Below are 72,089 nucleotides of genomic sequence, written 5' to 3' on the forward strand. Positions count from 1 at the left end.
ATTTAGAGAGGCAGAGTGTCTCAGAAGTAAAGATAGGCAGAGGTTCACCAATTTGTGAAAAATTGTCTCAAAATTTGTGGAACAATTTCAGAAAAATGTTCCTTTATGCAAAATTGCAAAGACTTTGAATTTCCCACATCTACAGTCCATAATATCATCACAAGATTCAGAGAATCTGGAGGAATCTCTGTGAGCAAGGCTGGAGGTCAAAATTCGATCCTCCTGATCTTGGGGCCCTCAGGGGCCACTGCATTAAAAACAGACATGATTCTGTTCTGGAAATCACTGCATGGACTCAGGAAAACTTCCAGAGATCATCGTCTGTCAACACAGTTGGCCATGCCATCCACAAATCACAGTTAAAGCTGGATCATATAAAGAAGAAGACGTATGGGAACCTGGTCTGGAAACACTCCCTCTTCTCTGGGCCGAAGCTCATTTAAAACGGACTGAGGCAACATGGAAAACTGTTCTGTTGCCACATTAATTTTTGGAAGCATGTTATCCTGGCACAATTTTAAAACCTGCATCTCTGATGGTATGGGGTTTCATTAGTGCCTATGGTATGGTGGCCAGTAAGGGCAAACGGTCTGCAAAAGCCAGACGCACTCTAAATGAAACAAAACGGCTTCAGTAAGAGAGACGCTTCAACTTTAGAGATGCAATCAAAAGTCCTGCTCTCCGAGAATCAAAAACAAAGTCATGAATGACAAACGCGCTTCTAATACAGAAACGATTCCACACTCAAAACAATTCTAATCCAAAACGTGCTTCAAAACCAGAAACGTTAAAATGCACCCGGCCTCTCTTATTAAAATCGAGTGCATCTGGCTTTTGCAGGCTGTTTGCCCTTACCAGCCACCATAGACTACCCAGTTAAATCGATAATTGACAGATAATTATAATCAACAGCTGTCTCCAGCTCTTGCATTTAACACATGAATCCACACACACATCAGATCCTTCACCAATAGAAAACATTTGGAGCAGCTAGAATGCTACATAACACAAAAATGGGACAACATTCCTCTCCCAAAATCCAGCAATTATTGTTGAAAGAAGAGGGCACGGTACACAATGGTAAACAGTAATGGGGTCATAATTTCTTCAAATGAATGGTCAGACATAGGGTGGGATTGGATGTGAATGTTGCAGGAATGGGCATTAATGTTCAGCAAGAGTGGGTGGGTGGGGGATTAACTGACCCACGCAGTTCCTTTCAATGCTGTGTGAACAAGTTTAAAGACAACGTTTTACTCCCTCTCAATTTTACACTGGGCCCTGAGTTGGCATGGACCCCTAGGCCTGTGCCTATTAATGCCTATTGGGTAATCCGGCCCAGATGATAATGCACACAATAAACCTTAAAAATTAGTCAAAATCCCATTAAGATAGATTTCAGATGATAAGGTGTTGTTACTTCTTATGGTCAAATTTATATCCTACCTCTAAATCAGCAGTTCTCTTTAACTTCATTTTACTCACTAATCAACAGGCTGGGAAGAGTTGGTTCAAATTGACATTGGCTCAAAGTGTGTTACATGAAATGTAAAATAATTCCATTTTAAACAAAAGGAGTAATTGTGATTAACAATTAAAATTCAGTTAATGATCTCCATCAAAGAATTGATCATTTGACCACCCCCTAAAAAATCGAGAGGCAGAATAGCAAAAAAATATAAAAGCCTTGAAACGTATCAAAGCAATCACATTAATGAAAACATTTTAAGAAACAGGGTTACCAAAAGTGCTAAAAGAAGTTGAGGGTGTTTGAGAAATCAGGATTATATGACTAAGAAATGAGATTTTAAGACAGAAGAAATACGATAAAATGTGCCGCTGAGTCAGCACAGAAACCCCCTTCAGTTTGTGAGTCAACCCAAAACCAGACATCACACATGGAGGAAAGGAAAGGGTCAATCATTGCTCAGTCATGATTTATTTTTGGTCCAAAACAATGTCACAGAAGTCAGATAACATAGCTTTATAAAATGAAATAGAAAAATAATTTAGTCTTTAAATAGATATCAGTGAAAATGGAATAAATAGGCTGAAAACGCTCTGAGTAGCTGCTCTGATGGGATGTTTCTCGTCATATTCCAGAAGTCTACAAAGGCTCACAGCGCAGTTTATCCTGCAGAAAAGAAGAAACAGAGGAAATAAAAAATTAGAGCACAGAACCATTCAGGAAATACTTGTTCGGAGAAACAGACTCATTTGGCCGTCTGTTTGAAGCCTCTTCTAGGCTCAAACCATCCAGTCATTTTTGCCACTTCAAACCCTTTTCCACTACTTGTAACCCCTTTGCAACATCTTTCTATCCTATTTTGCCACTTTTTTATACTGTTTTCACCTCTTCTTTCATCTATTTTTAACACTCATGTTACTTTTGCCCATTTTGCCTCTTTTCACAGTTATTTAATTGTTTTCCCCTTGTAACTGTCTCATTTATTTCTACATTTTTTTCTGGCATCCTGACGTCTGTGCACATTATGACTTCTCTATGAAGTGTGGCATTACTTCCCAAATAGTGTAGGTCAATGTGCCCATCTACATTTTTAACATTTCCAAAAAAAGTAAATTCTTCCATTTGGCTGCTCTCCCCTTTATCTCCCCTTATGGTTGGCCTTGTTCCAAGGGTTGTAACACATTTTCCCCAACTGCACAAACAACAGTTACTCTGTAAACAGCAAACAGTCTGCAAAAGCCAGACGCACTCTAAATGAAACAAAATGGTTTCAGTAAGAGAAACGCTTCAACTTTAGAGATGCAATCAAAAGTCCAAACGAACGTCAAAAGGGGAAACGCAATGCAACGGACAAAACGCTCTCCAAGAATCAAAAATACTGAAACGATTCCACACTCAAAACGATTCTAATCCACAACATGCTTCAAAACCAGAAACGTTAAAATGCACCCGGCCTCTCTTAATAAAATCGAGTGCATCTGGCTTTTGCAGGCTGTTTGCCCTTACCAGCCACTGTAGACTATCCAGTTTAATCGATAACTGACAGATAATTATAATCAACAGCTGTTTCCAGCTCTTGCAATTAGCACATGAATCCACACACACATCAGATCCTCACCTTTGCGATCAAGTCCTGGAGCCACTGAGCTTTCGTACTGATGCACCTCTTTTTCCCCTTTTTGTTTATAATCCTGGAAAAAGACACAAAGCAAATACACGTTCTTATTTTTTAATGTGTCTAAGAGTTGGCTGTGCAAGTCCAATGAGGCTCAGAACTTTGGTAAAAGTAAGCCAATGTTAGATAAAGTGTGCCATGCTTACAGGAAGGCGTGGTAGTTGCAGTCAGGTCGAGGAAACTGTTCATAACACACTTTGATTCTCGGTATCTTTACCATGCTGACGTTTGCACAGCAAGTCTCCGCGACTGGGTTGAAGGAGTCGACTGAAACAAAGAAAATTAGCTTCAGTGTTCAGCTTTACATCTGAAATGCATCACATTTGTTACACTGATGTTCTGCGTAATTACAGCCTCTAAAATCTCTCTTTAGCTTTTATTTGCTTGACTTATTGCTGGTAATTTTTGCTGGGTCTAGTTTTGACTTTTACAGACGCTCAAATGTAAGATTTAAATATCAGACAAAACCTGCTGCCTGCACACCTAGCAAATAAAGCATTATTTAATCAGGAGTTCATTTTACCTTCTGATATAGAGAAGATCATGACAAATGTCAGAGAGAGCAGAAAGATCCAGCGGCCTGCAGGGAGAGTCCACATCTTCAAATGCTGCTTGGTATTTAAGCTTTCTCTGGAATTCAGCTGTTCAGTTACTGAGGGCTCAAAGTTAACCATGTGAAATAGAGAGAAGCTGGATCTTATATACTGCAGCTTCACACAAAAAGAGGAACCGCTGTTGTCATGAGTAATGATGCCAAGATAGAACAATCATCCTGTGACAAGACGAAGGACGGACAGACTTTGTCCATATATGTTCAAGCCTGTGTTGTGTTGTAGTTGGACTCACCTTCTCAGAGGTTGAATCAGTCAGCTTTCATTTGGTTTAATCTAAGATTCTGGAGTCTTCATGTCAGAGTCCTTAGGCAACATGTTGAACCAAAGATTGTTCCTGAATGGCGTAGCAGGCAGCATGTGAATGGATTTAGTATGGGTGTGCATGAATGGGAGAATGTGCCATGCACATCTCAGCTGCATTAAAAAGAAACTTAACTCACTGTGCACAGTCAAAGCAACAGTATACAGGAATTCAGTTTGATGCACTTTGAGACACGAAGCTTAGCTTTAGTTCATGCAGCACACAATAGTCATACGTCCAGCCATGATCAGCTGGCAGCCAGCGGATCCCCTAGCTCCAACAGCTAATCACAGCTCTTTCTCTCAACACTGTGGTGTCTTTAAATATGACGTCCTTCTCACTAATCCTTGCTTCCATTAATGATGATGCACCCTGCTGCTGCTTCTGGTGGCAAAGCTACTCCTCCTCCACCCCATCCTCCTCTTTTATAGCATAAAGCTTGTTGTACCCTCATATTCAGGTTCATGCTACTATGGATTAATTGCTTTTGAACTAATTTTATTGTATTCAGTACCCATTGACACTAATGTATCCATCTGTATGGGGGTTTCTAGCCATGTGGTCCCTTGAGAGTCAAAGCATGCTGCTTGACTAAACCAAAACGCATCTGTTGAGCAGATCCTTCTCCACCAAGTAAATCTGTTTATCCATTTTTAAATAAAATTGTAAAATGTCTGATGAGAGTGTTCCTGACTGAAGCCGAAGAATAAGCCTGTTGTTTGCTAACTGATTTGCAAAGCAAGGCCCTCATGTAAAAATCCTCTTCAAATATTTCAGGTCACTCTCTTTTCCTTTTTTTTAGCTTCATCCGTCACTGTCCTCTTCTGCCTTTTGCCCTCAGCTGTATTAAACCCTACTGAGCAGTGTTAATTTTGTCGACTGAAACTATGACTAAAAATGTTCGTTGACAGCCTTTTTTTCCATGACAAAAACTAGACTAAAACTAACAGAAACAGATCTGTGATGACTAAAACTGACAAAAACTAAGTTTAGTTTTCATCAAGATGACTAAAACTAGACTAAAATGTAATTACGTTTTCATCAGACATTAAAAATCCATGATATTTCTCCACTGTGGGTGAATCTGTCAAAAAATAACACAGCTGTAGCTATTCTGTCGCTCAGCTGTAGACAGCAGGGACTACCATGATTTGGTGCCGGATTTAGGCAAGTAAATCAATGTTTGGACTTAAAGTAAAGACTAAAATGTGAGGACTTTTTATAGAGTTAACTAGACTTAAATGCTTTGAGTTTTCATCAACTAAAAGTACACTAAAACTAAAAAGGGTAGAAATGACTAAAATGTGACTAAAACTAAAAGACATTTCATTTAAAGACTAAAACTAAGACTAGAATCAAAAATAGCTGCCAAAATTAACACTGGTACTGAGTTAGGCTAACTGGCTTCTTCTTAGCTGAAGGTTGGTGTGTGAACTTGTGATGTAAAGCTGCATGCTCCTCAAGAGAACCACAGCCCAACGCCAAAGATAGATCATGCTTAAAGCAGCCAAAAAGGCACTGTGGAAATGGTGGTGACACCACCATTGAAAGTTATTGTACTAGTCATGTGGACCTACTTTGAAACTGCTGTTTTAAGGTGGCAAGAAACGTCAATTCACACTCTGTCAACGTTACTTAAAATTGAATAATGTTACCGGATTTGTAAAGTTTTGGAAAAACAAGGAAAACATTATTTATCACAGATATATTTTCTTAAGTCTTTATTGTCTTACTGCAGTAGCCACTAACACTGATTACTTCAACTCTTCCTTGAACAACAAATGGGGAATCTCCAAAACTCACGACCCCGGTCAGAGACAGACTATTAATAACCTTCCCAGACTGAGAAGCTGACTATTCTTAGTGTCCCGTGTTACTATAGTAAGCTAAAATATCAGTCACAGAAACATGAGAACCCTAAAAGAGGAATTACTCACACATGTGGAACGCTGCTGCACGCAAAATATTCAAACTACATTTTTCCACTTCTTACAGTTTTTATCTGCAAATGGAGTATAATAGAAATATACACACATTATGATGATCAAAACTATCAGAAATGAATTTGGACCATTCAAAGCACAGCTGGAAAGGAGATGTAAGAATTTTTTTTTTTCAACCAAAACATGAATGTCCCAACACTGGTTATATTTAAAAAGACACCTAAAGTCTTGGTTTATCATTCTGAATGATATTTTAAACTCAGTTTTTACAAATGCAAACTAATGGAACCCTAAAGCTTTCATTGAAAAAATACAGGCTCTCATAGTTTTTTCACCTAGCCTAAATAACAGATATTATAAACCTTAAACCTGCTGAAATTAAAGTGAAAATACAACAGCAGCCTTGCATATGTTCTCTGCTGATATGTTAAATGAATCTTTAACCAGTTTTGACACTCAAATGTTTTTGATTGCTTCTAGTAAAGCATGTTTTAGATTGATTTGCTGGTAATTTGGAATTACTGGCCGGAGTAGAATTACAGCCTGGTGGTTTCATGCCTCAACAATGTACGTATACGTTTACCGGGTAGTGATAGTCAAGAATAAAGGTTGGGGTGGCTGCTGTGGTTGGGATAATACTGTAACTTTAGTGCTCTAGGCACATTTTTATTGTAACAAACCTTGGATTACAGAGCCAGTCAGGTGTGTGGGGGTCAAACTGATGCATTCCATAATGACCTCTGACCTCCAAAATCCCACCAGGTGACTCTCAAATACAGTGTAGGTTTCAGCCAAATTTGACAAAATCCCTGAATGCATCATTGAAATATCATGCTCACATGATTTGAAGTCACAATGACTGGGGATGAACAATACTGGATTTTTGCTGATATCCAATATGCTGATATTTCCTCGCTCATTCTAGTTGCCCTAGGCAACCACCTTTGCCTGATGGTACATTTGTGTATTTTACTGATATTCAAGGCTGATTTGATGTATACTGCTGATTTGTATGACTGCGTTAATAACTGCCAATACCAATACATTGCCAATAATATTCTGCATCCCTAACAGTGACTTTTGACCTTGTTCCTTCAAAATCTAACCAGTACATTCTTGAATGAGAGTGGACATTTATGCGTAGTTTGAAGGAAATCCTTTCATGCCTTCTGGAGATATTGGGTTCACAAGACCCTGACTGTGCACACAGCTGCAATTTTTCCACTGGAAGGGCCCATTTTCAGTACAAAACCCCTGTTGTTAGTGTTTTCAGTGCACAACATCATAAATGCAAAAACCCTCTTGAAGTCTGGTGTTTTTTATTGACCCCTCACAGAGCTCTCAGTTGAAAAAGTTTGACTTTTCTTCCAGCGTTGCACTCATCCATGTAACTTCTGTCTCACTAGACAATGAAAATCAAGAAGGGTGACTTCTGAAGTATTGGCAGAGGAGAGATTGATCTGTCTCATCTCTTCAAGGGTGACGTTTTCAGGTCTACAGCTGCAGCAGATGCCATGAAAGGATTCCTTTACCTTGTTTCATGGGGTTTCTTTAGGTGATATTACCTTAAATAACAAAAACAATATTTAGTTCAACAGATACTACCCAGGGAGGCATAAGTCAACTTTTGTAGCCCATAGCAGAAACAATTATTGCTGAAAAGTGCTCTTAAGCTGAGGTTGTTGGCGCTGCCGATGCAATGGTGATCTATTACCATCCAATGCTGAAAAGGAAACCAGCAACAATTTAAATCTAAGGAGCTAAAACAGAGAATATTTGGATAATTTCCTTTAACAGAGAGCTAGGAGCCGCTGTGTCCTAAAGCGCCGCCATATTCCCAGTCCTTTAATTTCCACACAACCAGCACAGCACCTGTTTGATCTCCTGCCCTCAGGTAGAAGGTACAGGTGGACCAACTGTCTAAAAAACAGCCTCTTTCTCTGGGCTATAAGATCTATGAATGCGTCTTAAAGTGTGTTGACTGTAAACCATATTGCACTATATCATTGATTGAATGTTTTTGAATGGATCCTTTAATTCCTTGACTATTTATTGTACTTATTATTTATTTACTTGCTGCAGCACTGGCCGGAGAATTATTGCAATTTTGTTAAATACCTGATGTGCAATGACAATAAAGGTTCCTTTTCTTATCTTATCTTATCTTAAAAAGGAACTGAAATAAGTTGTGGGTCATTGAAACATTTCCCTGTTAACTCTTTAATGGAGTTCTAGATTCATTTACCATTTGTTGCAGTAAAAATAGCCTTCATTTGAAAATGTGAGGTGTTTTTATCCTCACCGTGAAAAGTCCCTACTGGTCATCAGCCTCTTAATAGTCTTCATGTGTGACCGGAGTAATTTGTGTTAAAAACAGCCAAAAAAAGGAAGACTAGAGAAACAAGGGCAAAGGGGTGTATTGATACTATCAGTATGTTTGCATCACATTAGGGTGTTGCCTTTCCTCTCAGTGTGTCTTTGCGTGGGTGATGGGTTGTAGCTATTTTTACTGATAAACAGAAATTCCATGATGAATTTTCTCCCTCTTAAGCTCCAGTCATGACACAAACTCACACAGTTTCCATCTTTAACCTTATCACCATGTGTCAACACAGGAATCAACAGGATCCTAGCAACCAGGGGCGTGTCCGTTGACAAATTTGGTGGATTTTTAACATTCAAGGATGAGTTATTACACAGAAACATTACAACAGACAGACATGTCTCTATCCGTCATGTTTTAAAGGTTAGATGATGTTGAAGGTTGTCATGGGAGTGATGCCGATACTCGACTCCAGAGTCACCTGTAGGTGTGTGTGCTATAGGGGGAGCTTGGACAACAGCCGATGGCAGAGAATAATCAAGGTCCGTTCTAAGTAAGTTTCACAAAACATAAATGATACAGCAACAGAACAGCAGCTTTCAGTAGCAGTTCATGCATCATAATGAAGCAGTCTTGGACATCACACTGGTGTTTCAGTGTTAATGGTAGTATTTCTAGTGTTAGCATGACAAGATAAATCCTGCTACAACTGTAAAATAATAAAGATATCCCTGTTCTTAATCTGTAGTAAATGAGGTAATGTAAATACTCAACCAAAAAAGATAAAGCAGAGGTTTAGTACTTTTTTCATTAAAATGGACATTTCAGTGCTAAAAAGTGTCATATTGCACATTTAAGAGTGTAATATTTCCTCTAATATGTAGTGAAGTGTAAGTTTAAAGAGACACATGAGCAGCAAGTATCTCCAGTTTTTACCTAAGGATACTGATAAATTTACCTGCTTCATTCCACTGCTGTCTGATGTGTGTAATAGTTGAATGTTGTCTGCAGCTACAGCCATAAAAATGTGTCAGATAGAGAGATTTGCCTGTCTTTATCGGTGATTTTAAACATTCGTTGCCTGTGGCACACCATCCTCATATCCATGCAAAATAGCCTCTTCACACGTCTTACAGTATCTTTAGTTGATAGAATCTTTACTTCAGAGTAGTTATAATAATTAGTACAGTCATGATTCATGACACTTATGTGCATAATTGGTGGATTAATTTAAAAAAGCACATTAAATGTATGCATTATTTTCCCTTCTGCATACTTTGGTTAAGAGATTGCAGTTTCTTTCTGCAGCCACAGTGATTTAAAATAAGTCTACCACTGCTCCTTAACGTCTCATTACAGTGGACAAGCCAGAAGTCATCTGAACTTTCTGTTATCAAACAACTTTAGGATGTTCCCTTATTTCCTTTAATATCCATAACAAGTTCCTTTTTCTGTGGTTGAGTTCATGTCATATTCTTTGTTCTACCTATAAAAACAGCCATCTGCTAAATCTGCACTGGGGTTGGAGGGGGGTAACCTTGCAAAGCAGATGGATACGCCCGTTTCCGTGTTTCTCACTGGCGAATCCATCTTGCAAAGCTCCCATCTAAACCGTCTGGGCCCGGTTAGAAAGTAACAGGACCAATCAGCGATGAGGGGCAGTACTTTCAGGCACAGCAGAGTCATGACGTAAGCAGCATCAAGAGTGGTGGAAGACATTAGTGTGGATGCTGCTAAAGTGTAAATTTGATCATTCTTCGTTAAAAGAAGAACAAAGAACAGCAGTGAGTTGTTTTCTTTTAAAAAATGACAAAAGTTGTGTACTGATGTGTCTACAGTCTCCATGGTTCGCGTTATGCAGGTCACGTGTTTTGTTGCTCTGATTGGCCCGTAAAGATCTAACAGAACGTTCATCACTCTCTGAGTTTCCCAAACGCTGTGTATGAGTGGTTTTCCAGGTTAGGAAGGGGATAGAAAAGGGAGTAATCCAGAATGACACAGAAACAGTTTTGAATGCAAAATAGTGGAATTTTAAAACCCAATAAAAAAGGATACGATTAATCAGGATTAACAACAGAAATTCTGAGATTATTCACAATTAATAATTTTAATTGTTTGACCACTTCAGTGATAAAGGCATGATATAGGCATGCCTCGCTACACCATTTGACAAATACACAATAAATTGTGAATTTTTGAAGCGCACATTTCAACCATATCAGCCTTATTCACAGCTGCTGATTAAAGCAATCTGCTGGAGCTAATCCAAAACTTTTGGTACCTGTTATTAGTCCTTTCACACAAAATTACATATGAAATGAAGGCCCTGTTAGAAAATACCATGCTTCAAAAACAAAACAAAAAAAACAAATGTTTTAACAGAGGTTATCCAATTTTTGACACTTTCATACTTTATGATGTTGTGGTATAGTTGTAGTAATCACACATACTTGTACATATTCCCATCGCACACTTTGAATTGACTCAAAGCATACCATTTGAGAAACACTAGTCTAGATATAGATGTTATAATTTTTTCTGTGTAATAACACACTCTTGTTGTAAAAAGACATGACCCTTGTTTCTTGGAGCAACTAAACTAACTTGAACTAGCAACCCTCCAGTTTCTAACCCAGTTTCTCACAGATTGAACTACTACCCACACAGAACCACAACTCTAAAAAACAGCTACAGTAGACACACTGTCTAAATTGCATCAATACATTCTTTATTGCATAAATACATTGTGCAACTTCCTACTACCCAAACATTGCCAATGTTTTTGTGGCGTTTAGATAGTGTGCAGAAGTTTACCCGTAACTTCTAATAATGAAAGTAAGAGCTGATGCTGATATTGTTTGCCTTGGATTCCTATTTTAGTTGTTGTGGTATCAAAGCAGCCATCAGCCGTACTCATTACCATGTCTGAGGTTTCATGACAATGCTAGATTGTAGGCGTTTGAACTTGGTCTGCTTTGTCAGAGATGTGGAAGTGTTTTCACTGAAACTACTCACTGACCATTATGCTTGCGAAACTGAATATTATGAAATAGTTTTCAGTTTTTATTTCAACATTAAAAATATTCAAACTTGTTCTCATGACTCATTAACAGACATCATTGTTGACATGACTACTACACTCATCAGTGAGGGAAGCACTGCCAGAGGAATTTGTCACATATCATAAATAGACATCTGCTTTTTTATACAGTAGATGTAATAGTGCATTAATGAATTTTCAACTCTGACTCAGTTATGTCTAATAATGAATATACCTTAATGATCTAATAATACAATTACCGAGAACTTTGAGGTAATGCTAATAATCAGATTTGTGCATTTACATTTGCACTTACAGAGATAAACTCATGGTACACAATTCTGTCAGAACTTGAATTTCTTTCCACAAGTCCAGTCTTCCCTGGATTGAACGCACATACTTTATCTTTGTAGTAAGCTGATCATACTTCTATATTTGGCAACGTGTCTGTGTGTCTGTCTTGATTTGCATGCCACACCGTTGCTCCAGTTATCCTTGATACCTCTCAGAAGACTTCCTGGGTATGCCGGTTAAAAAATGGTGCAGTAGAAAATGTTTATAGATTTTCTTTAAAATCCCAAATTGTTATGCCTTTAGCTTTAGTTTGCCCCCACCCCATCCCCATTACGCCTCTCATGTGCTACTTAAGATTTAGGGATTCTGGTCAACTTTAGGCTCAGTTTAAAAATGTTTTATAGCTTTTTTACTGCATGTTCATAGCTATAAAACATGCTGATATGGGGAATTTATGCTTAATGTGGATCTGTTTGTGATCTGAAAGAGCCAGTTTTCAAAAAGACATGAGTTCCCAAACCCAGCTAATAGTGCTGGTACAGAAGTGTTGATGTTTTTCCTCCATCAACATCATTTACATAACGATAGATTTGTTTCACACATCCATCTGGAAAACCTCCTATGGACTGTGTTTGGGAAAGGGCAGAGCCATTGACAAAAACTTGGAGGGTGATTGGTGATTGAACGTTCTGGCTGTCACATCTTTACGGGCCAATCAAAGCAACAAAACATGTGACGTAGCCGCTACTGAGAATTAAACTCCATAGAGAACTGCATAACGCGAACCATGGCAACTGTAGACATGTCAGTACATGACTTTTGTTGTCTTTGAAAAGAAAACAACTCAATGCTGTTCTTTGTTCTTCTTTTAACAAAGAAATGCCGCCAAGTTCTGATAGAACTGGCACTTTAGCAGCATCCCCGCTAATCTCTTCCGCCATAATTGCACCGGCCTCTTGTCGCTGCTTGCTTATATCACGACTCTGCCACACTTGAAAGTACTGCCCCTCAATGCTGATTGGTCGAGGGGCAGTGATTCACTTTCTAACCGGGCCCAAACTGTTCAGATGGGAGCTTTGCAAGATGACAAACAAGGAAACAGGCAAGTTCATCTGCTTTGCAAGTTTATCATTTATAAGCAAATACAACAGCATAAAGAACAAGGCTTTAAGCTTGATGTGATACAAAATGGAAAACAAGTGAAAAAGTAAAACAGCTTTAACTAAAATCATAAATCTAGTTTCTGCAAAAGCTGTAGTATTAAGGGCTTTGGTATAAGAGCAATATTTGAGTTTTTTTGCTCAGTAATCCACACAAGACATGAAGAGGTTGAGGTTGGGCTTTTGTTTTAAAAATTTTCGGGCACTGACCATGAAAAACCCAAACAGTAAAAATCTAATTATAACTTTTGTGGTACTTTATCTGACTTACATTTAAAAGATATTTAGATCATTCCAAATAGTCTGTCTAAAATAAAGCAAGGTTATATTTCCTTTGTGCTGGGACTAAATGAGCTTAGAAGGACGATGACAAGCCTGTATTTTCCCACAAAAATAATTTAACTAGATAACACCTGTGCAAATTTTTCAGGGGGACTTTTCAGATCTGATTTAAAATAAAGTATGAACTTTTCCTTTAGTCGAGGCCAGGTTTATAAAAAAAAAATCAAATCAATAAAATCATTGTTTTAACTGGGAAGGAGCCCGCCATCAAGAACATCTGAGTGGCAGAAACCAAGGCTTGTGAAGGGGTCAACTCCTGGTGAGGGTGGGATTTTACAAAGTTTTTAAATGGATTTGAAAATCTACTAACCAAAGATCAGATATTTTTAAATCTTACTTTGACATAAATTTTTTTTAAATGTTATGAAGAATAAATTTAAGCCAAAGGAGCTAGTTGTTTGAATTTTTCCCAACATTTCATTTATGCCAAAACAAACTGTACAAGTATATATGAGTTGAACCATTTTTGTTGCTCTTATATCCAATGTGGGTGAAGTGAAACAATAAAGCAGGGTTTTGGGGTGGTCCATTTTGATATGTGGATGATGAGAACATTTCCAACAATAATGAGAAGTTAGATTTTATACTTTGGCATTTAAAAGAAATATTACATTACATTGGAAACCTTGATCTATGGAAACTCAATCTGCCACTTAAAAAAGCATAAGTTGAAATTATGAGACAGTAAGTCTTAAATATGAAACAAAAATGTGCAATTATGAGATAGTAGGTTATAATTTTGAGATAGAAAGTCAAAATTATGGGATAATGTCAGAATTATGAGGAAAAAAGTTTAAATTAGAAATTTATAACTCAAAATAATGAGGATGTATTACTTTTATCCCATAATTTAGCTCATATTTCTTACTTATTATCTCATAATTCTGACTCTTTAACTCAAAAAATTCAACTTTAAACTCAGAATTTCAATTTTTCTGAAATAATTATGACTTACTTTCACACAATTTTGACTTTAAACCCAAAAGGAGACTTTTTATCTTGAGACTTTTGATATTGAAATTTTGACCTTAAAATATTGACTTTTTACCCCATCATTACAATTTTTAATAACTCTTAATCATGAATGTTAAAATTGAGGAATTGGAATACAAAATAAATTTTAAAATAATGAGTATGAAAGGTCAAAATATGAGATAAAATCCAAAATCATGAATTTTAAAGGTAAATTATGAGATAAAAGTTGAAATGATAAGTTTTTAAGGTCAAAATATATAACAAAATATAAATCATGGGTTTCAAAGGTCAAAATATGAATTAAGATTTTGTATTGTGAATCTTTAAATTTAGAATTGTGAATTTAAAAAGTGAAAATCATAAGTTAAAGTTGAAATTGTGAGATGCAAAATTGGAAAAATTAGATAAAAACACAAATACATTTTTTCAATTTTTATGACCTAACAAGGGTATTTTAAATTTTAAATCATCAAGGTTACGTTTACATCTTTATACCAGAGGACTTCTGTAGACCTCATACTGGTTTGCCAATTATTATTAATATGATATTATTTTGCAGGATTTGTTTAACTGTGCTATGGGATGGATTTGGCTCCTGGTCCTTCAGTTTGACACCCCTGTTCTATGGTCTTTATTACTCATAAAATTTACTTTATTCCCATAGTTTTGACTTTTTATCCCAAACTTTGACTTTTTGTTTCATGGTAGGCTTACTTTCTCACAATTTCCTGTAATTGTCGCATAATTTTGACGAAAGATTTTAATTTTTCTCTTAACTATTTGATTTGATGACTTGTTCATATTTTTAAAGTGATGAAAATGGGCTTCCATATTAATGTGTTCATATTTTTTCAGATTCTTCCAAATTAAGTTTAAATACCAAAAGAACTGAATTTGAGACCATTATTAAAACTTAATTAGTGTAAGTGCACATTTTCATTGTTGTCTTACCGCCGGCAACCCTTGTCAAAGAAGGAAGGAAGAAGAATACGCCATTGTCTTTTAAATTATCCGCCTAGCTCGTGTTCTCGCGAGATTTGGCCCACAGCGCCCCCTTGTTTGTGTGTGGTAAAACGACGGGAGGTATGAGGAATACTCCGTGGCTAACGATAGCAAGATACACAAACCGGGATTTAATTCACTTTCGATATTTTCTGACACCCTTTATGTCTACTAAAAGCTGCAGAGGGACATAATTTCGTGAAATCCCTCGGTTTTCCTTCATCACTCCCACCGAGGCGAGTAGCGAGAACGAGAGTGCCCCGCTAATCCCGAAGAGAGGGACGCGGCCTGCTTTTCTAGCCGGCTTCCCGGTGCAGCCCAGGCGGCTAGCCCTATCACCAGAGCTCGGTGCTTCTACTGGCTGGTTTTTATTTACACCAAAGGAGGCGTCGTAGCTTCGAGATTATTTTTATTTTAATAACAGCTGCTTCTCTACAATTTATCCCCCATCCTCTAGACGTGGAGCTGTGAACGTTTCCCTCCAAATAGGAGCTTTCGAGGCTGGGGAGGCCTGTTTTGTTTTCGAGCCGCCTTGAACAATAACACAACCATAACGAGCCTACTGGGGCTGCACTGCACTGTGAAAAATACATGCATGGACCGACGTGAAAACCCGGGACAAGCATGCATGTGGAGTATGGATTTATCAGAGGGAAATCACTGCAAACTGGATCACGCTTTATTGGAATGCTTTTTTTGATTATAACTCACGGACTGTATGGAAACAGACGACGTTTACATGCACGCTCGATCTCCTTGTGAATGCATTTAGACTGAAATCAGCATTAGTTTTACATCTTTGACATCACATTGAGGATGGATTGGATGTGACTTGGGATGAGTAACCTCGATTGCTCCCTTCGCAGACTGCTCTATATGTGGGATTTACCGTTTTTATCCATCTATGCTCTCATCAATGCTCATTTTACCCCTGGAGTAGCCGCTCTACCGCTGCCTCCATCCCTAAGTTTGTTGGTGTGATTTTGCTCTTTTAACACATTACTACATCGGACTGGAGCCCCGGGACAGGCAGCTGAGATGAACCCAGTGAATGCGACTTCTCTTTACGTGTCCGCAAGCCGATCGGTGCTGCAGTGCGACCCCCGAGACCCCCGGGCTTTGGCTGAACTCTGCAAACTGCTGCCGTTTTTCCGCCAGTCCCTGTCCTGTTTGGTCTGTGGTGAGTTGTTTTTGTTTATTTGACGTGATAATATATGTTTGTACGGGAAAATTTAAGACAGGTGTTCGGTAACGTGCGTTGTTGTCAGCTGTGCTCTCTTTAAACAATGCTGCATTCAAGCACAGTAGGAAATACGATAATCGACTATAGGAGTAATCTACCTTGGTGCAAAGTAATGGGACTGTGCAATATATCGAGTCTTTGACATAAATCAACGGATTTTCAAAGGGTCTGATGATATGTTTTTATTGATATGTTGGTGTTTATTTGGCGAAACAAAGATATGTACCTAATAATCTGTAAAATAAAGATGGTTTATAATAAGAACCTCAAACAGTGATATGCTTATTGGTGATAATATAACCTAATAGTTATGTTTAATTTTGTTATTTATCTTAATTTATTCAAAAAGGATTGTTATTATTTTTCCACAAATTCGTCGAAAATTTGTATGCAGGGATGCACAATATTATTGGCATTAAATTAGTTTTAAGGGTGGTTAATCTTTATCAAAATCAGGTTTTATTTTCAAGTTTCATGCACATAGAATTTGACTGGGTGTTTGGTGCAAGACAGTTAGAGAGGAAACATGAAAATATTAAGATGCTAATGGACATAAAATTACAATATTAAGAGAATAGGCTTGATACAGTGTGCAGTTATATTAATCAATAATTTGATTAAATTGCAATATGTCCTGCTGCGATTTAAATGACATAAGATACTATACTTCTTAAATCTAAAATGCTTCAAAATACTAGTTTAATACCATTTTTTTGTGTCAGACATGTTATGCTCCACACATTATGCAAACAATCATGTGTGATTTTTTGTGTAGTTTGCAAAATATTCTTCATTCCTTACCTGTGTTTGTAATGGTATTGTTAAAAGTGAGAACTTACAAACGTATCATTCCAGTCAATACAACAGCTCATATCACATTTGCATTATTAGTCAAAATGATTGCAAATGCATAGCCTATATTTTCAAAATCTATCCAGATAATTGCTTAAATGTTACATGTATATCTGCAGCTAAAATATCCTTTTTTTTTTTTTTTTTTTGAGCAGAATGTACCATCATAATTAGATGAAACATTATATTTGTGGACAGAAAAGCAGAGCCATGACTATCTGTTTTGCAAATGCTAATACAGAACTATCAGCATATATGATAATGGCAAAAATTCAATATCATGCATCCCTGTTTTTATGCAGTTGTAGTGTACATGTTGACAGTGTGCAGCTGGCAGATAATTAAAAGTGTCTAAGTGACATTTGGTCCACATGATCTGACTCTGACAGAAAGAAATGTCAAGATGTATGCCATTTTCTTCCATTCAGCTTAAAAATATTAAGATATGATATGATTTTTGGTCCATATCGCTCATCCTGAGAGCATAAACAACCATGCTAATATTTCTAAACTAGTGTATATTTCTGCTGTATTTGATGCAGTCTTTAATATTGATACATAATGAAACATGTTTTCCAAAACACCACTTGTACGAACTGCCCCTCTTCTTGTAAAGCTTAAGGAGTTGTAATATTCAACATTGCACGTGACTTCAGAAACTCTACCCTTTTATTCTTCTTTTACCCCGTTATTATTCTATCTTTACAACTTATTTTTCCTTTTTGCAAACCCTTGCAAGTTTTGCTAATAAGTGAACTGCTAGAGTGATGGATCAACAGAGGTTATCTATGAAAAACTAAAACTTATCATCACAAATGTATTATTATTATGGCTTTATTTGACTCAAATCATTGGGTGTCCGCCCCCATTTTGGCAAAGAAGCCAAAAGCAGAGGTTACAGATAGAAATTAAAAATGCATTGCAGTATATCATGAAGATAAAAGAGGCAAGACAGAACAGGAAAAATTAAAAAACAAGGTAACTTGTATTTTTTAACGAGCTATCTATCAATTATCAAATTGATTTAAAATGTACCCAGTGAAAATGTTACACAGCATGCAAAAGTAAATATAAAAAAATATTTAATAAAAAGCTTTTTAAAAAATGGTTATGATGAATATCTTTAATATTTGCAACCCTTTGAAATAACATCTGCAAAACTTAACATTTTTACTGGTTATCAGTGGTCAGAATTTGATGGCTTACATATAAATGCATCTTGAATTGACCCTGTCTGCATGATATTTATATGATATTGTGAGCCTTCTGTAAATTTCTCTGGATTGATAGTCATATATTGATCAAAATCAAGAAAAGCCTATGTCTGCTGCCTTGTTTATAGAATCTGAAAGCAAGGTTTCCAAAGAGCAGTGAACGTATCATAATTCACAGCGACACCCATCATGACACACCCCCCTCTGTGTGCTTTTTGGCAGCACTGGGGCGTTTCTCTGTCATCGTGTTGAATAACAACTCCTCCGTATACAGGATGGGATGCATTTAATCTCTGCCTCCTTCTGCTCATCTGCAAATGCCAAACACACATTGATATATATGAATGAAATTAAAACAAGTGGGTAAAGGAAGGGAGTCTTTATAAGATGCAGCTTGTGTATCATTTGCTGTTACTGGGATAGGTAAAATAGGAAGTGTTTATATCAAGAGGGCACTTCTGTGGTCAGGCTACTTGTGGTGGTGTATAAACCTCATCTTTGATTTATTTTGGTGCATTTTTAATGCACAGTTTTCACTTCCCATGCACAATGCAGTGTCTTTCGGTTAGCCAGAGAGAGTGGATATGTTCCCCTAAAATGAGTTTTCTCCTGAGCTAAAGGAGATGCTTTGTTTTGCTGTGAATGCAAAAATATTGAAAAGAAGAGCAGCTTCATTAAACTCAAGGATATTGATTGTTCCTCCACCTCCGCTGCATAAATAATAGCTCAATATGCAAGCCGTGCATACATCGGGTTAAATATAGACTTCCTGCAGTTACGTGGGATTTATCACACAGGCGGTGCAAAGTGTATAAGGTTGGTTGTTTCTCATGAATGCACCTTCATCCCTTTCGCTATCTGCAGCTGCACTGCCTAGAGACCGGTGTTGCTAAGGAAGCCCCTCTCAAAGAGCGGTTGTCATCCAGTCTGGCACGTCGCCACACACCACTCAGCTTTACAAATATGGGAGTGGGAAGCTGTTGAAACATGGCAAAATAGGAAGCTATGATTTATATATCATACTTATACTGTCAGCTGTAAAAACCAGGTCAACCATGTATGATTATCTGTCTCGATGTCTGCACAGTCTTATAAAGTAAAGAGTTAATAAACAATTTTAACAAAAATAAAGCTATTAAAAGTCTTAGATGCAAGACCATACGGTCTTTTTATTTTGTCAAAAGAGGTTGTGAGCTAGTTTTTCTGCTTTTGCTTTTACATCTAGTTTTATGTCTTCAGAATCTGATTGAACATAACAGTCTGCACGCTTGTGTATGTTTTGGAACCATCAATGCATCCTTAATGCTCTGCCATGTCCCTAGCTTGCAAGTTAACTGTTTGTTTGAGGAATGGGAGCTTGTATCATAGGTATAGTACTGAAAAAGGTATTTGCCCTCTGAATTTCTTATTTTTTGTGTATTTTTTACACCCACTGTTTCAGCTCATCAAACAAATGTTAATGTTAGACACAGATAACCTAAGTAAATACAAAATGAAGTCTGGGTTCTTTTGTGACCTCCTGGATGAGTTGGTTACTTCTGAGAACCACTTTTCCATATTTTTTCCATTTGTGGATAATGGCTCTCACTGTGGTTCCATGGAGTCCTAAAGCCTTTGAAGTGGCTTTCTAATCCTTTTCGCACTGACAGATGTTAATGACTTTCTCTCTCATCTGTCTGTTCAAGAATTTCTTTAGATAGCAGCATGATGTGATGCTTTTCAAGATTTCAGCCTACTTCACTTTGTCAGAGAGGTTCTATTCAAGTGATTTCTAGAAAATGTGCAATAAAATGATACTAATATGAAAAAGGAAATCAGGAATGTGGAAAATACTATTTTACAGCTCTGTAAATTGATGTTTTCTGAGACATGTTCAGTATGTTGGAGGTTAAGCTGGGGCCGATACTTGCCTACCCTGGTGCGCCCGTGCAGCCCAGAGTGGAATATCTGTGTGGTGAAATTTGTTTTAAACTCTTATTTTGACACATTTTAGAATAAATAAATATTGCACCTACGGGGTAATAAAAATTTCAGTAGGACGTATTGTGATTTAATCTTGATTAATTGCTCTGCCTTAAATCTCATCTGACATGTTTGTTTCCTGCTTTTCCCTCTTTTGTCTGTAGGTAACCTACTGCAGGACCCCATCGCTCCCACAGACTCGTCATGTCAGCACTATGTCTGTCGAGGCTGTAAGGGTCAGAGGATGCAGCTGAAGCCGTCCTGTAGTTGGTGTAAGGACTACTCACGCTTTGAGGAGAACCGGCAGCTCTCCTTGCTTGTTCACTGTTACAGGAAGCTCTGCCTCTACATCACCCAGTCTCCGCTCGCCCCGCACATAGCCAGCGCTGCCAGCGACTCGCCAGACCTCCAGGCCATCCTCAACGAGGGCCTGACGTTGGCTGAGAATGAGCCAGAGGTGGAGGACATTTTAGACTCAGTCAGCCTATCACAAACGGCCTCCACCTCTGAGTTAGTGCAGCCTGATGAAGCCCCGTCCTCTAAGGAGATCAAGGTGGAGGAGCTGAGCGGCATCAGCGTGAATGGGCTTCATGACTGTAACGGCCTCATCAGTTCAGACTCTCTGCAGCCCATCACCATAGAAACAGGTGGAGGTGTTGCTAAGCAGGAGAGTTTTTCAGAGGAGATCCCGGTGTGTGTGAGCGTTACTGGCAGTGGGGAGGCAGGACTCTGTGACATCAGTTCTTTCGGGGATGACCTGAAACATGGCGGAGGTCCATTGTTGTTGAGCGTTGAGGAGGTGCTTAGGACTCTGGAGACAGACACAGACCCTGCCCCTGAGCCCAATCCCCCTCCAGACTGCCCCCCCTCTGTCCTCCAGTCCAGCCTCAACGGGCCCCACTGCCCATCAGGGCCTGACTCATCCCGGCTCATCCCCTCCCTCCCCCCAGAGAACAGCCCCCGGCCCCTACACCCTCACCCACAGCCCTCTATGCAGCCCCCTCCTCAGCCCTCCACTGTCGTCCCCCATGTCCCCCCACGCTATCACCGTAAACGCTCCCGCTCAGAGAGCGACAGCGAGAAGGTGCAGCCCCTCCCCATCTCCACGCTCCTACGGGGGCCTCCCCTCGGTGCCAACGGCTCCCCCCACCACCCCAACCTTGGGGCCACCACCAAACAGGAGCTCAAGTTCCCTGCAGCTGTTCCCCACCCACACCTAGCCCCGGTTCCTAACGGTGGGCCCCCAAAGGTGGGTAAAACTGTCCTCATCCCCAACAAGGCGCTGAAAAAGACTGTAGAGCACCATGGAGGTCCTAAGAAGGCCTACACCAAGGCAAGGCAAGGGGCCCCCAAGCCCCGAGCACAACCACGTGACAGAGTCCCTCCTCACCCCCATGCTCATCCACTTACCCACCCACCCAGCCCCTCCAAGCCACTGTACAAGAAGCCTGTGGAGAAGAAGGGCTGCAAGTGTGGCAGAGCCACACAAAACCCTTCAGTGTTGACCTGCAGGGGGCAGCGCTGCCCTTGCTACTCCAACCGCAAGGTGAGAACAACAGAGTTAATAAAGGTGCCAATGTAAAAATTACTTAGTTATGAAGTCATTAAGTCATTATCAATCATGAATCAGAATGGCTGTATATATTTTCCTTAGGGTATAATGGCACTTCTTTGATGTCTTTGTTTACGTTGCACTGTGGTTTTAGGAGCTTATTGTGCATTTAGGAGTCAAGCATGATGCTGAAATGTTGTTGACATTGTCATGAAGAGCTCTTGGTTTTGGGGAAGTTTGTCTTCTACAGAAGTGTTTCCCAATGTTTTAACCCCAACACCATTTCAAAGTGTAAATATTTGGCAACCGTCCAAATGACTTGAGTTCACGTGACTACATTGCCTTGCAGTTTTAGGGTGTTTTTCACCCCCAGTCTGTTAGGTTCAGTTAAAATGAACTAGAGTCTGCCAAGTTAGTGCTTTTTATTTGCACTAGTATTAATTCTGTCAGTCAAACCCTGGTTTCAACCAAACTGCTGTACCCAGACCAATGTTTCCAAAACTTTTTCTGCTAGGCCTCCCTTTGGCAGAAGAAAATATTTTCAATCTGCATCATACACCTTAACAGAAAGACATTTATTGATAAGCAAAGAGAAAACTCACACAGGTACGGTGTGGTAAACAGAAGTTAAGCTTTCTCTTTAGGACTCAGCTGTTGGACAAAAGAAGCTCAGGATGAGACATGACATCTCACATTTTCCCGTTTTTGTTTAGGTGGTTGTTACATCTGGTGTAGATTTATTGTTAGCCCTACATTTACCTGGAAGTCCTCTAAATTTGCTGTGTACTGCCCCCGTTGGCTTTGCTGATCGTATTTCGTCTCCGTTACTACTTCTGAAGCCGGCACAAAGGGTGACTCACTTTGCCCTCCTATTATACCTCTTTGACTTGATAGCGAAGCAAAATGTCACAGGTGGCGTTTATATCACGGTTTAAAACAGCACGGTGAATGAACTATTTGTGTCTGTTGTGTTAGTTATGTTGTTAGAAAATTTGTGTCTTCGAGGTTGTGGGATTTAAACTTTTAGCCTTTCCCAAACAGATTTTTTGCCTTAAACAAAGTACATCTGCTCATTAGGATGACACGATTTAATTAAACAGTCATGGGACTTAAAAACTTCTGCCCTATTTCAGTAAAATTAAAGTTGTCATTTAATTCCAGGTTTCAGTTATGTTGAATGTTTCTGTGGTGAGAACATTCTCGGGTTGTTCGATCGCTCTGTTATTGATTACTTTTGTTTTTCTCAGGCTTGTCTGGACTGTATCTGCCGCGGCTGTCAGAACTCTTACATGGCCAACGGAGAGAAGAAGCTGGAAGCCTTCGCCGTGCCAGAGAAAGCTCTGGAACAGACTCGCCTCACACTGGGCATCAACCTCACCAGTATCACGGCAGCAGCCCTGCGGAGCCCAGCCACCAGCTCCCCTGGCAACACCCTTCTCAACGTCACCACAGCAACAGGAGCCCCCGTCACAGCCGCGTTCCTGTCGGGGACAGGGCGTGACAACCACGGCTATGACGATTCACTGGAGATGCGGTTTGACTGCTGAGGTCAGTCGTTACGCACATTCCCCTGCCCCGCCGGCTGGGCGTTATCCATCAGGGTGTGCCAGGGACCTGTGGGGGCGGAGCCAGAACAAAGGCAGCTACAGTGACAGGCGATAGCGAGGGTCACCGGCGGAAGCTGAGAATTCGCCCTCCGTTCATCGCCCAAAACTGCACCATGCTTGTGGTCTTGCAGCGTGGAAGAGAAGAAGAAGACGAAGAAGGAGGAGATGTAGCGTTACTGTATGTGCAGAGATTTCATTTCAGCGCAGATAGAGTTTCATGTTTTTGTTTTCTTCTCTACTATGGGTAACGTGTAGAGCATGTCGTGTAGCCTCGCCGTGTGTATGTGTGCGTGCATGTGAGTGTGTATGAGCGAAGGGAAGAGCTTGCTTTGGAGCGGAGACATCTTCAACAGAGACTGGTGTAATTTATATAAAGAAAGAACTTTTTGTACATGGACTTGTCAGTTTCCATAAAAGAAGACGTTTTATGATATATTTTATAAGTTACATTAAAAACCAACAGAAGCCGGCGCAGGGGCACACCTGCATTCAACCAGAATATTTTCACACAGGTAAAACGGTAGATTGTATTTTGAATACTAGAATGAAAATCAAGTAGAAGACTATCGAAATTAACACAGCCTGCAGAGTAACTTCTATAGGTTATTAACATTTACAATAACACAATTTTTTATAACTGTCGCTGCAAGAACAGGGATGTGACTCTAAGGTCAGCGATATACTTACTGATTAACTCTGCTTTCACGAACATGTCTGGGTGCATCATGAATGTTCTTGTAAATAAACTCCTCTAAATGTGACATGTCACCGGAAGAAACCTCTAGAGGGCACACAAGAGCTCTTAAGCCTTGTGTGTGGGATGTAAACTACAAACATGGTAACATTTAGAACATTATTCTGGGATCAAAGCTAACATAAGAAACATTATTAAATTATAAAATCAGATCAGTGAAGGCAACTTTAGACGGGGGGTTAGAGCAGACAATCTGTACAATGATTTTCCATCATTTTCCTCTAATTTACGGGCTTAATGGTCCCTGCACAAAAAGTTAACAGGTGACTTAAGCGGTACTGCCACGAGGGATGTAGATGACACATTTTTCTAGACCAAGTACTCATGTTTGTATACTTACCAGTGGTGAGTACAGATATGAGGACTTAATAATACCATTACTATTAGTTGGTTTAATTGTCATCAGATGTTCTGCAGTACTCTGCTTTATATCAGCACAGATACCTTATACTGGTGTGCATTCCTAGTTTCCACCAAGTAGTCTGGCTCAGTTCAGTTTGGTACTGTATGCAATTATTAGTGTTTGTGCAGTCAAAAGTTATGAAAATAACCAATCTGTACCATCATACCCCTTCTGTTGGGGTACCAAGCATTCCTATCTACTCTGCTGAACAGCTTTTCTCCCTCATTTTGTCTTAAACACGATTTTAAAAGACAGGGAGACACTTTTTGCCAAATAAACCTTGTCTGGTATTTTTACATTGAATTGAAAGCTCAATTCAAGATAAGTTACCAGCTGTAGTGATGTGTAGTTCATGAATGAACTGGTTCCAAGAGTCCGGTCTTCTATGTGAACATCAGGAGCAAGTTTCCTTTTTTTCTTCCCTTTTTGTTTATTATTCATAGAAATAGAAAAGCAGAAATGGTATCAAATGAAGGGTTTCCTAGAAGCTGAAGAGATGCTGGTTTAACTGAGCTCAGACAATTATCTGGATCTCTAAAAAAGCCATTATTCCCATTACATTGGCTGCAGAAATGTGAAAAAAAACTGCACCAAACTTTGCTGATCCAAGCAGGACTACTTGGTGGAAAACTACTATTTGATCTGACCTTTAATAGATGTCACAGCAGATGTTAACAAGGAAATTCCTTGTGAAAGCCTCTTTATGTAGTTTTTCAGTATGTCCTGACATCCTCATTAGACACGTATCAGCATTTCTTACTAATAAACTAACTTGGTTCGACCACCTGGGTGTATTAACAGCCACCTAAGTATATTTGCCTACCTTTTTCTTTTAAAATGTCCCTTATAATCCTGATCTGTGTGCATGAGAGAGGTATCTACTAGTAGATCCCTCCTGTAAATGCACCAAATGAAGTGACAACATTCTGGTGAATTTAGTGTTCATTTTGTTGACTAAAACTACGACGAAACTACGAAAGTCATCCACATTTTTCCATGAGAAAGATGAAGCTCAAACTAGCTAAAAATACATCTTGGTTGATAAAACTGACAAAACGCAAGTTTCATTTTCCTCAAGGAGACTGAAACATGACTACAATGTTAATACAGGTATTTTGCTTTTTAGTTAATTTTACTGTCTGGCTGATTAAATCAGTTCAAAGAGCATAAACATTGTGACATCAAGACTAAAAGACAACAGCTCAGGCTAACTTTAGAATATCTGTCAAAATGAACTCCACAAAGTTAAAAATGGAGCCACTGTTTCAGCAGTTATCTGTTCTATGAATTATAATTACAGAATAAAGTGAAGTGAAACATGTCAAAAAGCAAGTGACGTTACTTGAGTGTCTTTATACAGTGCACTGCTGATGAATACCTCTTAAACAGCAGGAACACTCAAATTAAACTTTGAGGATTGAGGCAGGGTAAAATCGCCATCTTTACTGCCCAGATACAGTGTAAATCTGTGGGAAACACTGTACAAAAAAATTAACTTACGGATGCAGCTATGGTTACATTTGACTAAAAGGTACCAGTTTGCGGGGCCACCACTTGAACCAATACACCAATCTTGTTTCTTTACTTTTACAGGTTTAAACATCCACTTAAACTTTATCTGTTATCAGTTAGTTTGACAGACTTTTCCGAGGATGATGCACCAAACAGACGCAGGGATGCTTGGCAACCATGATTTGAACGTGGAAGCGTAGTTATCAGCAGGTACATCTCCGTCCTAACACCACCAGCCAAATGTATGTTGTCTGTTGAATGTTTATACACCCAAACATTACTCTCAATGTTATTGTGAACTGATTATATATATCAAACAGATGAAATCTTTATAGGCAGTCAACCAACGTGGCTGGTAGAAGATGAACCTCCTCCCTGGTTTGCTGTTGAATCATTTGTGTGTTCTTGTATTAAGCACTTCTCTCACTTTTTCACGGCGTAAACTCACCACCTCTGGCATCATCCTGCTTGTGTTAAAAGCTCTGGTTGACTGCAGGCACGTTCATCACAAGTGTTTTTGGTTTCTGGAAGCTACACACATGCTGCTAAACACCATAATGGACTAAAGAAGGAGAGCACACCCGTTTCCCCTCCGTCTTTCTGTTCTGCTCGTTTTTGTTTTTGAAGATCCATGTTAACAACATTTGCAGTATTTATTGGACGTCTCCTAACATAGGCTACATGTTGGGCGTCAGTTCAGCCCCCTCTCTCTGTCTCTTGAGTCCATCTGGACTTCTGTCTCAGTCCGGTTGCTGTCTCCTTCTTAGTGTTAGTTTCTGGTGTCTCCAAACAGTTTTTGTTCTCCCTCGGGGCATTTAAATACCTGTAATATAACTGTAACATATTTCCACAAAAAAGAAAGAAAATCCAAATCTTACTAAGTGTTGTGTGGTTATTTGTCTCTCTGCAATCTTGATCATACTGTATGTCTTCCTCTTGCCCTTTGGACATGCACTGCAAAGAAATACACACTAGAGGGCAGCATGGGGCTTTTTTGCAATTTTATAATGTGCACCAGCAGGGGGCAGAATATTCTTAATGGTACAGAGTCTTGGGTCTACATCAACTAAATTGTCTTACATTTACAAATGTTTCACTAACGCAGCAAATAAGTTATTAAAAAATAAGTAACAATACATCTTTAAGAGCTAAAGTAAATTGAAGCCATATTATGAGTTCTACAAGCCAAGAATGTAATGATCTAAATGGTTTAAAATCTTACCTATATCATTTTAACCATCTTATTTTGAAAACCTTCATTTTAAGAAATTGTCTGCCCTTTTCCATGATGACTCCTGAGATTTCTTGCAGTGAGTAAGGGTGCACTTCTCTTCAGGATACATTTTTATACTCTTGTCACAAAAAAATCATATATTTTCTGGATGTTCTGTATGTTTATCTGGAACCTTTTGTGCTCTTATTATGGAAAGCTGCCCAATTTTCAGATGAATGCAAGTGTCAAAGCTTAAAAATCTGCTGTTTCATTTCATCAAAATGTAATTTTTTTAAGCATCTTTATTTCCATTTATAATGCCAAAATCAGCCAAATATTTACATTTAGTGTTTGCAAAAAGGGCAAACAAGGTTTATTCAAGCGTTTCCAGGGATTCGAAATTCATTGACCAGCAGCAGATGCATGTCTCCAATGATTTAAATGGAGATGAAATGTAAGGTAATAGTTTCATTTACAGCCAGTTACTCACTTAAACTATGTTTCATCTTAAAATTACACAATTTAAATGAAAAAATGTTTATTTATTATTCACCAATCTTCTGCTTTTCCTGGGCCTGGTAGCAGTGGCAGCAGGCTGAAGGTCAAGGGGCAGCTGGACTGGGTTCACCAAAAAAAAGCAACATGAAGTCCGTCCACTCTTTGGGCCCACAGCCTGCCGGGATGGACTTGGTTGTTGGCTACAGTGAGTACCAGGCAGAGGCAGTGGCCTTAGCGTGCTGATCCCCAAAGGCACAGACCAGCTCTCAGTATATGACACATCACCTCTTTGTTTTCAACTTCAGAAAGAATCCCCTCCTTGTGGCAAAATCACTTGTTTTATACACTACTTGGACAAAAGTATATGGCCACCTGACCATTACACCAACAGGGACTGAATTTACATTCAGAACTCTTCAGCTTTGGAATCAGCAGTGTTGGAGACTTCTACGAACCATGGGCAAAATTGCCATGTGAAAGTAACATTGAAAATTAAGGACCAATTAAAGGCTTAGTGGCACTGAATCGAATCAAATAATTGAGAAAATTGTAATCAAGTTAAATCATGAGACCAGTGAATGCACAGCCCGGTGCTTCACAGTTGCAGATAGTTCTGAGTTATTATATTGTTACGTTATCAGTCAATTAGACCCTGAGATGCAGCTTTATTATCTTGGAAACCTTGTTAAAGGGATGCAGAGGTCCTTGTTGTAGGGTTGCTCCACATGTAAGGAATCAGTGGTCCTCCATGTTCCTTCCTTGTATGTTATTCCCCACTTTCCTTCCTAAACAAAGGGTAGAAGCCCCTAATAAAAAAACCTAGAAACCATGAAAGAACCTTTAAAATGTTTTAATATTTTAAAACTGTTTTCCCAAATCAAGAATAAATCATGAAGCCTAAACCATCCCCTCAACTAAGAAACTAGTGATGATTTTAACTTCTGTGCATCATAAAATAATTCGACATTTCTGCCTTTGAATGCTGATGTACTTGTGTATGTACTTGTGAATGTTTAACCAATGTGTTTTCAATCCAAAGCCTGCGTTTAATCCAGAGTGACATGAATGCCCAAGGCTACAGCCTCCAGGGAGTGTTTAATGCACAGTTTGGAAAACAGTATTGATGGACACGCTGGAAGACGGACAGCTGAAGGAGAGACTGTGGTGCTGCTGCCAATGAAAACACGGCACAGAGCCTGATAATTCAAAACAGTGTTAGAAAAATTTACTTTGCAGTTCAGGGAGACAGGCGTGATGACGTTACACCTCGAGCAACAACTTATCTAAATATTTGAAAAGCCTGGTTCACTCATCCATCTCTGTGATCGAACATTAAATTGAGCAAAAATTTCAGAATAAAAGAACATTTTCTGAAGAATCCACACCCAGAATCTACAGGAGCTTGAAGAGAAAAATAATACAAAACATAGAGAAATATTTACATCTTTGGACAATTTCACATGAAGTTAGCCACTTAGCAATTCTGCAGGTGAATTCAATACAAAAACACAAAAAATCTTAATTCTTAAAAAGGCAGACCACAATTTTTCAATAATGAATGAATTAAGAAGCAAAAGAATTATTCAACTGCATTTTGACTCATGCATAAAAGGGTATTAGCAACTAAAACACAAGGTTTGCATGAGTTTATCTCAGACTGTATAAGAAGTGGACAAGGAAAAAGGTCTAAAAATTGGGGCCAATGTTGGAGCCCATTAAACCTGAATTATCTCAGATAGCCAGCAGGGGGCGACTCTACTTGCAAAAAAAAGTCTGACTGTATAGAATGCTTTAGCTGCGTCCCATTTCAGCATTTGCATCCTTTAGACTTGATGGAAGTTTAAGAGTAACTAAACCACACCTACCCTGAAACATAAGTCATGCCCACTCCCTCCTTCCAATCGTCCCTAATCAGCCACGACATCATTCAGTCTATGCTGTGTTTTAGATTTGATTATTAGGAGAAAAGTCCACACGCACATCCAACCACAGTGGGCAAGTGCTGATGAAGAGTCTGAGTCTGATGAAGAGCACCACTGCTCGAAACATCACTACTAGTTTTTGGAGTTTATTGCTAAAATGGTACCAAGCAACCAATGTATTTTAAACCCAGCATTGACCAGGAACAAAACATGATATCCCACATCACCATACATGTGAGTTTATAACATATTCTAAATGAATGCTTTTGTGCTTGATTATTTAATAGCTTAACCAAGTTCCAATGATTAACATGAACCAAAGCAAAGGATTAACCAGGGAGTGCTTAAAGGTAAGAAGCACAACAAGACAAAGGACTTCTGACTTAATCTTTGGCATTGGCTGCCTAAACTTTTGGTTAAGTAAACTGTTTAGTGTGGAAGAGGCTGGGTCAATGTTTTTGCATGTTTCACAAAATTGTTCCCAATCTAAGACAAGTTGAGATTTATTTTGGAAAATTTCAGCTCTGTTAAATGTGTTACTGAATATCTTATTCTGCCCTTGATCACTGTTTGTACAAAAATCCATGCTGCTAGCTTTAATACACTGAAATCAAACATTTCTACAAAAATTAGTCTTTTTTTTCTCCACCAATTAAAGCAGTGTTTTGATTCTCTCAGTTTGTGATCCTGAAAAGAAGAAAATCAGGCTTCCCAAAGAGTCGCAGTTTTCATTTTTAGCTTCATATCAGGAAAAGTCTCCAGGCTGCACTGATGTTTCACCCAAACAGATCCTCCATCAAAAAATCATTAAAAATAAGAAAAACTATGTGACATTGCTCCCTCAGTAGAGTCCTTAGTCCAGAGTTCAAAGGTCTAGCTGATGAGAAACGCCCCGAAGAAGCTGCTTTTCTCGTCCATGTCCACGGCTGAGGCGTTTGTCACAGTGACAAACAGGCGGTCCCCGGTGCTCAGTGGGAACAGCCCCCCCTGGTGGGCGGAGTGCAGAGAGAACTGGGAGCCCCGGGACCAGCAGGAGGTCCGGCTCGTCTTCATCAGCAGGATGGGAACTGGATAGGAGCTCACCTGGTGGGAGAAGGAGACGTGAGTGAGTGAGGGCTACAGAGGTGAAAAAGGTGGTGGATGTCGGGTTGTCATGGCACAAGATTTGAAACTTTTATATGATACAAATTACCAAACCATTTCAGAGCTTGTTTCAACAGCACAGCAACAAAAGTAAGTCTGAGACAGCCAATATCAGGCTGTCTCTTGTTTTTAGTTCCCAGCAAACTCCTTAACATCCACTAAACTGCACAAATACATTGACAACAACAGGTTCCAAACATTGCCAATGTAGGTGTAAAACTAGGGCAGTGTAAAGATATTTGCTTAAATCCCTGAAAAGGAATTATTCCTCTCCTACACATCAATTCGATCAAATTGAATCCAGTTTTAAGCTTAGTTATATTTTGATACTTTTAATCCTTGCAATAACAGAATGTATCACTCCTTTAATGTACACAACACATTGCAATTTATGTCCAAGGTTTTGGTCTATTTCTTGTTGGCAACATTAAAGAACCAAAGTTTTTCTCTAAAACTGTCCGTTAGTTTGATCTGCATACTGGGTAAATTGCACACAAAAGTTTGCAACCAAAACCTGTCTTAAAACCAGTCTTGCACACTGGGTAAATTGCATGCTCCAGTTGGCAACATTTAGGTACCAAAATCTTTTTCAAAATTTCTGTCCCTCTGCTTGCCTGCACACTGTGTGAATTGGCAGTTAAGTTAGCAACATTTACATATCAAAAACCTTTCTTAAAACCAGTCTTGCACACTGGGTAAATTGCGCATACAAGTTGCCAATATTTGAGTACCAAAATCATTCTCTAAATCTCTGTCCTTCAGTCTGCCCTGCATGCTTGGTAAATTGCAATTGTTAGTTGGGAACAATTAGTTGGTCTTAAAATCTTCTTCCTTACATTCGCCTGGCATGCTTGGAAAATTGCACATTAACATTGGAAACATGTAGGTATCAAAGTCTTACTCAAAATCTTTGTCAGTACGTCCATCCTACAAACCTGGTAAATTCCACATATTTACTAAGTTATCACATTTAGGTATGAGGACCTGTTTCAAAATCTCTATCAATCCACAGTAGATAAATTGCAGATACAAGTTGGCAACATTTAGTTACCTATATCTGCCTCAAAATCTCTGTTCATCTATCTGTCCAGCACACGGTGTAAATTGCACGTACAAGTTGTCAAAATTTGAGTACAAAATCATTCTCTAAATCTCTGTCTATCAGTCTGCCCTCCATGCTTGGTAAATTGCACTTGTAAGTTGGCAACATTTAGGTACCAAAACCTGTCTTAAAATCTCCTTCCCTACATCCATCCTGCATGCTTGGTAAAATGCACATTAAGGTTGGCATCATTTAGGTATCAGTGTCTCAAAATCTCTATCCATCCATTCACCCAGCACACTGTATAAGTTGCAGATAGAGGTTGGCAACATTTAGTTACCTAAATCTGTCTCAAAATCTCCATCCGTCCATCTGTCCTTCACACTGGGTAAAGTGCAAAAACATGTTGGCAACATTTTGATACAAAAAGCTGCATCAAACTCTGTCCATCCATCCGTCCTGCACACTGCAAATTGCACACACAAGTTGTGATATTTAGGTACCAAAATCTTTCTCAAATTATCCTCCTGGCTGGCAACATTTATGCACCAAAACCTGTCTCAAAATCTGTCTGGCCGCCGGCCCTTAACACTGGGTAAATTGCACATACAGTACAAGTTTGCAACATTTAGGTACCAAAACCTGTGGCAAACTCTCTGTCCATCCATCCACCCTGCACACTGGCTAAATAACACGTCTAAGCTGGCAATATTCATGCACCAAAATTTGTCTCAAAATCTCCATCCGTCTTTCCATCCTGCACATTGGGAACATTTTACATGTAAATTGTCAACATTTAGGTATACAAGTGGGCAACATTTTGGTACCATAATCTTTCTCAGTCTCTTTCCATCCATACATCTGTCTGTCCTGCACACAGGATTAATTGCACGTACAAGTTGGCCACATCTAGGTTTCAAAACCTGTCTCAAAATCTCTGCTCTCTTGCTCTTTTGATAAAGAACTTCTAATCAAACTGTTGCTATAACTGCATCCACATCTTTATTAGATGTCACAGCTGTAGAGAACTAGGAGATGTGTGGAGAAGAGAGGGGGGTCAGCAATGGGCCGAGGTCTGTTTTGAACGCACAGACACTGTTACATGGACTACAGCCTCCATACATGGGCCATGCAATATAACTGCTAGTCTGTCCAGCAATGGATGATGATGGATGTGGACTTTTCTGACCAGAGACTGAAATGGCGTCTACCAATATTCATACCATAAAATTGGACGTCCTCTATCTGAGTTCATGAAACTTCTCATCTGGGGTCCTATTAGTCCTTGAAAGCAAGCATCTGTGACCCATCTGTGACACTTTAAAGCGCTGGATCTGAAGCAATAATCTAATGTCAGGATTGATTAGTAGCTCCTTTAATACACAAACACATTACAGAAAAAGCACCCAATAAACATTTACAGATGTAACCTTGTGTCATCGGAGCGTTGTGAACTATTAAGACCCACTGCTCTGAGTTTATCTTTGGCTTTGAGCACAACTACTATCTCTTCACTGTCTTAACATGGGTGATCTATGATCTACTCGACAACAAATCTCAGAATTTAAAAACAGCATTGCAGTGCAACAGAACAGGCTGGAGTCACACAGTAACCGTGAGCATAAGGGGCAGTCAAAGTCAGACAGAGACTTTAAAATCACTGGTGATTTTTACCTTTTTGTAGACGTACTGCAGCAGCGGCCTTCCTCTGTCTTCCGCCTCCTCTCCTTCCTCACCCTCCTCCTCCAGGGAGTGGGTGTGTCTGAAGTAGGTCTGGGCGTAAACGTAATAGAGGCCAGGCTGCGGCACCACCAGCTCGCCGTCCACCAGCTGGACATCCTGCAGGAAGGCCAGACCTTTCTGACCCTCCCACCATGAAATCTTCTGGCCCTGAACCCGACGTCCAGCTGAGACCGGAGCTGAGACAAACAAACAAACAATTATCAGCTGAGTCTTTCCACATGACAGGAAAAGATTGATATAAATAATCAGTATGGTGAATCTACTGCTGTAATTCTGTGGTTAAATGGATAGAAACTAAAAGCATTTAAACACACAATCCTACAGTTCTTACACCTGTGATATTAAGCTATGAGAGTTCAAAATGTCACTATTTATTCCAGGATTTTGACTTTTAATGGCTTTATTTCTGTTCAGTTTTCTCTTCATTCTAACCTGCTGAAATTGATTATTTTTGTTTATTATTCCATATTTTTCTCCTTCTTTGACAAGGTTTAAAGCTCTCAGGAATTTAAATCAAAACCATTAAAACTGTGTATTTTTCCCACCAAACATTTAAAATGGTAATAAAAAGTGTCTGATTGCAAAGCTGTGCTTAAAGTGTTGCTAACATTACAACCTTTGACAATAAATTTAATTTGAGCTTACTTAGAAGAGAACTGGTAAGGCATTCCTGCACAAGAGAATAAAGATTTATACTGAATGTCTTTATTATAACCTGAATAAAGGATGAATTAAGTTGGTAGACTTTAGCTGTACTCTGGTAATGGATGTTTTAGGTCAGAACCCATAAACACCTCTCTTATTAAAAAGAGAAAAGAGCATTTAAAACTATTTTATGCCCTTGTGACATATACTGCATTGTAAGGAACCCATGGCAATGAACCAAGCATATTATGGTATGTTGGAGTTGGAGCAATTTATATTTGAATTTATAACCCAATGCAAAAAAAGTTGGTGCGCTGTGTAAAATGTAAATAAAAACAGAATGCAACGATTTCCAAATCACATAACCCCATATTTGATTCACAATAGAACATAAACAACATATCAGATGTTGAAACTGAGACATTTTACCATTTCATGAAAAATATTAGCTCTTTTTTAATTTGATGGCAGCAACACAACTCAAAAAAGCAGGGACAGGGCCATGTTTGTCATTGTGTAGCATCTCCTCCTCTTTTAACAACAGTCTGTAAACATCTGGGAAGTGAAGAGACCAGTTGCTGGAGTTTTTGGAGAAAAATATTGTCCCATTCTTGTCTGATGAGGGATTCTAGCTGCTCAGGCCAGTTCAGCACCCAGACTTTTCTCCCGTGAAGCCATGCTGTTGTGATGGATGTGGTATGTGGTTTAGCATTGTCTTACTGAAATAGTCAAGGCCTGTTGCTGTAAAATCTCAATCTCCTTTTCAGCACTGATAGTGCCAGGTATATAAGCTGCCCACGCCATAGGCACCAATGTAACCCCACACCATCAGAAATGCAGGTTTTAGAACTGACCCAGGATAACAAACATGGTGGTCCCTCTCCTCTTTAGTCACAACATCCCTGATTTCCAAAAATAACCTACAATTTGGATTCATCCGACCACAGAACAGTTTTCCATGTCGCCTCAGTCCATTTTAAATGAGCTTTGATCCAGAGAAGATGGCAGTGTTTCTGGATTGTGTTCACATATGGCTTTTTCTTTCCATGATCCAGCTTTAACTGTCATTTGTGGATGGTACGGCCAGCTGTGTTTTGCAAAAATGCTTCGTTTTAGTTTAGTTTTAATTAGTTTTAGTGTTAGCTTTAGTTTCTTACGGATAAATGTCGGGGCTGAGTGAAAAAACATATTGAAACAAGCTACTCTTCACTTATCATTTTATTTACTTAATGATGATGTTTGAATACAACTCCAGACATAAAACTACCATTGTATGGAGTTTAACCAATCAGATCTGGCAATTTTACACTCCCCAGACTTGTGTGTCTGTGCAACTCGGTATGGTTGTGTCAAAGACTAAAACTAAGAATATTTTTTCACTATTTTTATTTTATTTTAGTTAGTTTTGTAAGCGCACTATACAGTTTTAGTTAGTTTTCAATCTTTTGGTAAAGCTTAGTTTTTATCTAGTTTCAGTTAACTAAAATAATTTTTGAATTTTAGTTTTAGTTATTTAGTTAGTTTTAGTTAACTATAACAACCTTGCCTTGCTCACAGAGATTTCTCCAGATTCTCTAAATCTTTGGATGACATTATGGACTCTAGATGTTGGGATATTCAAAGGCTCTGCAATTTTACATTGAGGAACATTTTTTTAAATTGTTCTATAGTTTTAGATGCAGTTTTTTGCAGATTGGTGAACCTCTGCCCATCTTTACTTCTTTGCCTCTCTAAAATGCTCCTTTTATACCCAGGCACATTACAGAACTGTTGCCAGTTAACTTAAATGGGAGCTGTCCATACTTTTTTGAGATGTGTGGCTGTCATCTAATTCAAAATGGGCTAATATTTTTCATAAAATGGTAAAATGTTGTTTATGTTCTATTGTGAATCAAATGTGTTATTTTTTTTTTTTCAGATTTGAAACTCGCTGAATTCTGTTTCTATTTACATTTTATACAGTGCACCAACTTTTTTGGCATTGGGGTTGTATAATCTGACTTTGATTAGCATGCATTCCATAGGATCGCCCCTCTACTACAGGTTTTATATCAGCACGGTTTCAAAACATTTGTCCCAAACCAGATGCATGAGTTTTTCCTGCTTTACTGAGACTCTTTCTCCTGGACTCACCTCCTCCCTCTGGCTCCAGTTTAGGCACAAAGCTCCCCGTGACGTGAGCGGCAACTTTGGGTCGAGGTGACGCTCTGTCCACCATCACAAGTGAAGGTAGCACCCGTGACACCTCATCTAAAAGGAGAAGGAAATTACTTTATATAAGATGTGTGAGCAAAAACAGTACACATATGTCTTAATAAACCGCTGCTGGAAAATAATAACGAAGTTTATGTTTCGCTAAATTAAACTAAAGACTTTTATTTGCACAATAAAAAAATACAAGCCATAAAATCAGTGGATCTTAAAAGGAAACAGACAGCAATAAAAAGATGGATATAATGGGTATGGAAATGATATTTCAGGAGGAAATAAAAGACAGCTAAAGGAAATTTAAGACTCATTCAGATAAGGAAAATCTCTGTGTTTAAAGTTCAATTAGAGAGAGGATTTAGAGGAGATCTGGGACTCAGCTGCACTGATTTCCTCTAGATCACTTCTGATGCTCAGCGTCTGTGATGTCTCCTTTTTTCTCTCTGCCTGAGAATCAGGGAGTCATTTATCCTAAAAAATCTTTAAATCTCTTCTTAAACAAACAGTTATGGAGGGTAAATAAGCTGAAACAGCAGAGGTGTTTAAGTGTTTCTTTTTTCTGGGTCAGTGCCTGAAAGCTCAGCTCTGCAGACCAGCAGTAGATCTGGCAGCACTTTGGCACAATAAAGTGATGAAAATATCATACATTATAACCTTTATTCATGTTTCATCTATCCTTAAAAGAATGAGAAAATGCTTAAAAAACAGCTTAATAAAAATGAATTTAAATTCATGAAAATAATTTCTTGGAGGTTATCATTTAAAGCTCATTAAAAGTTGAATTTACGAAATCATTTCCAAAATCGACAGCATAGTTTTATCTAACAAAACATTCTTCTTTGAAAAAGTATTTCAAAACCAGACTTTCATTCCCCTTTTCACATTCATCTGCTTGCATCATCCTGCAACCAGCTGTCTGTGATTTGCTCAACTGGATTTTTGACCAATGGACTCGGACTGGAAGTGAGCATTACTCTAGAACCTGACTGCCTGATTTTACTAATATTACCATTTTACACAGTACTTTTAAACCTCCTAAAGCCTGCTCATCCAAAGAAAGACAAGGTACACTGTGTAGATGAATATTGCTGAACCTGTTACGGTCGTGGATGAAAGTATTGGCACCCCTTGAATTTTCAAGAAAATACACCATTTCTCCCAGAAATTTTTGCAATTACAAAGATTTCTGGTATATGCATGTTTATTTCCTTTATGTGCACAACACAAATCAGCAGAAGAAAAAAGCCAAAAACTTAATATTTGTTTGCACACCCTTAAGAAAAAATAACTGAAACCAATCATTCCTATAACCATCAACAAGCTTCTTACTAGGACTGTTGTCACCAACCAATTGATTGGTCGTTCAGGTAAAAAACTTGCTGACCAGGGGGATCTTGGTCAAACAATAGCTTTTTCACTAAACAATCGACCAATCGAATGGAGGCTGTCAGCCCTACTTTTTACACCGTCTAACTGGAACTTTAAGAAGTTGCAAAAATGGGCAAAAAATGAGGAAACAAGTGGTATTCAATGGCAAAAGGCAGCTTAAATGGGCAAAGAGTGGTAAAAAATGGTTAAAGGTGGCAAAAATGGAAAAAGAAGTGGTAAGAATGGGAAAAAATGGGTACTTAATGGCAAAATGTAGCTGAAATGGGCAAAAAATGGCAAAAAATTGTGAAAAAGGGCAAAAATGAGGAAAAAGTAAATTACATCAATTTTGGCTTTTTTCTTTTGCTTTTTGTGTTGTTCCAATGCACATCAATGCACATAAAGGAAATAAACGTGTATACCAAAAACATTTGTAATTGCATCAAGTTCTTGGAGAAATGGTGTATTGTCTCGAAAAATTCCAGGGGTGCCAATACTTTCGTCCATGACTGTATAAAGACATGGTTTGATGAGTTTGGTGTGGAAGAACTTGACTGGCCGGGACAGAGCCCTGACCTCAACCCTTCAGGCACCTTTGAGATGAACTGGAACTAAGATTGTGGGCAAGGCCTTCTGGTCCAACTTCAGTGCCTGACCTCAAAAATGCTCTACAGAATGAATGGGCACAAATCCCACCGAAAAACACCAACATCTTGTGGAAAGTCTTCCAGGAAGAGTGGAGGCTGTTATAGCTGCAAAAGGGGGACCAACTCCATATTAAAGTACATGCATTTAAATACAACAGTCCCTGTTGGTGGAATGGTCAGGCGGCTGAATACTTTTGTCCATATAGTGTGTGTTGAGCTTGCCTTAAGGCACATCTCTGCATTGGTATGCCATTTCTTTCCTTTATAGCTACAACAATAAAGATCGACTTAGTTCTAAGATATGAAAAAACATAAAGACGTGACAAGGTTTCAGTTTTGAACATTTCACGTTAGATATATGCAAGATGGACTGATTAATTGTGATTTCTTACCTCTGACTGCTGATGAAATCTGCCTTTGGTAGCGCTGAGACAGAGACTGTGAGAGGAAAAGCAGAAAACATTTATTTAAGACTGTATAAATGTTTATTTTTACATATTTTGAGAGATATTAGCTAAATGGAAACCCTGAAATCCTGCTGACACCTGGATCAAGAAGTCACTCAGGTGAATAAAAAGGCACCTCCAAGTTCAGGTAACAGATTCCTCCTGGTAATCCACCCCCGTGCTCTCCTCTCTTCCGCTTCCTCGTATTTTCCGTTCTTTAACCAAATGTTCCAGCTCATAAAGCTGCAGCTGCTGCCAAACCAATGACAATGATTTTTAAAGCTGGAAGTGTTTATGACTGAAACTTAAGAGTAATTGAAAAAACTTGAAAATAAGAACTCTTAGAGTGCAAGAGAAGGATGAAAAACAACATATTTTTATGGAGATAAAAGGATGTTTACCACAGCAGTAAATGTAATGGCTTAAAAATGTTGCTGCACTCTTTAGTAAAGCTGTAAAGGTTATTGATTTTCACAGCTTCAGCAGTGATGTCAACCCAGGAGAAAGAAAACAACTTTTAAGAGCCAAATTCACCCAATTAGCCAGTTTTTTTTTTTTTTTTTGATTAAACCTTTTCTAACCTTTGATATGGAGCAAAAAAAAAAAAGAAAAGAAAACCACATGATGAGAGGAAAAGATTAATGCAGAATGTGAAATAACAAGTTCATGTTGAGTTTTGGCATTCTGGGTGAAACAGAAAGTAGGTTTGTAAATCTATCATACCATCTGCTCATGAGCATGTTTATTCTTGCAGCAAATATCTGCAGATGGAGGATGGTGATACAGTTTTGCTGTTGTAAACATGTACACGTGCTGAGATCAGCTTGAAGCTCAGTCAACATTCATGCTCACAGAGAGCAGTTAACACAGTTGTGGCCCTTCAGTCTACAAACGGAGATGTTCGGATGCTCAGAACATCTCAACTCTGCATCCTGTCTCTTTAATGATCTGTCTTTGGTTGAACTGTAAAGTTTCTAAACATCTTAAGGACTGTCCTAAAGCTTTTAAACTTCTACAAGAACAGAGATCAGAAGAGATGGAAGAGATGAAGATACAAGGAAAAGACTCCGTGATCTCATTCTCTGGGTCATTCCCCAAAGCTCGTGTCCATAGGTGAGGGTCAGAACGAAAATCGACTGGTAAACTGATAGCTTTGCCTTCTGGCTCAGCTCCCTCTTCACTACAACAGTCTGGTACAATGGCTGCAATGCTGCCAATGGTGCACCTATCAGCCTGTCAATTTCTTGGGCCATACCCTCAAGACCCTGGGATACTTGAACTCCTTCACTTAGGGCAGAGAGTCCCTCCCCCCGGGAGGAAGCAATCCACCATTTTCCGGCAGAGAACCATGGCTTTTCGACTTGCAGGAATGGACCCTCATCCCAGCTTATTCACACTCAGCAACAAACCACCCCAATGGCTGCTAAAGGTCCCCAGCTGAAGAGTTCAGCAGAACCACATCATCTGCAAAAAGCAGAGATGAAATCCTGAGGTCACCAAATCTGAAACCCTTCTCCCCCTAGCTGTGCCTTCAAACAGCGAGAGGGGAGAAGGGAATCCCCTGACGGAGGCCAACAACACTGAGAACATGTTCTCTGTGCTGGAGGAAGCAGCTCTTATTTTCTCATACAGAGACCTGAAGTCTGGTAACAACAGCCCTGGTAGCTCGTATACCTGCAGTACCTCCCACATGGCGCGCTAAGGAACACAATCATAAGCCCTCTCTTAGTCCATTAATCACATGTACACTGGGTGATCCCCCAAGAACCCCTGTGAGAGTAAAGAGATGGTCCTCTTTCTCTCTATCAGGACAGAATCCACTGTGTTCCTCATGTATTTGAGGTTTGACAATCAGCCTTCTATCAAAACTTTAGTCTAAATTTTCCCCAGAAGGCAGAGTACTAACTGAGCAGCAACTGAATAATTCAGGTAGGTTAAGGAATCATCATGTGGGAATATCATTTCTACAGATATTTAGGCTGTATAATTTCAGGATTAAACGACACTAAACTGATTATAAATCCACAGGATCCCTAACTCTGAATCACTCTCTGACCCGGGTCAAGAAAACACAGCGATGTTTGGGGTCAGCCTGTCCCAGCGTCGTGTTTGTGTTCTGAACTAAATTTAATCAAACATCTGGAGTAGAAAATAGCCGGCTTTAGGAGAGTAGCAGGGTTAGAGATGAGGGACGGGGAACTAAACAACCCCACAAACACAGAGCAGAGGAGGAGGACTGATTTCTGAGAGGAGGGCAGGTGAACACATTCCTCCGCTGATTAAACCACACAGGATCACATCACATCTCCAGCTATGAAGGAGCTCATTGTGCGTCTGCAGACTCTGATTTGGATCATTTCTGCATTTTTCTGCTGCGGCTCGTGTTCAGAGCTCAGGAATCCTCCAATAATGATCTGATATTAAGAATTACTGAGCTGTAATGCACTCATAAATCACCTGTTGTTATAGTTTCTACTGACGTATTCTTTTGGGTTAAAGACTTTATACTTGAGACTCCAGTGATACACATCTCTACCCTGTGGAGCCACACTGACTAAAGATGCTTTAGCAAAAGCTGCAACCCAAAAATGTGCATTTCTTCCCTTCAAAGTATTTCCATAACATGATCTATTAAGGAACTAAAAGCACAATTTTGTGCAATAAGGGATGGGAATTGTAAATCTTAAGGCCAAAGATACATTACAGACAAACTTATTAGCCAAGTCCACAATTCTCCACATCTTTATGATGTGTTACTGTTACTGCACAGAGATAAGCAGGCCTGTTAAACCAGCTGGGAGAGATAAATGCAGTTTAAGAAATCAATATTTAAACCTGTAAAAATAATGAAAATATGACCAGTGTTACAGTTCAAACAGCGACGGTGTAAATAGGGGACTTTAAATGTGCAGGCTTTTTGAGGCTTTTTGTAACAGTCTTGTTTTTTCATTAAATACATTTCTGATGAGGATATTTTGACAACATAATGATAAAAGCAAACAAAAAGACACCCATAAGGACTACTTCTGTTTTAATATCACTGCATTACATAATTCAAAGAAATGGTAGATTTAAATTCATGTTCAGATGTCACAACCCTCCCTTTCTGCCTGAAACAGACCTGTAATGGTCTATTCAACTAATTTCTGAGCATAAAAAATGATTCTATGAGTCAATCAGTGTTCATTTCTTTATAACTGGACAAGCTGTTCTAAGTGCTGCATGATTAATCTAATCACAATTCCAACCAATTCAATAACCACATAAAATGCAGCAGACATTTTTGTATGTAGTAACACTTGAAAGGTTCATAAAAATGCCTGCAGAAAGGCCTTTAAGTTTACAATAGTTCCACTATTGCACTTTGTAGGAGTATCTTTATTTTTAGGGAAATATTAAGTTGTTCTGACAGGAGTAGGCTACTGTGATTGTATTTGTTTGCTTTAAGTTGAGAAATAACCACATCATAACTAACATAATTCTCTGCATTTTCTTTGATAACTAAATAAGGAGACTTGTGATATATTCATGTATTATACCATAATCAAAACTGCAAATTGTAAATTGTCCAGTGTAAATGCATTATGAGCATTATTACCAACTCATTAAAGTTTCAGTTATATTTTTCTGTAGTTGAGTTGTGTTAAGCTTCTATTGACAAAACCACATTTCCTGATTTGGGCATTCACAATAAAAGCACTCCAGCAAAGTAATGAATAGGCTCCTACTGTGAGAACATGATAGAAATAGCTGGTTTATTATTAGTTTAACTTTAACAGTAGTATCGGTGAGTTTAAAAAGTTACACGAGTTCCAGGCCTGCTGAAAATGCTGCCACAAGGGATTTAAAGGCTGCATTCGTGTCAATGGGTGGAAACAACGGCTAGCTTCAAGAGAAAAAACAAGTAAGAGGCAGCGATGTATGGTTCAAAAGTTATCTGACTTTTGATTAACTGTGTCACTTATTTTCGTGTATGACAGCGCCGATCTAGAAGGTATTCACAATCACATTCAGACAAAAAATGTCACGCAGCCATCATTCTTTGCTGCTGCATTGGTCCTTTGGTTCTTCTTTGCTTCTCAAAAAACGGTAGCTCGTGCATGCAGTGATTTACGGCAGCAAAGAAAATTTGATTTCTGGTTGATAGCACTATCATTTAGCATGGCTAAACAAACCTAAATATTAAGTTAAACCAAATGGTATCAGATCGGTGCATAAACTCGTTTACTCGTTGATACCAATACCTGCATTTTAAGCAGTATTGGACGTATTTCTGATACTGGTATCAGACTCAGAACAACTCTGAGCCCTAAGCTATTTTTTTAACCATTGTGTCTTGTCTGGACTCTTTGAATTAAAAAGCTTATAAAACATCAACCCTGTGGTGCACAGTCAATTTTGACACAATATCTTGAATTAAATTTTGACTAGGCAAAATGAAATTGTAGATATCTGTAAATGGAATTAGGACTAGTCATAATGGAATTGTAGATATCTCAAAATGGAATTAGGGATAGTTATAAGTCAATTTTAGATATCTACAATTGAATTATAGATATCTTGACATTAGTTTTGATGACAGATATTCAAATTGGAGATATCTGTAAATGTAATTCTGCCTAGTCAAAATGCAATTAGAGATATCTTGAATTAGAATTTTGACTTGGCGAAATGACGTTGCAGATATCTGTAATTACGACAAATTTGGCCCACCCCCCCACTTTGGGCGGGAGAGGAGCTGGTTGTTGTTCAAAACATCAAATCTATGGAAATCCGCTCGCAATACATGTCACCTTGTAGGCCTACCTGTGTAAGCCAACGCTCTGACTGCTTCTTTCTTCCTCCATTCAGAGAAATAAGGAAATAAACCCACTTCTTGTTTGATTACAGCGGGGAGGGGAAATGATGTATTTCTTGATATCCAAAATAGAGCAACGTCATTAATGACGTTTGAGATATCTTTAATTCACATTCTGCCTAGGCGAAATTGAATTACAGATATCTGTGAGATATGTGATGAGTTGAATGACGTTTTCAGCGACGTCATTGCAGATATCTGTAATTAAATTTTGCCTAGTTAAAAGTGAATTAAAACTGTAATTACGACTAGTCAGAAAGACATTGTAGATATCTACAATTTTAATTACAGATAGTCAAACTTAACTTTTAAATGTTAAAATGGCTTGCCATAGCGAATACATATGATTCAAGAGTCATTTAACTGACAATAATCTGTATCACTTCTTGTCGTTTATGACAACATTGGTCTCAGAGGGTTAAACTACTGCAGCTCATCTTGTGTTAAGGCTCCAGACAGGCCGTCAGAGACGCTGTGCAAAGTGAGCACACTCGCTGTATGTTGCTGTACAGACATCAACATTTCTCCTGATTACTGTGCAGCACATTCATTACAACAGCATGGATGGGTGACTTTTGACTGATATCTGCCTGCTCTTAAAACATGCTACTGACTGGACTCAGACTGGGCTGTTGTCTATCACATATCACTGCTATGTTAACATGTGTGCACTACACTACATTGCATGCATTGAAAGTGGTAATGATGGTGTCGCAAAAGTCCATTTCATGACAGAAATTTCACCAGTGACAGTATTAATACCAGTTGACTGCCCACCACTGGCATGTACTGTTACTAGATTCTGCCCTTCTGTGCTGCCTTCTTGCAATTCACCACCATTATTCTCTACGATCGATTGTGAGTTCATGCACAACTGAACTGGCTTTATACCTGCAGGTTTCAAGGTTGATTTCAACTATTTTTAACTAACGAGGATGACTTACCTGCAGCAGCAGCAGTGCATAAAATCAAAGTCATCACCACCACCTGCTCAACTGCGGTAACATTTCTTGAACATTTCCTGCTCTGTTCTCACATCAGCTCACAAGGTTTCTTGTGGGAAATGCACTACAGGACTGGCATGAAAACGTCTGGGTGAAATATTCAGGAAATTGTCAGGACTTTGAGGCCTGTGTGAATGAGGTTTTCAGTGGGAAAGCTCCTGGTATTTTCAGTTAAGATAATTAAAAAGTAACACTATATTTTCTAACTTCACTCATAAATATTCTGTGGTTACATTTATTGAACAATAAACTTGCAATCTCATCTGGTTCAAATTCCTCATAACTCACTAAATATTTGTCCTATTGAGTAATAAATGTCTGATTTCTGCATTGTCTCCAGAACAGCTTTAAGTAAAACTCCTTTTTTAAGAAAACTTGAGCTGACCTCCCACAAAATTCCCAAATGTAACTGTACTGATAACATAGAGACCCTTGAATATTAATAAAAGCTTTGTTGGAGCTCACAGATGAAGTGTGGGGGGATTAGTAATGTCTCCGAACTCCAGTGGGTGGGGAGATTTTGATCCACAGCAGACTGGGAGGGAGAAAATTGCTTTTTGAAGGCCAAAAATCTCCACAGCTGGCCAAATAATCAATGAGTCATTAAATCTGATGGACACATACTGATATGGAGTGGCTATTTAGAGCTGATGTAATGCTGGATGCAGCTTCAAAGTGACATTTATATTCAGATTAAAGCTCAAAGGAGGGTTGAAGTCAGCGTTTGAGGTCTCTCTTACCTTTTCAATGAGCAGGTGAAGCTGCTGGGTGACCTGCCAGCACGGATCCCCCCGCACCGCCGTGATGCTCTGCAGGTCAGCGCCCGTCAGGCAAGAAACGCTGCTCCTTGCGAACGTCTCCTTCATCTGCACGGAGTGGAAACGAGAGGAAGAGCGTCAAACAATCAGAGAGGTCATTTTCATGCCTCCGTAAAGGCCATACAGTTTGCTATCAGGGTTGTACGCAATATCTTGGGAACGCTTGGAGAGATTTTCTTCAAACTTTGCACAAACGTCCGCTCTGACTCAGGAATGAATTGAAAACATTGTGGAGATTCAAGGTCAAAAACAGCCCTTCTTCTTGGTCCACTGCTTTTCCTCTCTGGAGATTGTAAAATTTAGGCTGAAATGGACCGATGACAAAGCTTTACTTTGTCATCTGGTCAATAAAAAATTTTAACCTCATCACATAGTAATAATGGCTTATCCTTATATATGTGATATCACATAGGTGGGTGGGGCAAGCATCTAAGAAGAGGCTAGTGTTCTTTTAGTTTTATTAATGTGATGTCATCTGCTTTGTTTAAGGGCATCATCATTTTCATGTCACTCATTTTGATGAAGAAAAACATACATAAAACACAAAAAGGCAGATTTTTGTAAACCATTAAAAAAAAATTTGACACTTGAATGTTTGCATAATGTGCATCTCTGCTGCTGCTGCAAAAAATTGATTTGTTAAACTAGTATTTTGACACACTTCAAGTTAAAGAAATATTGCAACTCCTGCAACATTTGATAGCACTTCTTTGTGCAGAAATCACTTCCTGCCCCCCATCTGGAGTTGTGATGGGACGCCAGCTGCAGAAAACATTCAATCTTGCAAAATAAAACATTCATGCATGCTCATAAGCTTCACATGACTGTTTCTCAAACTTTTAATATGTGCAGAACCCTAAACAAGCACAAACATGTAGATGATATCCTGGATTTTCTCTATTTTTATTTGCTGCTAGCAAACAAAAATAGCTCGGTAGAATCCTGTTTGTCTATTTTAAGCTTAAACAGTAACCTAGCCTTATATTTTAATAATATATCTTCAATAGTAAACACAAGATGGATTTGCCACCCTGCAAGGAGAAGTTCTCAGGAAAGAAAACCCTGAACCCAGTTATACCAGTTTCTACCAAAGTGCTGCTCTATCCTCCTATGAATGTGATAAAACCTTCTTTTTTCCTGAAATGAACTGCCAACGTCTTCAGTGTTACAGACGGTATCATGTGTTTGACTTTTCTTTAACTTCAAGGTCAAAGATCACAAAAGTGTCCCACACTGCCTCATATCCCAGGTGGCCCTTCTAGTTTCTTATCAATCACATCCTCTGAACCACATTCTCTAGCTCTGATTTGCTTTCTTTGTGAATATTTCCCACTTGATTTGCACCATATTTCAAACAGGACTAGAAGTTCTCTCATTTAAACATGATATTTATGCAGAAACTGAGGTACAAATCTTCCTCACAATCTTAATTTCTGCATTAAAGTTTCTCCTGACTCAACAGAATCTCCTGGCTTATCTCCCTTGTCTTATTTTCCACTGTTTAGATTTCATTTCTCCACATATTGCTGCTGCTTTAATGATTAACTCCTGTAAACACAGACTGAAAGCTCAGCTGGACCAGATCCAGGTAACCATAGGACTCCGGCTTCACCCAAACAAGCTGAGTGAGTCTGTCATACACAAACACTTACTGAGAGGGCAGCTCAGTGAAACTCTTCCTGATAATCACAGCTAATCATAAAAATAGCTCCAGTCCACCTCTGCTGCACCTCTCTACTTCCTTGTATTTTCTACTTTTGTGTTTGCAAATGCAGAGAAGGGAATAGTGCCAATGCATGAGGCTGAATTCTGCAGGAGTGATCGTTTATTGCAGTGAAAGCAATGCTTTTGGTTGACAGTGCAGAAAAGAGCAGGAAATATGATGTTAGGGCTGGGCAATGTGTCAGGTTTTTAAGAAATAGAAAGGCTAATGCTGAGGAAAAGTCCGTTTAAAGTAAGAGAGTTATATGCTTATTGTCCACAACGTACTATATTTTTTTAGACTAAATGAGGATTTATCATTCTATTGAATTATTTTAGGTTGCACTCCCATCCAGACTGCTTGGTTAATGAACTATTTTGCAGAGCTGGTTAAGATAATTTGCACTGGTGTGAAAGGGGTCCATCAAACCCTGGTGTAGACTAGACAACCGTACCAAGACTACTTAAAAACTTGAGTCTTGGTACGCCTTTATTCCAATTTTGGCATGCTTCATTTGTAGTGAGGGTGTGAACTAACCTTGGTCCAAAGCCAAGCCTGCATAAAGCATCAATAATTTTTGGCTTAAGGTAGCTACCGTAGCCAGTTAAATGCGTGTTAAAACCACAGGCAGACCTGAAGGAGTCTCAAAGAGTTTTCATACCTTTAGTTCAGTTGATCTGCTTTAAATCATAGACTTATTCCATTGTTGCATAATTATTTCAGGTTAGACCTGTATTCTCAGGGCAGCATTTATAGGCAGACCAAAATGTTTGACCTGCAAGGAAAATGCTCCCTAATTGGTCAGAATTTCTTCCGGTTTATAAATATTTAGTCTACATGTATGCAAGTTTGTAGCTTCAAAATAACTTAAATACATAAAGTATTCAGAGTTATAGATAAATCTCAATTAATAAATAAAATCACATGTGCAGCAAACTTTAGGTTCAGTAGACTACATCAAGTATCAAAGAGACCAACCTCAATCTGACCGACCCGCAGGAGGCGTTTTTTGGATTAAACCATCTTGGGGTCAATAAATCAACCGGGTGTTTTTAAGGGCTTCATGTAGGGTATCACCACTGCTTGCCTGAATCGATCTGATTCCAATTCACAAGGTCCAGATTCAAGTAATGTAGGGATATATGGGTTACAAAAGCTATTTTGCTTCTTAAAGAGATTCTTAGAGAACTAAAGTTGGAAATAGCACAAGCAGCCTTCCAAATGAGTACAATTTCTATTCCCAGTGCAGCTTCAGCAAATTTTTTAATGCAAACAGTGTGAGACTGATTAAAAATATCAAGGTTTGCATTAAAAATTGACCCCTAACTTTCATGTCCCTGCTTTAAACAGTGACAGGATGCTAATATTTAGCAGGGAGAGGGAGCTGTGAAGTGGAGGAATACAGGAAGTAAACACACTGTACAGAGCATTGTATACGGGACTTTTACAAAGCACTCTTGGTTTGAGGTATCCTGACACGCCAGATCGACTGTTTCAAATATTTACTACATGGATATATTTCACTTTCATCAGGGAAAGCTCCCTGGAAAGGCGTCTGGAAAGGGCAAGGCTTTTGAATCTTGTAAGGTAATTGGTCAAACGTTTTGTCCATGATAGGCCAATCAGAGTGACAAGACAAAATGACCCTGTGCGCATGCGTTTCTCTTGAGTTGAAATTGATGCCAAGGCCGGTCAGGAGAAGTGTAGAAACATTTTCTCTACCAAGACAAGCTGTCAGTGCGGCCCTTTGCTCTTGTTTTAGAAGGAAATGTGGTCCAGTTCTGACAACAGTGACAACATGTTCCCCATCATGAAAAGCTTTTAGTGTTGTTCTTATTCTTTAATTCAAAAACTAATTCTTACTTATTCTTTAAAACTGGTGGGATACAGAGCTGAGCTCATCACTGCACTTTATGCAGCCATTATAAAAGGCTTCAAGTACAACGAAACCCCGCCCATATCTTCCACTTTGTTCTCCTCCAAAGATGCTGATTGGTCCAAACAGTGTTCAGTTTGGCACAAAATGTTGTGGATTGGAGCTTTTCAAGAAAGGTTTGATTGATGACAGAGATGGAGCATCTGATTTACAAGGTTAGGTTTGAGGCAGCGTTCCTCTTGTGCATCGCACCTGCATCTGTCTTGTTTGTGAAAGTCAGCCCAGTCTATAGCTGCTTAAACGCTCTCCAGTCATCTGTGTGGCTGCTTGCAGAGGCTTATGCACAGAGTGAGGAAGAGACATGCAGCTTATATTGACAACGTGCCAGGTATCCAAAATAATTACAGGTCAGAGACAGGTCACACCGGCAAAATCTCGATCTCTGGATTACATGATTTAATATCTTTATTAAGAAATGAGAATCTGAAATCGGAGTCGGAATCTAAATCAGAGATTAGATTTTTTTTTTCTCCAGTCTTCACAACCATACTATTAAAATAAAGGTATTTCAATCTGTTTGGAGATGTATCTGTTATTTCTATTGCTACATGAAGCCCTCAGCAGTCATACGGATGTGGACTGGTTGGTTTTGGTTCAAATGGGTCAGAGACCCTGGTTTAATAAGTGCAGCTGTTTAAATTAGATGTAAATTTGGTGATGTTATCACGTTGATTGTAGGGGTGCAGCGACTGCAATTTTCTGGCCGATCACCAAGCTTTAAAAAGGCTGACCTGCCGATTCCGATTTTTTTTATAACTGACAGCATACACCTTCAATGTTCCAATCTTACTTTCTTGAATAACATTGAACAATACCCGTGAAACAATACAAACTTGTTGTTTTAACTGCACATGAGGTAGTTCTCTCAAATATAAATGAAAAGTTTAAAGCATTGCTGTCCAAACCACTAAATTATATCAGTTCCTTTAGTCTTTCATTTTTCACATTTTATTAGGTAGAGGCATATGAAACCGATCTTATCCACCGATCTTATTTACAAGGATCGGCCGTTCTCCTAAAATTAAGGAACTCGGCGCCGATACCGATTTTGGCCAATTGATCAGTGCATCCCTAGTTGATTGGGATCTTTTTTTCTTTTTAATGGCATAGTTAACCTGTTTTGCAACAAAGCTGACATAATTATGCAACCAAAGGAGCAAATAGGGCCACAGACAGAGGATCTGGAAGCTTTTTAAACGATAACATGATATTCAACCCTGTTTGAATAATTATTTTTAATGATCAAAAAATGCAGGTAACTTCCTGCACACTAAATTGCATAAATATGTTGGCAACGTTTTGAAAATGGGATGGAATGGGCTTTTTTGTGCAATTCAGACATTGCTCTCCTCTCTTTTGGTTACAAATATTTCTAAAGATCATGAAGTTTCTGCACTTTTGATACCACCAGGCATTAAGGTCATGGAGATTTGATCATTTAAAAAACAAGAAGATAGAATTTTTGACAACCTCATATGCAGAAATGTTGCCAATGTCTTTGTACAACTTGGATTTATCAGACTCCCAACACCTGACTAAAAAGGGAAAAAGATTTTGATGCTGGATGTCCAGGACTTTCACCTTTCATTCCCAGAATCTCAAACTGGTATTTGATTTTCCTAGAATCATGTCAAAGTTGATCATTCTAGTGTTTTGGCAACTCTAAAGAGAAACAGAGATGACCTGGATGTATTCAGCTGTAAAACTAGTTCGTAATGATTTCTCGCCCAGCCCTATCAGACGTGTTCTCTGGAGCGCAGCAGCAGCAGAATCAGAGTGCATAGAAACGAGTTCAAAAAGTTACCAACACAAACTGTCAGCTTTAGTTTTACGCACCAAAGTCTGCAGAAGTCGGAGTTTAAAGTTAGTAAGAGGACTAATTTTCTTCAGTTTGCGTCAAAATTCGTATTACGCACTGCGCGGCGATGCGTAAACCCGTGCAGTGCGCCTCCAGCTTCCCTATCCAAACTTTGTGCTCGTTTCTTACCGAGTTGAGAGCCGTGGTGAAGTGCAGCACGGTGATGGTGACCACCACAGTCTGCAGCAGAACCGCCACCAGAAGCAGCAAGCCGAGCTTCGGCCCTGAGCCCGTCATACCGACAGACCCGCCGCCCGGTACCCGACCAGCGCCGTCCCGTCCTGTTCCCAGACTTGAGCAGAAGAACAATGGCAGAGAGCTAACTCCTTCACTGTACCCTCCCCGTCCTGCGCTGCCAGGAGGAGGCGGAGGGGGCGGGGCCGGCCTTCAGAACAAGAGCTTTTCCCTCTTTGAATTTCTGCAGGAGAGATTATTGTTTCATTGGCTCGCTGTAAAAACACTGATAGCCTTTTGGTTTATTGTGAACACGCGTATCTGTGCTGCAGATCTTTGTACCGAGCTTTACTGTGAGAAAAACACATTTTACATCACAATATGATCAGATATCAGGAGGAAAACGTGCACAGAGGGGCACCACGGATGGAGTTTGGCATGTACATGACTTATCAAAACTCTACAGAGGTGAGCAGGATGGAGGGAGTAGACAAGAAGACTGGGCTAAAGAAATACAGATCCATGATGAAACTTTACTCATCAGTAAATTAAAGTAAGGGGAAGTTACTTCAGTATGCTGTTCATGTGCAACCAAACAGTCTCTGGCTACATTTTAACGTCTTTCACAGACTCTCTTCCCCTCCCTTCTGACAGCATCACAGGATATAAAGGAATTCAAGAATAACTAATGTACTGATGCACTCAGAGGGGGGCAGGGAGGCGATTGTCACCCTGGGTGACATCATGTTTTAAAAAAAAAAAGCCATGAAAGTGTCCCCCTGGATACCCCTACGGAAGATAAAAAAGTTTGATAAACTTTGGTAAAGTGTCCTCTACGCTACCAGAAAGTGGCCAAGTTTTGACAAAGTGCCCTCCATAGTGCCTGTAAGTGGGCAAACTTCAACAAAGTAGCCTTTCTACAGTGCTCCGGGCTGCTCTACAAATGCACAAACTTAAAACTGTACACTCTTTGGTGCCTTTTGAGCTGGCAATCTTTGAAACAGTGTCCTCTTTGGTGTAATCTAAGTAGAGAGATTTTGGCAAACTACGCTTGGTTCCCTGTAAATGGTCATACTTTGCTGAAGTGCCAAACTTTGATATCTCTATCAAACTTTGACAGTCTGCCCTCTTTGGTGTCATCCAGGGCATCAAAGAGGGCACATTGCCAAATTTAAGTGACTCAGGGCATCAAAGAGGGCACTTTGCCAAATTTAAGTGACTCAGGGCATCAAAGAGGGCACATTGCCAAATTTAAGTGACTCAGGGCATCAAAGAGGGCACATTGCCAAATTTAAGTGACTCAGGGCATCAAAGAGGGCACTTTGCCAAATTTAAGTGACTCAGGGCATCAAAGAGGGCACTTGCCAAATTTAAGTGATTCAGGGCATCAAAGAGGGCACTTGCCAAATTTAAGTGACTCAGGGCATCAAAGAGGGCACTTGCCAAATTTAAGTGACTCAGGGCATCAAAGAGGGCACTTGCCAAATTTAGGTGACTCACAGGGCATCAAAGAGGGCACATTGCCAAATTTAGGCGACTCACAGGGCATCAAAGAGGGCACTTTGTCAAAGTGTGACCACTTTTAAGGCACCCAGGAGTGCACTTTGTCAAATTTCAGCAACTCACAGCGCAGCAAAGAGGGCATTTTGGCAAAGTTTATCCACCCAGTAAGCACCATAAAGGGCACTTTGTCAAGTACTGGCTCAGTGGCTTAAACCTGATAAAGTGCCTTCCATTGTGCACATGTTCAGTTGTGGAGAAAATGCAGTTAAGTTCCATGAAGTCAGTTTTCACTGACATCCTCCTTTGTTTATCTTTGTGATATAAATAGCGAAATTGGTCTTTCTTCCTTGTCTATATGTTACAGAGGTGGAGAAAGTATGATCATAGAAAAATGTTTACTTCTCACCAGGATGTCAAACTTTTTTTTATCATGAATGAGTGGTATTATTCTGTGTACTGGTGCACTATTGCATACAGCAGGTGTCCTTTTGATATTTTGGTCCCTTCCCTTCAAACATCCTAAGTCTTCCAAAAAATTAATTTCCATGTTAACATCCATGTTAAATTATTTAGAAACTAAAACCAAGAATCTAAAATGAACAGATGTGTGCCCAGCTCTGACAAAAAATCAGACAAAAATAAGTGACAATATTTACATATTTGCTCTCAGTTTAATTTACCATAAATGAAGGAAAAACACAGTTTTATAAATGAAAAATACTTTTTTTATCTTTAATCTTTTGCCAAAGTTAAAATAAAAGAAGACAGAAACGGTTGAACATTACCTGTAAATGTATCATACCTCCTCCTGATCTCAGGTATGCAATAAAAATATCTGAAGGAAAATAAAAAAAGTTATCCTTGTGTTCATAAGTTTTATTTTCTGTGTTGTAGATGTTTTTATCTCTGTGGGCAGAAATGTGAGGAGAAGATGCTGATTAATGAGATGGTGTTGGAGGTAGACGGCTCTCTTGTCTTTATCAGGCTCACATGATGTTCCTCTTCACTCGTCACCCTGATGACGGATAAACTGCACTGGAAACAAATCCAAGGGCAGACAAAGAGGCCGGTATGAAGGACAAAAACTTTTGTTTTTCTTTTTTTTTTTACATTGTCAACCTTTAGCTGACAGAAAAGGTGAAAATATTCCAGTTTAGTGTCAGTCAGTGGAAACAGAGCTTTTAATGTGAGTGTGTTAACCTGCAGCCTCTTTATTGTTCTCTTATGGCCGTTTATTTTTAATATTATTGGATAAAACAGCTCATGGTGATTAAATGCTTCATCTTCAAGATCATAAAGATGGGTTCATGATATAAATACAACAAACACACACTCACTAAACTTTAAATTAGATACATTTGACCTTCATTTCAATCCATTTATAGACCAGTAATTTTATCAGAGTACAGTAGTTGGCGACTTTTTCCACCTCTGTATAAAACACACAATAATATAGATATTATATTTCCATTAATTTAACCCTTGTGTCTTCCTCAAATTTACTACCTCCTGGGCACATTCAAGGCAATAATGTACACGTATAGAAAAATTGCCATCAAATCACCATACATCAATATTTGTTTCTACTTTTTTTCATAAATCTCTTTAACCACTTCAGACCTGCTCAAAAATACCAAATATTCAATTCTTTTCAAGATCTTAACCCTTTAAAAGCCAGTTTGATTATTTGAAATATTTTATTTTTTACTAAAAAACACATAAAAAGTACACCTGCACACTGTCCAACTTGTAACAAAAAGGGGATATATTTATTTGCAATGTTTCGATACTAGACCTTCATCAGGCAAACAGTCAAAAAAAAAAGAAAAACGCAAAAAGTGGAGATAAAAGATTAGCTACAAAATTTATTTGATTGCATTTGTGTTTTTTATATAGTGTCAGATATTCCCTCTGGACACCTTCGAGGCAAAAATGTACATAAAAAAACTGCTATTAAATCACCACACATCAATATTTTCTTCTACTTTTTTTCATAAATCTCTTTAAAAACTTCAGACTTGCTCAAACCACCAAACATTCAATAATTTTCAGGATCTTAACCCTTTTAATGCCAGTTTGATTATCTGAAATATTAATTTAATAATATATTAATTTTATGAAAAAAAATTCACTTTTTGTGTTTTTTTTTTGTTTGTTTGTTTTGTAGTAAAAAATAAACATTTCAAATAATCAAACTGGCATTTAAAGAGTTAAAATCTTGAAAAAGATTGAATGTTTAGCAGTTCTGAGCAGGTCTGAAGTGGTTAAAGAGATTTATGAAAAAAAAGTAGAAACAAATATTGATGTGTGGTGATTTGATGGCAATTTTTCTGTACGTGTACATTTTTGCCTCGAACGTGTCAAGAGGGTACAAAATTCATCAACAGACTATAAATGACATGTAAAAGTAAAATATGTTGGATTTCAAAAATTTAACTAGAAAGAAAAAATTCTGTAAAAATTCATGCCACAAGATGTAAAACTGACAAAATGATCATAAATTAAAAAAAAAAAAAGTTGAGAAAAATGGCCAACAATGCCTGAGGAGGGCACAAGGATTGACATATTGTAGTTCCAATCTTAATATCAAAATCTTCCTTTTGAGTTTTTACATCTTTTCTTGCCTATATCTCCACGTTTCCTTCTATAACCACTCAGATTGTCTTCTGTTTATGACAAACCAGAAATAAAAGCCATCGCTTTAGTGTACCACAGGGATTTTCCCAGGAAGAGACCTCTCTGACACATCAGGTTTGGAACAGCAGAGTCAGCAGATTTAATTTCTTTGTTGTATCAGTCAGGGAAGGGAGGCAGGAAATTTGAGTCCCATAGAAGTTGTATATTCATAGATTTGTAGATGTTGTTCCCACATATAAGTGAAAGAGAAAAAAACACACTTATCTTTCATAAATAATCCCAAAACATCCAAATGAAGGTAAATTCTCATTCTACGCTTAAAAATGTTGACTCAAAATGCCATAAATCTGTTGCTTCTTTTCCCTTTAGCACTATATTTATATTTTTTCCCCCTCTAGAGTACCTCTGACTTTTACTGAAACCCAAACATAAACTTTTTACTACTTTAGACCAACAGCATAAGAGTAAACCAATCCAACAGTGAACACACAGGACAAATGTTGGTGTTTCTGACCTTGACTTTAAAAAAGACTGGGGTTTTAATGTGGAAAGTGCTTGAGAGAAGCATTGTTTGTGTTTGTATCAGTGTGTAGCTGTGCATTAAAGCAGGCTGAGCCTATAAATGGATCCTTTTCTCTCTGCTCGTTCTGCATCTACAACATCTGGCCTCAATCTGGCTCCTACGCTCCGCCGCCCCCCCGGGAGCCGCTCTCCGCTTAGGTTTCAGTGTTCTCCAACGCTCCACGCCTGCTGGGGGTAACATACTGTACAACTGTGTATGTGAGTGATAAAGAGCACAGAGAATACGCTGAGGTCAAGATCTTCCATGAGAGCATCCTTAAGGGACTTTCACAGACTCAAGTTTGTCACTTTTCACTGACTCTCATTAACTCTGAGACACAAAAACAAGTCTTAAAGCGTAGAATAAATCTCTGCAGACGAGCTCTGTGTCCACTTATTCCCCGTGATGTGAGAGGGTTGTAGTCTCATTCAGAAACACTCTGAGAGGGTTTCTGAACGGCAGCCAAGTTTTGACAGGGATACTGAGAGGAGAGCTGACCGACTCCCCTGCAAACTCGACTCCCTCCCTCCACAGTCGCTTTCCAAACTTTGTCTCCCACTCCCCACTCCCCCACACTCTCTTTGTGTCCGTCAGCCTAGTATTTTTGTTCCTCATTGTCCGTTCTGTCCAGTATTTCTTACTCCACATCTCTACAGTTATTTTATGTTTCCCACCCTCATTCTTGTCCTCTTACATTTGAATTTGCTCCTTAGACCACGCTGTTCTCCTTCACTGTTCCTTCACTAAAACAAAACATAAAGTCGGCCTCTGTAATTTGAATACAATCCCAGCAATCGTGAAGAAAGTTGGACCCAAATTTCTTCATGAAGAAAGTCAGCTAAAGGTGGCAGAGAGAGATCAAGACACTGGGGTTTCATTCACCAACTGTTCTTCAGAAGAAATCTTTTTTTAGATCTTGCTTAGGTTTAAAATGATTCTGACATTCACAAGAGATTTCTTATCTTAGATTTCTTCTAAAAAATGTTAAATAAGAATATTAGGAGAGTGCTCATGTGGTCAGTGTATTTTAAGGACAACAGAATTGAACTGATTGTATCCTAATTCAAGCAGTGCCCTGATTACCATTTAAAAGTGGAAAGCAAAACAATATGAAAAATGGGCCATTGACTCTTTAGGACAATTAAATTGAGATTAAAAAGAGACAAATGAAAATCTTTTTTTTTTTGTCTTTCCTATCTTCAATCCAAACATTAAACTGATAGTACAAAATCATAACCATGTTTCTTGTTTTATTCCTATTTTAAAAAACAAGCAACAGTACATGAAGAACTGTTTGTTTTCAGATGGGCCTGTGCCCATCTGAGGCCTTGTCCACGTGGAGAAGAAAACGGATATGTCCGTTTTGTTTTGAAAAATGTTTTCCATAAACACAAGATCATTTCAGGAAATGTCCGCGTGAGCACAGAACCACTAAAAACAGCTGAAAACGCTGTATTATATATGCCAAGCCTGTAAGTGGCGCTGCCTGTAACGCTGCCACGGAAATGCACCAAAGGGGAGAAGAAGATCACAGAAAACCACCACAAACTTTCTCCTAGTTACCATTCTGGTTGTTCTCTGCGTTGGCTTTAAGAACATATGGTGTATGTTGTCTGCTGTGGTGGTAAAGGAGCATACGATTTTGCTGTGAAAGCCATAATAAGCTCAATAGCTTCTGCAGCACGAACACAGCCCTGTATTCGCCATTGTTGTTTTGGTTTGACATGTGCAAGCGACGTAAGTTGGTTATGCTGTGTGTGACGTAATTGTTTCAAGAAAGATGCTGTTCATATGGAGACGAAATGGTAAACCTTTACAGATTTGTTCACTCTGGGAGTCGGTTTCAAAAAATAGTGTTTACGGCCTCCCAAAATGCAGTTTCCGTGTGGATGAAATGCCGATACGACAAAAAACTTTGGCATATACTCCTGAATTCATCTCCATGTGGATGCAGCCTTAGATGGACTGACCTGAACTATAAAAGTGCACTGTGGTCTGATGAGTCCACATTTTAAATTGTATTTAGAATTATTGAGGAAAGAGGACCATCCAGATTGTTATTAAAGCTCTAAAGCCAGGATCTGTGATGTGTGGGGGTGTATTAGTGCTTATTTACACATCTGTGAAGGCAGCATTATTAGGAGAGGTACAAACAGGTTTTGGAGAAACATACTACAAGGTATGACAATTAAATAATGCATATTATGGTGGCTAATGATGAAGCCATCAGCAGATACGATCTAAAAATGGATTCGAAAATAGATAAAAAGACATTCAATGTCAGACTTACTACTGTGGATTTAATCTATAAGACCCCTGAAAGTGGGGGAAGTTTCAGGCTTGCGAAACAAGCCACCATGAAAGCTACAAAGACGTGGATAGCGTCATTAGAATGACAAAAAGCCTTCCAGTAGGGAAAAAGTTGAGTGGCTATCATTTACAGTTCAAGAGTTATTTAACTTTTCTTGTTGTATACCACAACACCAGTGTCAGAGCCTTTGTAATCTTAGATGAAATGCTTCTTAATATTTTGTTGATTTGCTGTGAATGCTTTCAGCTAAATAGGACCATACCCGGTTTCACCTAGGGTCCCTAAATTACTGAAACTGCCTCTGATCAGTTAAGCTGGGCTAATCCCAGAACTCACCACCACCTCATTAATGACAAATCATAACCCAAATTCCTCACACCAGTCAAATGTTTTGAATGAAAGATGGTTTAGTTTGGACTCAAGATGGAATAACACATGTGACAGAACAGATGAAGACATTAAATCAGAAATAAAAACACATTTTGTAATTTTGACACATTTTTTCTTGGCACACATCTGCGACCAATTAATAGCGACACACAGATTGAGAGCCAAAGCTTGAATGGATGCTAATGGGTCTTTTGAAACTGAAAAATGTGCACGTTTTGAATTTGATGCCTGCAACGTGTTCCAAAAATATTGGGACATGGGAAAGGAAATTACTGGGAAAGTTTTGTAATGCTCAAATCAGCTGGATCATTCTACAGGTGAGTAGATTAATTGGTAACTGGGGATAGAATCATGATTGAGTTTACAAGCAGCACTCCAGCTAGAGTTTGAGGTTCAGTCCAACAGTTTATCAACTATGTTCCTCAAAGTGCAACTGAAGGAACTGAGAGATTTGACCGTCTACAGTCCGGAATGTCATCAAAAAAATTCAGAGAATCTGGAGAAATCTGCATGTAAAGGGCAAGGCTGAAAACCTGCCCTGACTACCTGTGACCTTTGACCCCTCAGGTAGCACTGCATTAAAAACCATCATCACTGTGTGTCAGATATTACAGCCTGGATTCAGGGGCACCCGAGAAAACAATTATCAGTTCACACAGAACATCACCGCCATCTATAAATGTGAGCAAAGACTGCCATGCAAAGAGACGCCCATAAATCGACAACCTCCAGAAACCACAGCCATTCCTCTGAGCCCAGACTCATCTGAGATGAGTCCAATGCATCTCTTCAGTCTGATGATTTCCCCATTTCTCTAAAGCACGCCATTATCACTCCACTACTCAAAAATAACAAGCTTGATCCATCAATAATCAGCAACTACAGGCCCATCTCCAACCTTCCCTTTGTTAGTAAAATCATAGAAAAAGTTGTCTATAATCAACTACACAATTACCTCACCCATAACAATCTGTATGATGTCTACCAATCAGGATTCAGAGTCAATCACAGCACAGAAACAGCACTGGTCATGGTTATTAATGATTTAAAACTCAACAGTGACTGAAACAAACTCTCCGTCTTAGTGTTATTAGATTTAAGCTCTGCCTTTGACACAGTTGACCATAACATCCTACTCCATAGACTTGAAAATTCCATAGGCCTCTCAGGATCCGTTATTCACTGGTTTAAATCAAACTTAAAGGAAAGAACATTCTCAGTTTCACTCGGCAATTTCCCATCAGTAAATTTCAGTCTGGACTATGGGGTGCCACAAGGATCAGTTCTCGGTCCCCTGTTGTTCAGTCTGTACATGCTCCCACTTGGTTCACTCATTCAGAAACAAAATGTCTCATACCATTCATATGCCGATTATACACAGCTTTATGTTTCACTCTCCCCAGGTAATCTCAATCCCATAAATCACTTGGTCAGATGTATCAATGAAATAAACCACTGGATGTCACAGAATTTTCTCCACCTTAACACAGACAAAACAGAAATCCTGCTAGTTGGTCCACAAAAACTGAGACAAGAATTCACTTCGGTTTCATCTTCATTTCCTTTTGAGCACGTCAGGAATCTTGGAGTTATCATTGATGCAGACTTAAACTTTCAACAACATATAACTGCCATCACCAAAACAGCCTTCTACCATTTAAATAACATTTCCAAACTTCGGTCATTCATGTCTCAGTCTGATTCAGAAAAACTGGTCCATGCATTCATATCCAACAGATTAGATTACTGTAGCTCTCTCTATGCTGGACTTCCAAAAAAGACAATACATCACCTTCAACTCATCCAAAATGCTGCAGCCCGTATCCTAACAAGAACAAAGAAAATAGAACACATCACACCCATTCTGAAAAATCTTCACTGGCTTCCCGTCCAACATAGAATTGATTTTTAAGTGCTACTTCTTGTTTATAAATCACTGAATGGTATGGCACCCCAGTACATTTCTGACATGCTCACTCACTATCACCCCACCAGGTCATTCAGATCTTCAGGTATGGGCCTTCTAAATGTGTCAAAGTTAAATGCAAATCAGGTGAAGGTGCATTTAGCCACTATGGTGCTGTTCTGTGGAATAAGCTGCCAGTTGACCTGAGGTTTGTAGACACTTTAAGTTCTTTTAAGAGTGGTCTTAAAACACTGCTTTTTTCTTATGCCTTTGACTGTTAGATAAAGTACAGCATATCAGCATTTTGCCTGTGTACACATGACTTGCACTGTACATATGTATGTGTCTGTGTGTGTGTGTGTGTGTGTGTGTGTGGGGGGGGGGGGGGGTTGCCTGAATTGCTGATTGCTTTTTTTGTTTGTTTTTAATCTTCTGTAAAGCACATTGAGTTTACGCCTGTATGAAATGTGCTATACAAATAAAGTTGATTTGATTTGATTTGATTTGAGATGGACTGACCTAAAAGTGTGCTGTGGTCTGACAAGTCCACATTTGAAACATTTTTTGGAAAATAACATCCTTCAAGTCCTCCAGGCTAAAGAGGACGAGTTATGAAGGCAGCATCTGTGATGGTGTGGGGGTGTATTCATGCCCATGGCATGGGTCACCTGCACATCTGTGAAGGCCCCATTATGCAGGGTTTTGAGCAACATATGTTTCTGTCCAGATTATATCCATTTCAAGGACATCTCTGCTTATTCCAGTGAGACAATGCCAAGCTATAGCCTTACATTCATCTGGGAAAACTCCCATGGAAAGTGTTGTAAAACAGTCTGGCTGCAAACCATACTTCTCTGACAGCTGCTCTCACAGACTGGTCATCTAAGACACCATATATCTCAGAAAAGGAAGTTCTGCTATTAGCCAGTACAACTGATTTACAATTTGAGATTTGTTTAAAAATTCAACTTTATCATAAAAAAAATCCAGCAGTTCCGTTCACGAAACAACCAAATTGCAAACATTACCGACTAAGAAAAATTTCCAAAACAAAACAGAGAAAATTTCAGAGGTCTAATCCAGAGCTGAATTATGTATAGACCAGTTTTAGAAGTAGTTACACTAAAGTTGGCTCGCTTAAGCTGCTTTAGTTTTAGCTAAAGCTATCATAGCTACACTGGCTACGTAGCTAACGGCAATACATGAGCCAATGTAGTGAATTAAGCTTCAGCAAAGTGAGCTTTAGCAAACTAAAGCTAAATTAGCTACATAAATAGCATAGCTACATAGCTTATGTAGCCACTTTGTGTGCTGAACCATAGCTACGTCAGCTATGTAGCTACTTTAGCTCTGTAGCTATGTTATCTACACAGCTGACACAGCTTACAGAGCTAAGCTACGTTTTTTATCAGCTTTTTTAACCATGTGGTTTAATAAAGGTCTAGCTCTTAACTTCTGGTATCCTAACTGTTACTTTAACCCTTTCCCTAATCCAAATGCAAGTTTAATCCAATTTATTTCAGAAGTCTCGTGTCTGTTTCTGTTCTGAAAGAGACAGTGACCGCATCCCAAGTCATTTACTGTAATTTACCAGTCCCTGGACCTCAGTCTTTGGCCCCTTAGCTGGTCTGAAGATTTAAGAACGAGGACTGAAGACTGAGATTTTAAAACCAATGAGCGGACACACATGAGAGCAAACTTCACAGAACTCGTTTACTGAAAGACACGCCCCTTATTGGCTATCGCTCTCTGACTGGACGCGGCTACACAGTGGACGTCGATGGAACTTCACAACACCAGCAGAGATTTAAAAACTTATTATAGCTTATAAAAGACAATAGACAACGGACTCTAGACAGAATATAAACATCAGCACTTTTAAGAGTCAATAACTGATGGGCTGGGATTTCAAAAGAATTACGATCAATATAAAAGAGTGAATCACTATGGAGTTTAATATTTGATTTGTTATCTGATTCACTATCAAAAATAAAACATGTTTGAGGTCATAAAATTGGAAGAATCAGATCTAAATCTTTCCCTTAGTAATCAGTTATTTCTGATTTATTAGATTATAAAGAGGATTAAAGCCTGACAGAGCAGCAGCCTGTCTGTCAGTAAGAAATGTGTTTTATATCCATCGTAGGGTCAATAAAGTTTTTATCAGTCTGATCGTTAATGAGCAGCAGCTTTAATCTTTAGCCTTTACATTGAAAAATTAGGCTAATGAATAATTTTATATAATAGAGTGTTTGCTGGAAGAAAGTCCACGTGTTTGTTTTGATAGACTGCAGGTTTCCAGGTGTTTGTGATCCCACTCTGAGACCAAACACTGTAAACATATAAGGACTCAAGAAAAAGACTCAAGCCAGAAACCCAAGCCATAAAATAGAGAAAGTGAGATGCAGCCAGTGTCTCAGATGAATGATTGGTGAGAGAGGCTCTCAGATATGAACAGACTGCAGACAGACTCCTCTCTAGCATTTAGGAAAAGGGTGGACTTTGTTTTTTTCTCTGAAGGTGACTGTCAAACATTCTGTCATTTATCACGGGCCAACAGAGCGACGGGTCAAAGCTCTGATAAAACTGTCATATACTACAGCTACATCCAAATTCTTTCTCCTCAAATGACACTGATTTGTAAGGATTGTTTTCAGAACTAGCACAGTTGTTTCAGATTGGCGCTGAACTAGCACAGTTGTTTCAGATTGGCGCTTTAAATGGATCTGCCTGATGACATACACGGTATCTGGCTTATCCATCTGCTTTATATGCTTAATGCTAAGCCACATTTGAGTTACAACTGCATGGCTTCACAGTAAGAGGCAGTCTATGCAGTACTGTGCAGAACTTAAAGGCAAGTTTAGGCCAAAAACTGAGGCTGAAGTAGGGTGTAGATGTGGCGAGTTATCCACCTGAGGGCACCGCTGGAAGAGAAGGATGATTGACAAAACCCCCATCATACTCTGGATGTCCTTGCATGTTACTGGGAGCATGGGAAAATAATCTGTCAAAAAAATAACAAAGTCTACACCTTCAGGGTGGCGTATGGAGTAAAAGTGAGTAAAACTGCTGTCTCTGTCTCCTGGTGTATTCACAGGCTGCACAAAAGAGATGCCGTCAAGCTTGACCTTGGCTGCTGAGCGACACGTGTGTCGACCCCAGTCCCAGGTTGTGGCACATTGGGCCCTGTGATGACTCCTTAGGACCTACATGCTTAAGACGTATTCACATGACTGTACATGAAGCAAGAATAGAAAGAATTGCATGTTTAACTACTTAAACAATCACAGTCATCAGTCCCCAGACAATTACAGTGTTGTTAGAAAAAAGGTGGTTTAATACAGCGATAAACATGCTCCTGTCCAGTGTTCATTTCATCGACTGAAACAATGACTAAAACTGTTCATCGACAGCCTTTTTTCCATGATAAAAACTAGACTAAAACTAACAAAAATGGATCTGTGATGACCAAAACTGACAAAAACTAAGTTTAGTTATCATCAAGATGACTAAAACTAGACAAAGAAAAAAAAAACAATGTAGCAGTAGCTAATCAGCCTCTCAGCTGTAGAGAGCTGGGACCCCAGGTATAGCAGGGTACAGATTTGGTACCAGATTTAAGCAAGAAAATAAATGCTTGGACCAAGAGTAAAGACTAAAATGTGAGGACTTTTTATGGACTAAAACTAGACTAAAATGTTTTGAATTTTCATCAGCTAAAACTAGACTAAAACTGAAAAGGATAGAAATGACGAAAATGTGACTAAAACTTAAGTGCATGTCATTTAAAGACTGAAACTGAGACTAAAATTAAAAATAGCTGCCAAAGTTAACACTGCTCCTGCCCCAACTTTTTGGGGAAATGGTGCAGGCAGCATATTCAGATTGTGTCTATACTTACAAAAACACTGAAGTTTTTGAGTTTGAACTTTAAATATATTGTCTTTGTGCTGTATTGAGATGAATTTAGGTTTCAAGGGTTTTCAATCATCACTGCAAATCACTGCATTCTGTTTTTATTCACATTTTACATGGCGTCCCTACTTTTTTGGAATTTAAGTTTGTAGGAATAGTTTCTCCTCTTTCTCTGACTATAACTCTGTATCAAATTACCCAGGCTTATAGTTTATTCTGTGTGCAGAATTGTTTAAAATTAGGGCTGACATGATGCACAATCTGATAATTCCCCCTCAGATTGAAGCTTGAAAAGCGGATTACATGGAATAAAAGATGTTGGCAGAGCTGATTATAGGCCACCCAAAATGTTTAAACAGACTTGTATTTTAAATTCATTTGGACATTTCCATTGTGCAATAACAAATCCAAATTTAGATGAAATTGTTTCTTTATTTCGGTTGTTTTCTTTCTGCTGGGTCTTTAAATGATCGGTATGTGGAGAGCTCTGGCACGGAAGAGGACTTATAAATTCTCCCTCCGACGGTGGAGCTGCATCATTATTCTCACAGAGTCAACACTGCCAAAGCTGTGAAACTAATGAGGCAAGAAATACAAACTTCATCATGTTTCATACAGATAAGAGCTTATTTTTAAAGGTGTATTCATCATGTTCAGAGGAGAGAAATGTATGTTTTAGAGGTTGAATAATGACGACTGGGGCATGATTTAGGGCAAAAAGCAGGCCCTTAAAAGGTAAACTGTTAAATGTTTGGTTTTAAACCTGAGGTTATGTGAGGTTAGTGTAGGTATGTGGACAGCAAACAGTCCAGTTAATTTAAGGTCTGTGGAAATAGAGGGTTATTAATACAAACATGGACATTACCTATTAAAACAATAACATGTTTTAAATCTCTCTCTCACTCGCTCTATTTTCCTGTCAGAGCTCCAGCCAACATAAACAACCCGCTGACACTCACACACTGTATTCATTTTAACTCTCCCATTAGAAAATAACTCAGTACCCAGGGCTGAACAATATCACTATCAATATCTGGCACAAAAACACTCCAGAAAGGGGGGGAGGCGGGACAACAGTGTCAGCCAATAGGCAATCAGAAATTCCAGAGCTGACCAATGGTTACACAGGAAAGTTTATGAGGACTTTTTTTGGGCTCTCACTTATTTTCTAATAGATTTTTTTCTTAATGTAAATGTTCTTTCTGCTTGTTATAGGTGACTGTGTTAATGTAGACCCCCCCCATGCATGTGTGTGGTGGGCATGAACGCATAATGGTCGAGGCTGCTCGTTCACTGCTTCATTTCATTTCAGGAGTCAGGAGTAAAGAGAGAAGTGGGCGATCGAGGGGGGCCTCCAATCCCAAGAGAACCAGAGAGAGAAAGAGTGAGACCCCTCCAGATACATTTACTAAAACTGTATGTGAGTTAAGAGTTCAGGTTTTGTTTCCATGTCTGAGGTGTTTGTGTGCTTTTTGCACACAAACTTAGCACAAAAAGTAAAAAAAATTAGTGTTTGGTAGACTGTTTCTTTGTTGTAACTATGCCTCTTGGCAATGACTCTTATACTGTTGGAAAGCCTGTTTATTTCCCTTTAAAATGATGCCACATTTGTAAGCATCATGCATTTGTGGGATGAGCAGAGGAGCTGAGTATGTGGGTTGGCGTCCTTGAAATATTTGCTCTATCTTCTCTGCCAGTGCCAAACAGTTTATTGGCTGTTTGGTGGATTAATTATTAAAGTATGAGAAACAAGAAATCCTGGCAATTTAACAATTTATGATGCTTTAATGCAGGACATGGTAGTCGTACGCCCTGTCGCAATCAGTTGATGGTCAGCTGATCCCAAATATCACCTTTCACAGCCAGTCACAGCTCTGTCTCTCAACACAGTGATCCATTTAAATATTACACTTCTCATTTATCTCTGCTTGCATTTATGCTGATGCACCACTGCTGATGCTGCTGCTGGCAAAGCCTCACCTCCTCCACCCCAGCCTCCTCTTTTATGGCAAAAAGCTTGTTGCACCCTCGTATTCAGATTCATGCGTGAACACAAATGACCAAGTTTTCGCTTCAATGACCTGACATTCCTTATTGTTAGGTTCAGCAAACAGGATGAAAAATACTCCTGGATTATAACGTGGATATCTTCTAAGGTTGCTCTTGCAGACACACTGAAAAAATCTGCCCTGGTAACAGATTGTCCAACTGGAAGTAGCGAGCGATGTCTTTCTGATTTGTGAGGCAGTGGGCCAATCAGAGCCAAAAAAGGGTCCACTTCCTCCTTAATTTGACTACTTCCTGCCAGTGTTAATTTCGTCAACTAAAACTATGACTAAAAATGTTCGTTGACAGCCTTTATTTACATGACAAAAACTAGACAAAGACTAACAAAAATGGATCTGTGATGACTAAAACTGACAAAAACTATGTTTAGTTTTCGCCAAGATGACTAAAACTAGACTAAAATATTCAGTTTTCATTGGACATTCAAAATCTGTGATATTTCTCCACTGTGGGTAAATCTGTCAAAAAATAATGCAGCTGTAGCTATTCTTCCTATCAGCTGTAGAAAGCAGGGACCCCAGGTTTAGCAGGGTGCAGAGAACACACTACCATGATTTGGTACCAGATTTAGGCAAGAAAATAAATGCTGGAACTAAAAGTAAAGACCAAAATGTGAGGACTTTTATTGACTTAAACTAGACTAAAATGTTTCAGCTTTTGTCGTCTAAAATCAGACTAAAACTGAAAAGGATAGAAATGACTAATATGTGACTAAAACTAAAATGCATTTTATTGAAAGACTAAAACTAAGACTAAAATTAAAAATAGCTGCCAAAATTAACACTGCTTTCTGCACTGACAAGATGGAAATTGTGAGTTGTATAATCTTATGAGTATAAGAAATCTCTTCGTTTGTAGTTTGGGATCAGCACTAGTTTACATAAATATTCTGAACCTATGAAATAAAAACACAGCATTCAGTCATTCCTGGTCTTGAATCAGTGTACTGACTCTCCCCAACGGTCTTTAGATCTGTTGGATTTGACGTGCCTGTCCTTGATCTTGGACATAAGTTTGTATGTACCACCTGCAGGTTTTGGCAGTTTTACTCAACATAGTCTTTGCTTCCCTTTCATGCTGGATTTATTGGACATTTCTCCCTGTTAAACTTTGATGGTTGCAGATGTAATCCAAAAACTAAGCTTCAGCGTTCTGGAGCACTTCATACATGTTTTCTGCATAAAAATCCCAGATGACGAGGAGGAGCCATGCCAAAGACGTTAGCTCCTCCACCAAACCATGAGAACGGATTAGTAATTTGGGCCTGATTCTCCGAGGTCATACTCCTGCCTTATGCAATGATTTCTTAAACAATAGTTAGAGTGCATGTCCGTGACATCTTGTTTTTTACACTCTTTTGTTGCAACATGATAATAGCCTGTGCACGCAGCCTGCCCTGTGAAGAAATGCTTGAAAGTTTTATTGTGAAAGGACTGAAAAGGGCCTGGATCTAAACCCCTTCCAGATCTTTGGGATGTATGCAAACAAGACTGTGAACTCCATGAAATCCAAGATCTGTGTTGGACCTCACTGATACTACCCTCATGTAAAAATGTAGTTAGATTTCTAAAGCCAGAGCAACATCTGACTTAGATCAGAAAAGAGGAGGCTTTTACAGCAGCTCCAAAGACTGTACATGAGCTACAAAAGTTGATGCGTGATATTTAGTATGTTTTTTGTAAGATTATTTTTGGCTTTTTGCCTTTGCAGACAGCTGAGGAAAGACAGTCATACAGGAAGAGAGAGGAAGATGAGCACCAAATGTGCCAGAATCGGGATATAAACCAGCATCTAGTGCATCAAAGACTGCTGTAAATGGGTGCCTGCTCTACCAGATGAACTTAAGTGGACACAACCATTTGTAGTTGACCATTTGTTTGCCGGTTTCCAACTGGAAGCCGAAGGTTTGGAACTTTGGGGCCATCATTTTTTGCAGGTAACCTTGCAGAACCAAAGGATTGACCAGATTCAACGTCTGTCATCTGGCAGAGCCATCTTACAAAGCTTCAAGCTGATATGCTTGTTCATCAAAGAATGACCGAACTAATTAACTTCATTTGAGGTGAAAGAAGCAGTAGCAAAGGGTGGGATTTAGCTGAATTAACTGCAAACCTGTAAAAAATGGTGGTCAGTAAGGGGTTTGCATGAATGTAGCAACAGTGGCAGTTTCACCAGAACAGGATGACCTTTCTTTGTCTGGCTTTGTCAGGACTTTAATTGACCAACTGGATCCCTTAAGAGTGAAGAAACAGTTCTGATATTTTCTGTCAAACCTGTGTTATGTAGTTTACTCCCCTGGGCGATGCAGCTATATCATTTATTTTGTTGTTCTGATTGGCCCAAAATGAATAAATATCTGCACCCAGCAGATATGGAAGTTTCTGATAGTTGTTCATCCTGGTGAAATGTTTTTGTTTGCTAGCAAAGACTGGAAAGAATTGTCTCTGATGTCACTGTATAAATAGCAGGCAGTTAGAAAGTGGAGCTCCATTTCCAGCCCCTGTTGGCTGCAGCGGGTGCACAGTCTTTCCTCTTTTTGGACCCATCTTTGTAAGCCATCTTAAGTAGTCTGCAACTGCACATTCCAAATAGCATTCTGGTTTGCTTTGTTTCTTGGTCAATTCTTGTCAATGAGTTCAATAGTTTTCTTGTTATTGTTGAAAAATTTGGTTAAAGTTGGTTTTGTGTCTGAGAACACTGAGTCTCTGTACCAGCTGTCTGAGGGGGGCTTTGTTATGGGGCATGTTGGACTCACTTCCTTGAGATGAGTATAAAATTCAAATGCTCTCTTTTGTATTTTCATGAGCAAAGGATATCCTAGGATATCCTGCATGCATCATTTGAATTAAAGCTAGCTTAAAATTAGCTAGCTTGACCATTTTTGACAGATTTTTCACAAATCCTTCCTCAAACTTTTTGGTTTTCTTGCTGTTGTTACTCATTTGAGTCCTCTGCTTCCCTCCTCTTCTTTTTGAAGTCTGTCTGCTGTCAGAACAGTTCAGACAGAGAGGCTAACTGCCTGGCAGTTCTGTAACTTGTTGTTTTCTAGTTAAATGTGTTTCCCAATGTTTTTGATGGTTTTCTGTCTTTCTAAATGATCATATCTCATTAAAGAAGCAGTTCTCCTTTCTTCTTCCAATTTTGAGAAAAAAAAAAAACAAAGCTTTAGCATCTTGAAACAACAAAAGTTTAAAAAAAATCTTCTGGAGCTCAATGATTTCGCTGCTGCTCTGTCCAGTGGAATTCCTGTCCTTACCTACCTACCTACCTACCTGCCTATCTACCTACCTACCTGCCTATCTACCTACCTACCTACCTACCTACCTACCTACCTCAGTCCCAGTGTTTAAGTCGTCTGCTAATGTATATTCCCTTTTAAGGGACAAATATCATTCCAGTTGTTTTTGTTTTTTTTGGTTGATTCTTGCCCATGAGTGACACAGTGTTCTTTTGTTGTTGAATAATTTGGTTCCAGCTGGATGCATTATGCATTATTTGGTGTTTTCTTGTTGGACACAGTGGTTGGATTTACAAAATTCCACATGCAGAGTCTCAATCTAATGTTTGTCCCGTTTTGTACAGTCTTGGTTGCTGAGTGGACACCAGACCTCACAACCACAGAGAGAAATGGGCTCTGTATTTTGATCCAGAGTTAATGTGAATTTCTAATTAGATGCTACTTTTGATGGTGTAAAATGCCTTTCCTGCCTTGTCTCTCAGGTCGTTCCCAGCTTTATTAAATTTACCTTTGGTGCTGATGTTAAGGCCGAGGTGAGTGTAGTTTTAGTGCATTCAATTCCAACTGTCCTTAAAAAGAGTTTATACTTGTGGAGCTGGGATGGAAAATCCTGATTTTGGTTTTGGTTAGATTGACTGTGTTGGAAAACTGTGCAGAAGATCCAGATGCTGCTGTCTCTCTCCCTTTCTCTTAATAAACTGGACCACTTAGGGATAACACAGCTTACTTAAGAGCCCAGCCACTGTAGTGATAGTTTACAAAACTGTTAGCTCCACATAGCAAAAATAAATGGCAGTAAAACTGCACAGAGAATGCACATTGTAGACTTGACTAAACTCAATGGAAATCATCGCTCAGGACAGCTTAGACCTTTATTTCCACTGGGAGATCCCCAAAACAGGCTGGTCAGGGCTGATGTTACTGTACTTAAAGAAACACAGTTTTAGAACCTCTTGTTTTACAGTCACATGGGTGTACTTTAAGGTTTTAACATATTTTTGATGATAAAGTTTGTGTGATTTTGTGTCCTTGTGCGGTTTGAGGCCCGCTGTGGTTTTGTCTTCCTCCCTACCAATCTTTCTCTGTCCTCCCTCTCTCTCCCTCTCTCTCTCTTTGCCATTTTCCCTCCCCTCCCCTCCAGTCCCTCCAAATTGCCTTCCACTCCCTTTTCTCTCTCTCTGCCTGTCAGGAAGAAGTGAACAATATGACCTTTAGTCACAGCGATAACATTCTCCCTCATGAATTCCCCGCCGCTCAGGCTTTCCTTTCACGTTCTCACCGGTTTGTTTTCGCTCCCGGCGCCTCTGTTTTTCTTAGAAATGATCATCTTGGCACCCGGTGATTAACGAGCAGCACCGGGGGGCTGAGGGAGGAAGTGTCAGGCCCCTGTGGGGTCACACACAGTCATACATGAGCTAAATATATGTTCACACTGCAGCTGAGGGTGTCTCATCTCTGGTTTTATCTTCTCACGAGTGTCACAGTCATACCTGGTGTTTATTTTGTTAACAGTGAGACTCTGCCTAAAGTCATGTTTTTTTTTTTAAAGTTCCCTTCAGGTCTGAGGGGAAATATCTGAAAATGAAACCCGAAGGCAGTGGAGGATTAGGCTGTAACAGGGCCCTGGGGCAAAATATGAGCTATTAACTCTAAAACAGTGTATTCTTTCTTATCTAAATATCAATTAAGAACAGCTGATGCAACCTGCTGCATTTAACACCTTCAATAGCTTTATTAGAAACTCACAGACCTCCTTAAATAAGGAGGCAGATTTTTACAAATTATTTGCTATTTTTTAATTTAGCTTTGATATGTTGTTATTGAAGCACTTGTAAATATCCCTTTTTTCCCAGCAACAGCCACAAGCTAAGTAATAAAGACATGAAGTGTCAAATACAGCACCTATATTAAGTCCATTCCACTGCTTAATCAGTATTCCTGGCTACCATTACACCATATAAACAAAAGAACATTCCAAGCAACTCAGAGAAAAGGTTATTGAAAAGAATAAGTCAGGGGATGGACACAAAAACATTTCCAAGGCTTTGAACTTCCCCCAGAGTTCAGTTAAATCCATCATCAAGGCATGGAAGGAA

General features: G+C 39.0%; 2 protein-coding genes across 2 annotated transcripts; one reads left to right on the plus strand and one right to left on the minus strand.

Moving 5' to 3' along the window:
• The first annotated feature begins 15,208 nt into the window (after window positions 1-15,208).
• Window positions 15,209-27,113, plus strand: msl2b (MSL complex subunit 2b). The gene is made up of 3 exons (XM_041814290.1): window positions 15,209-16,317; window positions 20,573-21,954; window positions 23,208-27,113. Exons 1-3 carry the CDS (start codon window positions 16,176-16,178, stop codon window positions 23,505-23,507), a joined length of 1,824 nt encoding a protein of 607 aa, XP_041670224.1. The 5' UTR covers window positions 15,209-16,175; the 3' UTR covers window positions 23,508-27,113.
• Window positions 27,114-29,157: 2,044 nt separating this feature from the next.
• On the minus strand, window positions 29,158-51,600 carry tnfsf10 (TNF superfamily member 10). The gene is made up of 6 exons (XM_041814751.1): window positions 51,417-51,600; window positions 45,714-45,839; window positions 39,058-39,103; window positions 36,576-36,692; window positions 33,729-33,973; window positions 29,158-30,952 (listed from the first exon to the last, which is right to left on the minus strand). The coding sequence occupies exons 1-6, from the start codon at window positions 51,522-51,524 to the stop codon at window positions 30,743-30,745; spliced, it is 852 nt and encodes a 283-aa protein (XP_041670685.1). The 5' UTR covers window positions 51,525-51,600; the 3' UTR covers window positions 29,158-30,742.
• Between the last annotated feature and the right edge of the window lie 20,489 nt (window positions 51,601-72,089).

This window comes from Cheilinus undulatus, linkage group 19 (assembly GCF_018320785.1).
Source record: "Cheilinus undulatus linkage group 19, ASM1832078v1, whole genome shotgun sequence".
NCBI lineage: Eukaryota > Metazoa > Chordata > Actinopteri > Labriformes > Labridae > Cheilinus > Cheilinus undulatus.

What these genes read in the sequence shown, in the direction of transcription:
- msl2b (XM_041814290.1), top strand. Translation starts at nt 16,176, where the DNA reads ATGAACCCAGTGAATGCGACTTCTCTTTACGTGTCCGCAAGCCGATCG. An exon ending in CCTGTCCTGTTTGGTCTGTG is followed by an intron (nt 16,318 to 20,572) that starts GTGAGTTGTTTT and finishes TTTTGTCTGTAG; the next exon opens with GTAACCTACTGCAGGACCCC. An exon ending in CTTGCTACTCCAACCGCAAG is followed by an intron (nt 21,955 to 23,207) that starts GTGAGAACAACA and finishes TGTTTTTCTCAG; the next exon opens with GCTTGTCTGGACTGTATCTG.
- tnfsf10 (XM_041814751.1), bottom strand. Translation starts at nt 51,524, where the DNA reads ATGACGGGCTCAGGGCCGAAGCTCGGCTTGCTGCTTCTGGTGGCGGTT. An exon ending in TCACCACGGCTCTCAACTCG is followed by an intron (nt 45,840 to 51,416) that starts GTAAGAAACGAG and finishes CACTCCGTGCAG; the next exon opens with ATGAAGGAGACGTTCGCAAG. An exon ending in ACTGGAGCCAGAGGGAGGAG is followed by an intron (nt 33,974 to 36,575) that starts GTGAGTCCAGGA and finishes TGTTTGTCTCAG; the next exon opens with CTCCGGTCTCAGCTGGACGT.